Source organism: Lactuca virosa, chromosome 5 (assembly GCF_052849685.1).
Source record: "Lactuca virosa cultivar CGN04683 chromosome 5, Lactuca_virosa_CGN04683_v6, whole genome shotgun sequence".
Taxonomy (NCBI): Eukaryota; Viridiplantae; Streptophyta; class Magnoliopsida; order Asterales; family Asteraceae; genus Lactuca; species Lactuca virosa.
This window is the reverse complement of record NC_136430.1, coordinates 302,457,412-302,529,500: the sequence shown is the minus strand read 5'-3', so window position 1 is coordinate 302,529,500 and position 72,089 is coordinate 302,457,412. Positions and strand designations below refer to the sequence as shown.

The following is a 72,089-nucleotide window of genomic DNA, read 5'->3' as shown; positions in this document are numbered from 1 at the left end:
ACCTATTTAAGTATCCTACATGTGCAATCATCATGTCTTCTGTAAGTCTATACACGACCATACTTGAGGAAATCTTCTGGTCCTACCATCCGACAATTCTCAACCCGAAGCAACCCGTTCCAGAGTACGACAGAACAAGCCAAACATTAGAGTGACTTACTAATGCTAAAAACTCGTCGATTCAAGATCCAACTAATACATACAATTATGAAAATCACCCTCTTGACTTACCTGTCACCCACTTGAAGGAACACCACAAATCCAACGATGCCTAGAGATCCTCGAGATTACCTCACTCCTTCAACCCCCGAAGGACTCTTGAGCTCAACCAGTCCCGTAAACTAATAATGAATCTTGGGCTTACTCCGATCCGCCAACCACTAATGACTCTCGGGATTACTCCGGTCGGTCAACCGTTAATGACTCTCAGGCTCACCCTGATCGGCTAACCACTACCAAAGCTAGTCAAACCGACATATGATATAACAATATGTTAGGAAGTAAAGCGAATAACTAGAAAAACTATAAGCACACAAGCCATAGTATTTATGTGGTTTGGTCAAGGTAACCTACGTCCACAGGCAGGAGGGGAGTATTCTTTTATTTCATAGCTCTCAAACAGAGGTTACAACTACATTTACATATAGATTCGCCTATCACTCTAGAATTCAAGATACAAAATGACCTAGCATGCATCCTATTTATACTTGAGGGATCAGGCCTAAAAGCCTAATGGGCCAAGATAATTGGCCCATAGGCCCATGAATGGGGGCAACCAATCATATTCTACCATGAAACATCTTCTAAAACATTCTTCCATGTCATACAACCCATGAGCATCAGCAATACACATGATGGAGTGGTGGTTGTCGAGGCCAACAAAAATAAATGACCCTAAATCTTTTACACTAAAATAGTGTATAGTGGTAAAGGGGTCGATCTACGGAGATTGGTTCAATTTATAATTCTATGTAAAATCTCTTTGCAAAAGTACTTGTAAAATGACAATAAAATAAAAATGGGGGTTTTGATCTTTTTGAAATACTTAAATTAAAACTATAATTAAACTAGAATTTAAATGAACAATTTGGCAAAAATAAGAATTTGATGTGAAATCAATAAGAGAAAGATGGTTGACTTAAGGTTTCCTCTCTTTGACTTTTGATGAACATATCATTAGAATCCAATGGTGCAATACTTGTTTTAAATCCTTAATTTGGCTATAGTAATCCAAGAAGCTTGAGATTACCTAGACTTTTCTTAGTTGTTGAAATGGTTAGAGAAGCTCATAACAATTTCCTCAGTCAAAGTCACAAATTCCAATAAGCATGTAATTGGTGAAAGTCAACTAGCATTAAGAATCAAAATGTCACCAAATCCAAGAGGAGTCAAAAGCTTCCACTACCATGTTGGAGAAGATGTTTTTATGATTGTGTGAAGTAAAACTAACACAAGAATCACTTGTTGCTTGCTAATTTGAAGATCCTTTACTTAATCAAGAAATTAGCCAACTAATCACCACAAACACATTTAAACTCATTAATAAAAACATACAATCAATGATAAGATGTTAAAACACAAAACATTTTCATAAAGATTCAAACACAAATTCATGGATTCTTCAATATTCAACAAAAGTTCAAAGGATTCAACAAAAGTCAACCAAGATTTGTTTAGCCAAGCATGGCTAAACTCAAGAAAACAAAGTTAGATAAGATTGTACCAAACATTTGACAAGAATCAAGAGATGAAAAGATAAAGTTCTTCAAGGTTTTTGGTCTTCAAAGTGCTCCAAAACTCCAGAGAGAATGTGTCAAAATCGGATGTTCAAGATAAGGCTAAAGAGGCACACCAACCTTCCCAATATAGAGCTCCAAACAATATCCTGGAAATGCCCCTACAGAAATCCACACGGGCCGCGTAGAAACCTTACGCGGACCGCGTGAAGGTGAATGGGTTTTTGGGCTTCTTCATGTCTTGGGCCCCTACAGCTAGCCCAATGGCCCAGTTCGAGTCTAATCAGCTTCTAGCCCATTTTTCTTCAAGATTTCCTCAATTTGAGCCCAATTTGCCTCTCCAAATCACTCATAGCTTCCGCAAACTCCCGATTATCGATCTCCGAACACTCGAAAATTCTCCCGCGTCTTGCAAATTTAAAGTTCAAATATTCCAAGCCTTCAAGCAATTGACAATCTCACTCCATGAATCACCTCCATAGCCATCAAGCCCAAAATCCTCATTGCCCTTCAAGTCCAATCGCTTCCCAAGAATCCCGCTCCGCTAGTCTCCAAAAAAATCTGCGATAATGCTCAAGAAACTAGAAAGTACCCGAAATGGTCATAAAATAACAAAAAGGAAAATATGCATGAAAATTAACTAAAATGCGATTGAAATGTGCTAAAATAAACTATAAAAAGAAGTAAATAAAATGAAGCTATCAAATCACCCCAAGCTTAAACCTTACTTGTCCTCAAGTAAGACAAGACTAAAATGAACTCGGGATGAACTATCCTGAGAAAAGTAAAAAGAATAGATAGAACCGCTGAACCTGATCACCGTTAGTCAACATGGTCAGAATTGATCTTGCTATTATCTCATTACTTTTTCATCCGATGACAATGGGACCATAAACCACATCTAGGACAACTCCTCTAGGTGAGTAAGGAGGGATGGTCAGTCGCAGCTCCAATGGAACATGCATACAATGAAGAACATATGTAGTAGGGAGAAAGCAGCTGGATGGGCTCGAGTGGAGCTCTTCTTTAAGTGCACACTCTTATCACGAAAGTTGTGTGATCTCACGTCTGTTGGCCACTCTCAAATGTGATTGGGTTTTATCGCTCGGGCACCATTGTAGAAATCAGTTAAATTAGTGTTGGCCCAAACCTCCCGAAGTATCCGACTCAACAGTCTCCCTAACATCACCAATTTGCGAAAAACAACTTGATCTATATACAATAAAACATACCTAAATAAATGAATATCAAACGTCGGGTGACCAAAATGTAGGAAAGTTTGTTCAATAATTGAACCAGTTACCCATCTAAGATAATTGCCGCTTGGAATTTGCTTGGGTTTTTTTTTTTTTTTGTTAAACATATACTAGTAAACTTGAAGGTAATTCACTAACATATTGAATTTTTGCTTTTTTGTCAAGAAAACTTTTTGACTCAAAATTTGGTTCCCAAGAGTATGTAAGTGGAACCGAGAGGGTAATAATATAATCTGAATGGTCTAAGTGTGAAAATGACCATGTGTGGAGCGTAAAGATGTAAGCTCCTTTTCAAACTTGCGATTTTTCAAAAATAATGAAAATGTCCAAATGTGGACTAAAAGACTCTCAAAAATCCTAAGAAAATGGCAAAGAAAATATGGTGATGTAAAGAGACCGGATATGGATTCTACTCGGGGACAAGCACCAGTGCTTCATCCTAATGGTTCAAACATGATCAAGTGTGATCCTCTCGGCGGTAGTGACCGTAAGGCTAAGAACATCCATTGCTATAGTATATCCTACAGTTGTTAGTATTGCATGCGTAATTCTTCATGAAACTACCTGGGCATGATCACTTACCCCTTTAAGCTTCCAGTATCTGATCCCAAGTATGAAATCCCAAACTGCAGCTAATGGTCCCGGTTCGATGGGTGAGATAGCAACAAGATCCTAGACCAATAATGACACAATAACTGTGAACCTATTCCATGGCATCCAAGGGGGGGGGGTGAGAATAAACAGATAACAAAAATGCATGAATGCTAATGCCCTAAGCTAAGTGTTATGCAAAAATAGAAAGTGGAAAAGAAGAAAATAAAATATTTTTGGAATTTTATAAAAAAAAAATGAATGCAAATTAGCTTAAACTAAAATGATATGCAACCTAACTAAAAAATGCATGAAAAAGTAAAAGGGAAAGGAAATGCCCCACCCCAAGCTTAAGAACAAGCATTGTCCTCAATGCTTAAGGAAAGGGCGGAAATGACCTAAATCGGAGGGTCGGGCGGCGGAAAGTGTCCGTGGCGGTAGTGGGTGGCGGTGGCGCCCGGTATTCGAGCCACAGATCAGACCGGATTTTAGGTGGGGTTTGTAGAGCTTGAAAAATGGGAGATAATGGCGGTGGTTTCATGTGATTCCGACCAGCGGTTTGACGGGAAATCGAGTTTTTGTGAAAGGTGGGTGTTGGTGTTCTTGAGAGCTTGAGAGAGAATGGTGGAGTTTGTGCAGGGTTTGAATGAAGAAGATGAGTGGCTGGAAGTGTTTAATCTAGGGTCAAGAGTGGTCAATAGCCGGTCAATGTTGGTCAACTCATTAAACCACTTGGTTAACGGAAGTCAACCCTGGTCAACACTTAAAAATCTGGTCAAGACTACTCCATGCGGGCATGGCGCGGGCCGCACACTGGCCGCGTCTATTTTCGTTATTTTTCCCTCGAGTGAACAGAAGAGAAAGAACAATTTTTGAGATGAGGCACGCGGGCCGCGGGCTGGCCGCACGGAGGCCGCGGGACCTGAAGCTTGAAAATGGCAAAGAATCGGAAATCTGCGCGGGCGTCGTGGAAACCGCATGATGGCCGCATGAGCTGAACACAAAAAAATTCTCTTTGTAGGATCTGCGCGGGCAAGGCGCGGGCCGCATGATGGCCGTACAAAGTCTTACGCGGGCCGCATGGAACCCGCACAACTTCCTGCACTTCAAAATTTGAGAATTTTCTAAAAACTTGATTTTTGGCCAAAATGATTCACGTAAAGCCCGGTTTCGAAAATTTGACAAAATTTTGGAACAAAAACAGGAATGAATGGTGAACTATTTCAAAAAATTTTGTTTTAAATTCCCAAAACGCTTTGTTAAAATAATTTATTGGGTTTGGAAAAAGTGAAAGCATAATGCTTTCCAAAAATGCCCTTCTTTAACGTCTTTGGCGAGACGCCTCCAAACTTCACTTTAACACTTTGGGGCATCCAAATGGACGACATATTGGACTTTTGAATCAAAACCTTCATAGAATGGATTCAATCGATGTCCATTAACCTTGAAAACTTGCCCCGTGTCAACATTTTTTAATTTCCACACCTCCATTGGGACTCTTTTCTTGTATTTGACTTTCTTTTTAGGGGAGAACCATATCGAACTTAAACCTTTGATAATAGCAATCATCCAACAATATTCTTTCTTGTACTTGTTTAGTAAGGTGACCAACTCTTCCATCTTGGACATGGTGGTCGAGTTGGTGATCGGTTGGGTGTCTTCCTTCTCGGGATACATATCATTTAAAGGGTCCTACAAATTTATCGTTTTCGGCTCTTGTGGTTGTTCTACCACTGGAGTTAGTTTCTCAATGGTAGTGGGTGGCTCAACCTCTCTTTCGTTAACACCCAACACTTCCTCTATAGTTTTATTGACATCTTTCTCAATTTCTTCTTCCTCCTTGATAACCTCTTCCACTTCTACTCCGTCTTCCTCTTCTCCATATAACACTATTGGGACATCAAAACTTTTCTCATCTTTTAAAGGAATGGCACATGTGCTATGCCATGGGCTCTCTTCAGATGGTAGTTTGTCTTGAGATTCCATTATACTTACTGATTGAGCAATTTGTGTTATTTGTTGCTCTAAGCTTTTGAGGCTAGCTTGGGTTGTTTCTTGGAAAATTTGGGTAGATGTGGCAATGCTTTTCACAATTTCCTCTAAGGACATGCTTTGCGTTATAGGTTGTTGAGGACGTGGAGGATATGGATGTTGGAATTGTGGAGTTGGTTGGTATATTTCATTTCTCCAAGCTTGATATGGGCTTTGGTATTGGTTGTATCCCCAAGCTTGGTTGTTCTCCCACCATTTCTCATGTTGAGGTTGATCATAAATCCATTGGTTTGACCAGTAGTAGCTTCCCTTCTCTTGCACTTCTTCCCATTCTCCTTCTAAATATGGACACATGTCGGAATGATGTCCATTTTGGGCACAAAAATTGCAAGGAAGAGGCATGGGTTGCACACTTTGGTCACTTTCAATCATCATAACTAACTGAGCTAGCTCAGAAAGTTGGTCTTCAGTGCAAGGCGTGTTCATTTCCGAACCATACTTTTTTTTAATTTCGGGGTTTTAAATTAGAGTACATGTACACTGAGATCTAGGCATAAAGAAAAAAACTGATTAAATATAAACCAATCCCCGACAACGGCGCCAAACTTTGGTGATTGTCGAGGCCAACAAAAATAAATGACCCTAAATCTTTTACACTAAAATAGTGTATAGTGGTAAAGGGGTCTATCCACGGAGATTGGTTCAATTTATAATTCTATGGAAAATCTCTTTGCAAAAGTACTTGTAAAATGACAATAAAATAAAAATGGGGGTTTTGATCTTTTTGAAATACTTAAATTAAAACAAGAATTAAACTAGAATTTAAATGAACAATTTGGCAAAAATAAGAATTTGATGTGAAATCAATAAGAGAAAGATGGTTGACTTAAGGTTTCCTCTCTTTGACTTTTGATGAACATATCATTAGAATCCAATGGTACAATACTTGTTTTAAATCCTTAATTTAGCTATAGTAATCCAAGAAGCTTGAGACTACCTAGACTTTTCTTAGTTGTTGAAATGGTTAGAGAAGCTCATAACAATTTCCTTAGTCAAAGTCACAAATTCCAATAACCATGTAATTAGTGAAAGTCAACTAGCATTAAGAACCAAAAAGTCACCAAATCCAAGAGGAGTCAAAAGCTTCCACTACCATGTTGGAGAAAATGTTTTTATGATTGTATGAAGTAAAACTAACACAAGAATCACTTGTTGCTTGCTAATTTGAAAATCCTTTACTTAATCAAGAAATTAGCCAACTAATCACCACAAACACATTTAAACTTATGAATAAAAACATACAAGCAATGATAAGATGTTAAAACACAAAACATTTTTATAAAGATTCAAACACAAATTCATGGATTCCTCAATATTCAACAAAAGTTCAAAGGATTCAACAAAAGTCAACCAAGATTTGTTTAGCCAAGCATGGCTAAACTCAAGAAAACAAAGTTAGATAAGATTGTACCAAACATTTGACAAGAATCAAGAGATGAAAAGATGAAGTTCTTCAAGGTTTTTGGTCTTCAAAGTGCTCCAAAACTCCAGAGATAATGTGTCAAAATCGGATGTTCAAGATAAGGCTAAAGAGGCACACCAACCTTCCCAATATAGAGCTCCAAACATTATCCCGAAAATGCCCCTGTAGAAATCCACGCGGTACGCGTGAAAACCTTACGCGGGCCGCGTGAAGTGTTTACGGCCCTTATGAAGGGTTTACGGCCCAAGATCCTATGAAGGGTTTACGGCCGTTATGAAGGGTTTACGGACGTACACCCTTGAAGATCTTGAAGATGATGAAGAACAATGATGAATAATGATGAATCAAGGCTAGAACAAAGGGGTTTCTAAGCATAAACAAGAATAGGGATGAGATGCTTACGTTTTGGAGCCTTCACTTGATGATACTTGAGAGAGGATGGATAGTTCACGGTTGGAGTTTGGAGAAATGAAGTAAAAATGAAGCAATTCCATATATATGGAGGGTAGTTCACAGCTAGAAGAGTGTTCACGGCTGTGAACAAGGTTTACGGCCGTGAACCTCATGTGTTGGACTTTCTGGTTTGTGAACAGTCTTCTGATCTTAAGCTAATACTTAAATACACCCATTCCTTAAGTGTACTAGGCTTAGAGACTCTCATACTGGCCTTAAACACAGTAAACAGATAGCACAAACGAGTCTGACTTTTGATTGAATTGGATTGATTTATACGAAGAAAATAACGGGGTGTTACATTATCCCCCCGTTAGAGACAATTTCGTCCCGAAATTTAGTCTAAGGTATGTACATGTACGAAGGGAAAAAGGTAGATACTTATGGTTCTGATGATCCTCTCGACCCCAAGTGAATTTCGGTCCTCGCTATGCACTTTAAGCGGACTCTCACTATCGGGATAGGGATCTGATTAGTCCTAATGACTTCGCTGTCTAGGATTTCTACGGATTCTTCCACAAAGTTGAGGCTCTCGCTTACCTCGATCTAATCGAGTGGGATAACAAGAGTCTCTTCGGACAAACATGTTGAAAGATAAGGACGTGGAAGGTAGGGTGTATGCTATTGAATTCTCAAGGTAGTCGAGGTCTCGAGGTAGTCTAGGTCTATACGTTACTGGATCAACTCTAGTAAGAATCTCGAATGGTCCTATGTACTTTGGATTTAGTATTCCATGCTTTTTGTAGCGTATCATGCCCTTCCGGATGAGACCTTCACATTACAAGGTCACCAACCTGGAATTCCAAGGTTTTTCTCTTATTGATGGCGTAGCTTTTCTGCCTGACCCTGGAAGCTTCACATCGCTCCTGTATTTGTACTCTCTTCTTGGTAGTCTCTCGGAAGATTTCCGGACCAGCGAAGGTGCTGTCTGGAAATTGAGTCTCTAGTTAGTTGCATGTCACTTACTTTAGATGCTAGAATGGTAAAAGATTCGACTAGTTGATAAATGGGCATCCCATGATTTACCAAAGTCGATCACATATGTTCTCAGCATGACTTCTAATGCTTGAATCTTTCTCTCATTATGTCTGATGGTTTACGGATGGTAGGCTATGGATCATGATTGGTATAGTTTCCAGGGACTCCTGAAGTGACTGCCTGAACTAGGAGGTGATTCTATTACCTCGAACGGAGATAACTGATAATTGGAACATCATGCAGTCTAACTAATCTCTCGGACACATGTTCTAGTTAACTTCTCTATTTTTCCTGTTTCTTTAAAATGGCAGGAAGTATGCGGACTTGGTTAATCTGTCGACGATCACCCAAAATGGTATCAAATCCACCTGTTGCCTTGGTAACTTGATTATAAAGTCCATTATAATCCGCTACCACTCCCACTCATATATCTTCAATTGGTACAGTAAGCCTGCGAGCGTTTGCTCAGAATTTCATGATAAGACTCATACTTGGCTCGTCCACCATTACCTCATGTATACAAGTCGTATATAATTTAGATTTGACAAAATGTTCGGATGGGTGACTCTGCCCCAGGTCCACAACTAGACAAGGAACAGGAGATAGGGCGGAATCACACATCCTAAATCTTGTTAAGTCTAAATTATATACCACTCTCACGTATATATTTAGCAGCGATGGATTAACCTAATGATTTCTTAGTCTCTATTCTTGAACTCGACCTGCAGTACAATGATTTTCCTATGATATCTATTGGGGGTACTTCGGTGGTTACTGACTTCTGAGACTACTTCGGTACTTTTCGTTTCAAGTTTCCTATCTACTAAGTAAGTTAGAAGGGCGTGGTACCCCTCGCATGGGTACTTCTGAAGTTTGGAAGTGAGAGATGATATAAGGGTTTTTTTTATGGATTGGAATAATTTCATCTGACAGTTGATTAAGGAAGAAGTTCCTTTACACAACATAAGAATTTTGCATGGTAAGGACCAAGCCAAAATATGTTGGATGATGATGTCGGAACTTCTCGACGAATTTGATATTAAGTCAATCTGGAAGGAATGATTACTAGGATAATGAGATATCCTATGTACATAAGTTTTCAGCGCTTCCGGTTTTATTCTGTTACTATTGCTACGAATCTCCTTTTTAATTCGAAATTGGCGGGTACTACCAATACGAGGATTTTGATAATTTGAAATTATGAATTTTTATGAAATGATCCTTACTAGGTCTCTCTATAATCGATTGGTGTATACAAGTCATGTATAATTAAGATTGGTAAGACCTTTGACTGAGCAACCCTGCCCTAAATCCACAACCAAACAAGGAACATGAAATGAGGCGGGATCACTCACTCTATGTCTACAAATCTTAATTATAAATGACCCTAATGTATACACTAAGCCATCATAGCTTACCTGTTAGGGTTTCGAATTTTATACCAATGTTGTGATTTAATTTGAACGAGAGAGTAATCATAATTATAAATAATTATTGGGGTTTGGAAGCGTACCAAAATATAGCAGGGTGCTTTGATGCTTCCCCATTCCCTGGGGTCAAACTCCTCCTGCTCCCCCGTCGTTCTTCTCTGTTGGGCAGTCCCTCTTAAAATGTCCTATTTCACCACAAAGATGACATATTGGACTAGTCCCAACACTGGTTGTTGAAGTGATGAACTCGACCGGAGTCCTACAGAAGCGGGCGATGTACCCTTTCATGTTGCATCTATTGCAATACAACACTCGGCAAACTCCATGATGATGGTAGTTGCACTTGCTGCAGTGTGGGAGGTTTCCTAAGTACGGTGTGGTAGGTGTTTGGATAGTAGGGCTGATAGGGGTATTGACTGCCCCAGTTTGTTACCCTTTAGTAGGTTCTTGAGTTGAACAACTCCCTTTCTCTTTCTCGAACTTTCGTTTCAGGATATTAGGTTTGAGGTCCGGAGTGTCTTTACAAGTAGGTATCTGTTGCTGAAATTGGTTATCACCACGATCGGGATTGCCGATTACATTTCCACTAACATTTGCGTTGTTAGCATTAAGGTGAGCCATGACAGCTGCTACGGCGGCTGTGACTACAGCTTGAAACGTAGTCGAATCTATCTGAAGGATTGGTGTTTTATCCGGGGGTTGATTACATTTCTTCGGAGGCATGATTCTGATACACGATAAGAAAATGAGCTCGTGAGCAACTATGGTTGGCTCCAGATGTATTCTAACCATTTATATATACATATAAATTTGTCGTTTTGTTATTCGGTTCTCAATGTTTCGACCTACATACCTATGATGCAGTCCTGGTAAAAAGTAGAATTAAGTTTCTAGAATGGTTATCAGACGAGTGTCATTCGAACTAAGTTATATTTAGTTGATGGATATCATGTTCCAACTTCTGAAAAGATCTAAAAGTAATTCATAATAAAGTCTACATAAAATAGACTGATGAATTTGAGAAATAATCACTCTCAATGGAGATTTCTGTGATCTGATTTATTGTTATTAGCCATATCAGGGAAAGATGATAAGCTCAAAACCTAATGTGAGTAATGTAATCACTAATTCACTAGGTTGCATTAATTTATTAACTATTAATGAGATGAAAAAGGCGCTCAAACACTTCACATGAATCACACGTGGTTTCCCTCTGTTCTCCGTTCTATTCTGAGCGGTAATGATTTATTCTCTCCTGGTATCTATATGGTGTCCTTCTCCTCTGTACGTATATTGGATTTTTGAGCCGTCTTACTTTCGATTCTGACACTGATCCCCATTACTTCATAATGAAGAGTTTGAATCCCAGAACTTCATGCGAACTTCTCATCAGTGCCATTAATAAAGTAAAGGTACTTGGTGGTATCTATAGTTTCTCTACTCCTCAACTGTTTCTTTCTCGGAATTTTCCTAATATATCTCTTCTGGACCTTCGTTGATTCTTCCGGTGGTTGTTGGAGTGACTACATCTATCTAAGGGGTTTATACGAGAATGGGAATGTCTAAAGAATCTATGAGAAAAATTAAATTTTTTACAAAGGTGATTCTTTCTGGTCCTTCTATAATCATATAGTGTATACTGATTATATACAATTCAGATCAAACAGACCTTCGAATAAGTAATCCTACTCTAAAATCACATCCAAACAAGGAAAAGGAAGTAGAGTGAAAATCACTTATTCTAAGTCCGTAAAATCTTAACTATATATAACCTTAACGTATCCACTTAGTAATTATAGACTTACCAGAAAAGATCTTTTAAAATTTCCCAAAAGTTTATCTATGGTATCTAAAATACTTTAATAGTATTTTAATTATATGATTGATTCTAGAACTTCTTGATATAAGAAGTTGATAAGTTTTCAGTTTTGACTATAATATTATAAAATACTCCTATAGTATTTTAAACTTTATGTTTGATTCTAGAATTCTTCTGGTATCTAGGTAAGTTTTAAACTTGTTGCAACACCACGATCACTCCCAAACACATGTTGGTCATATCTCAAATAAATATAGTTGATCAGGCTATATTGATCCCATATATGACTACATAACTGTCCAGGTTTAACTGTAGTGTCCAACATCCAAATACTTTTGTTTTGTTCTTCTTGTGATACTCGTTCTAGTATATACATATTCTGAATGTACTTATACTTTTATAAAATATTGTTATATTTTAAAGTATAATTCTTGGTCAGAGTGTTTTTATCCCAATGTGTTTATAGTTGTATATCATTTATGACTGATATACTGAGTTCACTATAAACAATGCTCTGATACCAATCTGTCACACCCCCAAACCAGAACGGCGGAAACGTTCGGGGGCGGAGGACGTCATGTAAGTATCACAACACATGTATTATAGTAATCAAAGTACAAAAAACCATTGCATTAATAAGTCTAAGTTTTACATAAGTGTTTAAACATTACATAATCAAACAACAAAGTAGATACGGTAGAAGACAAAAGACGCAGCACGGTACTAGGTTGTCTTCTCAAAAGCTCCGGGAGTGTACCTGTCTACTGGATTCCTGAGAATACAAGTTATTTTGAAAGAGTAGATCAGCATTTAAGCTGATGAGTTCATAAGTATTTTAGTTATATGAAGTATACTCTAAGTTCTTGGAAAAGATAGCTGGTTCCTCCAGAAAATCCTATATTTTCTGCTTTACAACTGATAAATAGTTTTAATTCCATAAAAACCGTTCCATTTAAGTATTATTGTACTTATAATAAGGTTTAACATAATTTTAACTATCCATAAAATTATGAGAAGAATGTTTTCCGTTTTGATGGTGAAGAGTGGTTTTAAATACCCATAAAACTGCTCCATAAAGTAGTTTTAAATCCCCATAAAATCGTTTCGTTTTGTTTATGATAAGTGATTAATACAGTAGTATTTCTTAAAAATAAACTATTGAAGAATAACTACCCTAATATTAACCTGGTTAATTAGGGTTTAAAATGTGATAAAGTTGTAACCATGCTGGACTAGAATGAACAGGGCGACCTACCGGTGTCGAAACTGAATATGTGACATTTGTCACCCTATGGCTGGTCTGCTGGACTGTAGCTAGCAGTCAGGATGTGGGATTGTCAGTCCCGTATAGATCTATACACACAATGCCCGCTCTCCCTCCAGGAGAATCTGGTTACAAGAATGTAACATAGCAAGTATTGCTATGTCCTAAATATGTACCATCACATTTTAGTTTGAGTAAAGATCGGATTATATCCTTTTCTCGATAAAGTAGTTTAGACCTCGTATACTTATCTAGAAAAATAGATTTCTCGTTTTTTTCAGAAATTATACCTATTATAATTTATACGTTCTATCTGATTAGCATGATCTCTCCTGAATGTACCCCTTTGCTCAGCATGATACAAAGGTAATGATACCGACTGAAGTAACCTTTTATATTCCCATATGTATAATGTATATAATTAAGAAGGAAACGACCTTCGGACAAATAACCTCACCTTAAACCCACATCCAAACAAGGAAAAGGAGATAAGGCAACTCATTAGTCCTAAGCCCTTTAAGTTTTATTTATATACTTATACATATATGAACATGATTTTGATAATTATAATATTAAAGAGTTTATAAAACCTTTTTCAAAGTGTTTAACAGTATTAAAAGAGTTTTAACAGTGTTTCAAAAAGAGTTTACATGACTTTAAAGATTTAGCATGACTTTAAGTCATTTTGGAAGTATTTGGTAATCTTTTATTGTTAACACGATATTTAAAGGCATAAGAAAACCTTTTATGTGATTGACATCACATGTGATTATTAACACAATTTAATAATTGTGTTCAACTTGTATTCCCCCTAAGAAGCATTTAAAATCATTTAAAAGGTAGATTATAGGGGTATGAGCTCACCTTATGTTGGATATTTGATTGAAGGTGTGATATAGGATGTTTGATATGTCAAGCGAAGTCCCGAGCACAAATGGATCCTAATTGGCATATATTAACATATATATGTGTATAATTAGTGTATATAACAACTAATCATGTAAGGTAAACACCTTAGGTGCTAGGAAACACTTGTAATGAAGTGTTACAATCATATGTGATTGAAAGAAAAGAGTTCACGGCCAACTATAGGAGTTCACGGCCATGGGAGAGTTCACGGCCCAAGATCATATGAAGGGTTTACGGCCCTTATGAAGGGTTTACGGCTGTACACCCTTGAAGATCTTGAAGATGATGAAGAACAATGATGAACAATGATGAATCAAGGCTAGAACAAAGGGGTTTCTAAGCATAAACAAGAATAGGGATGAGATGCTTACGTTTTGGAGCCTTCACTTGATGATACTTGAGAGAGAATGGATAGTTCACGGTTGGAGTTTGGAGAAATGAAGTAAAAATGAAGCAATTCCATATATATGGAGGGTAGTTCACGGCTAGAAGAGTGTCCACGGCCGTGAACAAGGTTTACGGCCGTGAACCTCATGTGTTGGACTTTCTGGTTTGTGAACAGCCTTCTGATGTTGAGCTAACACTTCAATACACCCAATCCTTACGTGTACTAGGCTTAGAGACTCTCATACTGGCCTTAAACACAGTAAAAAGATAGCAGAAACGAGTCTAACTTTTGATTGAATTGGATTGATTTACAAGAAGAAAATAACGAGGTTTTACAAAATCTTTTGTGTTAACCTTGATATCAATCTTCAGTATTAGAAACTTGTCTCCTTTCAGAATATCTCGAATGAAATTCAGCCCGAAATCAATGTGCTTTTTCTTCTCGTGATATACAGGGTTCTTAGTAAGACTCAAAGCACTTTGACTTTCACAATACAAGACAGGCTTATCCACCTTCATACCAAGACTCTGAATAAGACCTTGCAACCATAACTCCTCCTTTATTCCTTCCGTTATGGACATGTACTCGGATTCAGTTGTAGACAAAGCAACGGTATCTTGTAACGTTGACTTCTAAATCATGGCACATCCGAATAAAGTGAATATGTAGCACATCCATGACCTGCACTTCAACAAGTCACCACCATAATCAAAGTCATAATATCTCAGAAAGTCAGTCTACATATTAGCTCCATACACCAAGAAAACATTCGTCGTTCCCTTCAAGTATCGCCAGATCCACTTTACAGCTTTCCAATGTGTAACATCTGAAAAATCACAACAAATTTAAACTTTTCAAAAAAACTCATTTACTAAAAACAAGTGTTTAAAAAACAATTGTTTCCAAAAAATTATTTAAAATCATAGTCTCCCAAGATCCAATGTCATAAAAATAGGAAGATATGCACGATCGCACCTTTACTTTCCCACGATCATTTGGAGTACATGAAACAATAAACTGAAACCGTAAGCATACAGCTTAGTGAGTTACCCCAAAGTACCTCCACGAAAACATAACAAATAATAGCATATACTGGGTCTACAGCTAAAAGACTATATTACCCCTAATCCCACAATATCAGTCAAGCTTTCCTATCGGGCCCATAGCTCATATATGGCTTGCTCCTGAGCCCACAACATAAGTCTGGCTTGTCCTTTGGGCCCACAACTTATGTCTAGCTTGCTCCTGGCCCAATAAATCATCGGACAAGAATGCCAACATAGAACCGGTCCACTCAATCATCGGACTGGAATACCAATATACAGCGGGTCCACTCAGTCATCGGACTGGAAAACCCTCAGGCCCTATGTACGAGTCTGGCTTGCTAATCGGGCCCTTAGCTCATATATAGAATGCTCTCAAGCCCTCGGTATGAGTATGGCATGCCAATCGGCCCTAAACTCATATCTGGAATGCTCCCGGTTTTGTTGGCTACAATACAAAGCAGTACAACCTCAACCCAACACAATATGTCGATACATACATAACAAATAAACATATAATCAGTCAACAATCAAATAGGCAGATATATAGATCACTGCCACATAGCAACATCCTATGCTTAGGATACAGATCTAACACATCACTATAGCATAGCAACATACGCTAAACCAGGATATCAATCAAATGGGATGACCTTGGTGCCTTCAACCCGATAGTACAGTGAGGAAAACTCGCCTCTCAGCCTGAAAACAATCTAAATGAATCTCATCTCTGACAGCAAACTCTACAGGTCACCTATTCAACAGATAGATACCAAGGCTTAACTATAGCTCGAAATACCTAAAATACCCTTAAGTCAAACTTAGTGAACCCTGGTCAAAGTTAAAGTCAATGGTTAAGGTTCCAAAAGTCAATATCCTTTCCCAGCGGGGTACGCCCTACGTACCAAGAGAGTACTCCCAACATATTCTAATGTTGACCAAAAAGCAAGGCGCTGACTATGTACGAGCAACGTACCTCCAGGTACGCCCAGCGTACGCAGCCCAGTCCTATGAAGCCAGAGTAGGTGCAGGCAACTGGGGGTCCTATGAAGAGACCCAAGACTTATGATCAACAATTGAGGGACAAGAAGGGCCAAGGTCAGTGCAGCACATGTGGGAAGCAGCACGATGGATTTTTTCGATCTAGGGGCATAGGTTGCTAAAATTATGACAGGGTGGTCATGTCAACAAAGATTGTCCTTAAGGGACAAGCCTATTATGTTTTCATTGCAACCAAGTGGGTCACAAGAAGGTCGACTGTTCGGAATTGATGATAGGAGTAGTGAGGAACCTGCTCCAACCACTCTGAGGATTACTGATGGTCGCGAGGGCAGAGTGGAGGGTCCTGTGATGAGAAGTCAAACATTGTAGCCACAGGTCGATGGGATCCGAGTTCCATCATTTGAAATCGTAGGTATGTTCTGTATACACTTCCTTCATGCTCTTATTCATTGTGTTTCTGATTGTATGTTTGTGGGTGAGACGCGATGTGTGGTTTATCTAAGTCTCCACCTAGAAATTAAAGTTTTCTTCATGATGGTCTACATCTTTTTTTATCTTGAGAATTTTCATATGCAATTTTGCATACCGAGGGCCATGTTTAGGGGATATTTGGGTGAACCAGTTTTGGATTATGATGTGGGAGGTATCGACCACCATCGGAACAAGCTTTAAGTGATAGAAGATCAGAAATCAATCCGATCTTTGGTGGTATCAGCAAGACTTCAAGGAATCCTCAGGGTGGGCATGTCGGGTTTCAATGCAGGATATGTAGGGTTTCTTCATGGTTTCGAGACAATGATGAATTGGCTTGGTCATGGGTTTAAGATTAGTAGTTGTAAAGTTCAGAAGATTATTGAAACTCAAGCTGATAAAGATCTGTCATGATTGATAGGTGTAAAGGATTGTTCTGAACGCAAGTTCCGGATTAGTAACTCCCAAATTGATGTCTTCAGGAATGCAAGTGTGGTACTTGCATCAGGAGTTTTTAGGAAAAGACCTCTTGGAAGCTGGTTGTCCCCATATGTGACAACAAACTTAGAATTCAGGAGTGCTTGTATCGCTCATGATGAATGTTAGTTGATTGATGTCATGCTTTGAACCGATTGCTGCTGATGGTGGGGCAAGAGCACTAGTGAACCATCACTCTAGAGTGTGGTTGATGGATTGAGTGCATGGGTTTGTTTAGATGAGGGAATATCAAGAGGATTTAAATGGACTTTGTTAGAGATGTTTTGGGTGCATCGATTTTTCTTGGCAAGTGGGTAGTCGGATTGGTGATCTGTTCATTTCGGTCGAGGGCTATAGTTCTTTGTCACGAACTGAAGTAGCTTAAGGATTTGGAGTTGTATCATGAGAAGTACTTACAGTTATTGAGCTAATTGAGATTTCAGGAAGTATTCATGTGGTTTTGGAATGTGTGTGATCGCTACGATTGGCTAGTAATGGAATGCTAGTTCTTGTAAGCTCTGATTGTCGACATTTTGAATTATAAGGTTGTGAGATGGATTGGAAATCCATCAATTTTTGTGGATTGGAAGAGCACAATCGAATCCAAGTGGGGGAGAATCGTTTGGACTAAGCGTTGCACAAGAATGGATATTTAGGATACATTGCGCATCAGTAGTGACGTATGGTGGATATGTAATCAGGAACAGTATAAGGGTGGTGTTATACCGTCTCTGCCAGTTCTTTTCTGATTAAGGCTTTGAGACTCAAAGCATAACCAAAGCACTTGATTGGGGTATGGTCAAATGAGGCTTCGACCCATGATTTACTTTGGTTGGATATGGTGGATGGATGGTTTTAGTGGAAGTGTTGTAAGACTGTGGGGTGGCCGTAGCATTCACCAGATTGTCATGTTTTAATGGAAGTGTTGTAATACTACGGGGTGGTCGTAGCATTCACTAGGATGACAAGTGACGGTAGAAGTGTTTGTAAGACTGTGGGGGTGGACGTAGCATCAATAGTTTGGCAGGTAGTGTTGTAGTGATATAAGACTGTGGGGTGGCTCGTAGGATTCACTTGGTCCATGAGCAGCTATGAGAGCATGTTGAAACTATGATTTTGATTGTAGTTTCCTCTAGGTGGGATTAGACCATGGTAGGACAGGTCGTGAGACTGTGGGAAGGCCACAACGTTCATGGAATTAAGGAAGGTTGCGGGTCGTATGAGGCCAGTTGTGATATAAGACTACAACTGGTCATGTAGCATTCATTTGTAGCAAAGTAGTTTTTGTTGAATCGGTGAAATGGTTGATTATGTTATCCTTGGTTGGATCATCAGGGTTGTTGGAGCCATTATGGAAAGCAAACTTTGACAGCCCCTTCCAAATAGACCTTCGTTTAGGAGTCGCATGGTGAAATTGTGTGAGTCTATCAGCCTCAGCAACCGTTGGAAGTCCGATATATTGGTTAATTGGTAGGTAAGTACAAGACCAGGGAGGTCTTGGTTCCATCAGAAATGTAATTATGGGACAACAAGACGAGCCTGAGATGGTACTAATGTTGGAAACTCGTGTTAAGAGTCGCCTTGTTATCAAGTGAAAGGTTTGCGGAAGCAATGAATGGTCAGGGATCCTGTTTCCCAGCAGAAGCAACAAGATAAACTAGGACTGGAAATGTTTATGCTTAGTTTTGATTGCGAAGTGGAGCCAAATTGGAAGTGATTCGAAATGGGTTGTTTGTCGGGAATTCAGACAAGGTTTTTGAATTTTGGTTTCCAGGCAGAGTAGTGATGGTAATTCTTTAATGGTTAACGTTGGTGAGGTAAGGACACGTTCTTTGTTAGGATTGGAGAGCCCTGCTAAGGCTGGATTCGGTTATAGCTTTGGAACGTCATTGTATGTAAGAGTTGACTTCTTAGTCTGTATTGGAGTTATAGGTGTGTAGTCCAGATTATATGGCGTAACTGGAAGGTGGTAAGGAGTGATTTCAAGGACAAAATCTAATTTAAGTGGGAGAGATTTGTAACACCTGTTTTCCTGGACAAATTGAATTAGGGTTTCATAGAGTCAAAAGTTTGGAGTTTGGACGAAAAGGAGCCTCACGACGTGAGACATAGAGGCTCACGACGCGAGAGGGGCTTATATGAACACTTTTGTTCAAGACTAGTCTCATGATGTGAGAACATAGAGGCTCACGATGTGAGAACTATTGCAACCCAAGCCCATAATCTTTTACGTTCTCCTTCGTATTTAATAACATCTAAACTCATTTTAGGGTTCTTAAAACCCTCTTTCACCTATGAAAAACCCTAGCCTTCACCCATTGCATGGTCCTTGGTCATTTTGGGTCCTTTCTTGGTTTGGAAGAAGAAGAAAAGAGGAAGAAAAATGTGATCTTTTGAAGATTCTTACAAGGAATCATCATCATCATCACCTTACATTGTTTCTGGACCATTATAAGTGTTAAAGCTTCCACCTTTATTGTTATATGAGTCTAGATCTAAGTTTTGTCCCACTTTCCTCCTTGGTTGAGCAAGTTGAATGAATGGAAACCATAAAGTTGGAAACTTTATGGGTTATAATAGCCTTATGAGTGTCTTGGAGTTTATATCTAGAGAACGGTTGAGTTTTGGAACCTTGCATGAAAGTTAGATGTATTTTTCTTCAACTTTTAACCCAAATGATATCTAGACATGTATTGGAAATATATGTCTTAAAAGCATCGACTTTGTAGTGCATTAAGAAGTTATAAGACCTTCTGGAAAGTTTGAGTGCAAGGCTTAATGGATTAAGGACTTAGAAGTTGGACTTTTGCTTCAGACTGATTCTCACGACGTGGGACATGGGGGTCTCACGACGTGAGGAGTGGATGATCCCATTTTGGTAAGTTCTTAGATCCCACGACGTGAGACAAGGCAGCTCACGTCGTGAGGACAGCTCAGTTGACCTTCCTTGACTGAGTTGGCCATGGTGAGTCGAGATGAGTTGGAATCGGACCAAGTGAGATCTAATGATGTGACCAAGGGTTGGTCACGACGTGAGGGTGGAAAGTTGACATTATGAGTTGTTGACTGTGACTTTGCCCGTTGATTTTTCTCTTGGTTTAACTTTTGATTAAAATCTATATTTAGAAGGTAGACTTAGGGTTTGCCTGGTGTGGATTGATAGGAGGTGCTAAGCACCCATCTTTCGGCAGGAGAGTAGTTAGCTATGGTCGGTACGGTTTTGAGCTGAGTGTTAGTCGGCTTTGTGATTAATGTGAGTCTCCTCACTACACAATGGCGTCCAAGAAACCAATGTTTTCCCATTAGCTTATGTTATATAAGAAGACCAGGGGGTGGCCCTTAGCATTTGTATGAAACGCCCAGAGGTGGCTCTCGGAAAATTATATGTAAGACCAAGGTCTGGATCTTAACAGTTATATGTAGTATGCTAGTTGTCTTTGTGAAATGTGCATGGAAGACCAGGAGGTGGCTCTTGGCACTTGTCTGTATGACCCAGGGTTTTGGCCCTCGGCCTGATAAAGAAAGACCATGATACAGCTCGTGGAATAATGGAAAGACTATGGTCGCCACATAACAATCTCTATCGTATGTATGATGTGTGGTATTTTGGGGAACTGACTAAGCTTTGTGCTTACAGTTTTACGTTTGTGGTTTCAGGTACTTCTGGTACAAAAGGGAAGGGCCCGATGTAACTGCACAACATCCCTTAGAATTTTCTGCATTGACAATTAATGATATTATGCTAATGTTTAATTAATATAATCACTTCAATCGGTTTTGCAACAACTCATTTGTATGAACTATTGTTTTAAAACTGAAAATTTTACTATGAATTTTTGGGACTTTACAGAGTACGTATGGACTTTTACCACTATGGGTACATGGAAAAATGATTTTATGATAATGAAAGGCTAATGCTTTCTTATACGGAACGGTTTTTAAAAGAAATTGTTAAATTCTTTGGAAAGAATACCTTGAAGGCACGAACGTTTTGAAAGCAAAGAATGTATTGGAAGGATGAATGTTTGATATGTGAAATGTGTGTTTTCAAAGTATATATTCCTAATAACGTATGCTATTATAAATGATGATATAAGTATTGATAATGTGGAAAAAGAAAGTTGAAAAAATAGTAAAAAGGAAAGAAAGTAAAGAAACAATGAAAACTCTCCGGGTCCATAATGCCTCATAAGATGTCTAGAGGAATCTATTGGTGTTATACATCCCCTCCGCGAAGTAGATGTCCTGAAAGCTTGATGCTTTGGTGGACTGATTTTGTTCTTTCCACCACTACTAGAACAATACCCTTTAATGACACGCATTGCATGTCATAAAAGGGTACATATGACATACAAATGTGTGTCAAGGAAGGTCATGTCATAAAGGAAGATAACATGCATTTATGTGTCGTAACCTTAAGACATGCATTTACGACACGCATTTATGATACGCAATGTGTATCATTAAAGCCCCTATTAAGGAAGGCCATGTCATAAATGAAGATGGCACACATTTTTGCATATCATAATTTTAAATGTTAAAAAAAAAATTATTTATAGATTTAGTAATTTTCAAATTAAATTTGCATTTAATGTCCCATAATAGAAAATAAAATATCATATAAAAATAATACAATGTTATACAAATAATCATTACAATAGTAAGCAAATGTAATACATCAAATGTGAAAAGAAAAGAAAATCCATCAACAAATAATAGTTAAACTACAAGAACTTGTTGACCACCTTCACAACATCCCGACTACTTTGTTTGACACTATGCACATCAACAAGACCTGTAAATTTGAATCATGCAAACATTAGATTCACATAAACCAGCAAATCCCAATAAACTGGATCAGACACTTCCTTTAAAATATCAATTAGAAGGAAAAGAACACTTGTTTGAGACTTCCTTTTACCAAAATCAGATAGAGTAAATTCAAGATTCTTGCCCCAGAATTATCATCAAGTTCATCACGAATTTAAATCTATCAGATGACATAAGCATAATACAACATTTTCAAAATTTGTATAATAATGCAATGCACGATAGCTTAGCTTTATAAATAAAAATGGTTTTACATATCTTTACATATACCCTACTACTACTACTATTACCCTTCCCTACTATATAGAGAATAAGTTTTGGAAAAAATAAACTAATTGTAAGTGGGAAGACTGGTAATTAGCTTATAGGTAATGATACATAGGGAAAGGAGGGATGAAAGAAAGATATTGTTAGAATATGTATACAGGGGCATAAAATAGAAAATAAAATACTAGACATACAAGCTATGATTTCAGTAGGGGCAAAATGGTCTTTCTTCTAAAAAGATGTATACATGGGTTTTTTGGTAAAAAAACATTGCATACACATGATAGCAACAGACTTTGCATTCTAGGAAAATTATGACAATTACAAGGGCATAAAATAGAAAACAAATTATGTATACATGTGTAGTTTTTATATAATTTGCTATTTAACCTTGACCAAAAGGTAAAATGGTATTTCTACCTTTTTTTCCTTCAATCCAAAAATCTTAACAAACATGTAACATCCGGATTTTCAGGGACATTATTGTGTATGTTAATCTTAAGATTGAAGGAGAGACTCGACGAGTTGAGAGACCAACTCGCCGAGTCGAGTCGAGTTGCTCGTGTGGATTTAATGAGTGGACTCGACGAGTCAGAGGAGGGACTCGCCGAGTAGGTGCTGGGCAGAGAAAACATAATTGTCCGGGTTTGTGACCTATTTAAAGGCCCTTATGGCCTTCATTTGCGGCCACACTTTCCCTTGAGAGACCCTAATCGATCCAGAGAGCATAGAGAGAAAGAGGGAGCTAATTTTCATCATCTTGGTGCATTCTTGCAAGGAAGAAGGAGAGGGTTCAAGCTAAGCTGACTTGAGGGGCTCAGATCTTCTGCTATTTCATTCAAGGCTGCTGTTTAAGGTATGAATCCATACCTGTTGTCCTATGAATAGTAGATTTCATGAATTTAGGGTTTATTTACCCTCTTTTAAGTTGAGTTATGGAATATGTGAAGTCCCTTTGAGGCTTAGACATCGGATCTAGACCTTGACAGGTCCAGAGAGTCCCAAGAACCCATCTTTATGCAGCCACATAAGAGTATTGAGCCTAAGACACCATTATGGAGGTCAATTTATCAAATAGAGCTAGATGTGTGAGGCATGGACATAAAGATCGAACCTTTACGTGATTAATGGGCCTTGTGAGCATAGATCTGAAGTTTGGGAAAGTATCTAGCACTAAAATGGTCTGAATGCAAAAGAGTCTAAATAGACTCGCCGAGTTGACCGCTGACTCGGCGAGTAGCCAGGGTTTTGTCCCGATGAACTGAGTCAGGTGGTGACCCGATGAGTTAGGGGTTAGCTCGTCGAGTTGGAGCTTGTTGGGGTTTCCATGAATTGACTGGACTCGACGAGTCTCCTGAGTGCACTCGACGAGTCTGGTCAAAGCTGGAGTTGACTTTTGTTGACCTTAGGGTTTGGTCAGGATGAGTGAAAGAGGTCAGGAAGGGTAGAATGGTCTTTTACCCATCTGAGAGAGAGCATGGGAAGGGAATAGTCTAGCCTTTGAGAGCCATTGTTAATTAGAGGTAATTTCTATATGTGATTAGGCGGAGGCTAGATCAGTGTTTCGAGTTCGAGATCATCCGAGTTTACCCGAGGTGAGTCTTCTCACTATACTTTACCTTCAGTGGTAGTTATGTGTGACCGGAAGGTCTTATGTGCTTACATTGAGTATTATGTTATTCTGCCTTATGTTTTATGTTGTGCATTATTTCTTTGTAATTTATGCCATGCGGAGCTTTACAGACCGGACCAGAGGGTCCAACGATTTATGAGGCCAGAGGGTCCTCAACCAGACCGGACCAGAGGGTCCAACGAGCTAGACCGGACCAGAGGATCCACCGAGCTATGGGACTGGAGGGTCCCGCTGAGACACATTGACCGGAGGGTCTTATAGAGTATAGCCTCGAGTGGCGAATTTGTTGTATGTGGTATCTTGGGGAACTCACTAAGCTTCGTGCTTACCGTGTTATGTGTTATGTGTTTCAGGTATCTCAGAGGATCGCGGGAAGGCACCGGCTTGATTGTACACACACCAGTGAAAGAGCTATGTTTTGAGGATCCTGGATTTTAACCGAGCAATTATGGAATTTTGAATTGCAAATTTAATAAATGAGAATTTTGTAAGATACATTATGAGAGTTATGTGATTTTAAAATGAAAAATTTGTTTTGAAAATTTACATCGTTACAAGTTAGTATCAGAGCCTTGGTTTGAGGGATTCGGATGCACCTCCGGGTGTGTTTGAACTCAAACTGAGGAATTGAGAAAGATTTTCAAAAGAGATAAATTTTTCTAAAAATGAGAAAGAGTTTAAGAGAAAACGAGTTGGATCAGTGTGTACAATCAGCCAGAGCCCGAACGGTGATTTCCCAAAATACCCTTACTTTTGTGTTATGAGATATTTTATGAGATATTATGCATGCTAGAGATAGGCTAGGTATTACATATTTTTGGACTAGAGTCGCCTGATTTGTGATGCCTTAGCCTAGGAGTTGCTGTTATCTGTGATGTGCTCTTGAGTATGTGCTGAGTAGAGTAGTTAGATACCTTGAGAGGTAGGATTGCCTGAGTCGGAAATGTCTGTTGAGTTGGGAATAGAGCAAGAGGAAGTATATGCCAGAGTGGCTTTATATGTTAGTAGGGGTCATTCGATGCCCGAATGCTGCTTGCTTCGTGCTTTGTGGAACTCTTGATGATGGGAGGCAACTACTAAGCAAATATGACGATGTTCAGGAGCTAGATGGCTGGCATCATGAGGAGTTCTTCAGCAGCTGATGGCAGAGAAGTGTGAGAACCTAGGAAGAGCCTAGGGAGTGGACTTAGTTAGATGAGTACGCTGGCGGAGGAGAGTATTCGCTTGAGGGAGAACTTGCGTATCGAGAATGGTGATCAAGAAGGTTGAACAACTACTTAGGAAATCTGGGACGATGGTGTGGAAAGTATGGGTAGATGCGGCAGGTAGTATGGGCCCGTACTACTGAAAGCAGAGGACCCATACTCGAAACAGGGAGAATTCCAGAAGTTTTAAGTAGCGGATTGAGAAGAGGGAACATGGTTCGAGTACCATGATTCGTAGCAGATTAAGAAGAGACAACATGGTTCGAGTACCATGATTCATAGCAGTTCGAGAGGTGGCCACATGGTTCGAGTACCATGACTCGTGGCGGTTAGTGCTTCTGGTTTACCAGTTAATCTCTTGTAATTGTTTAGACTGAGATTAGATGTGATAGAGTGTGGGGCCATAGGGCCGTGTTGAACAAGTTTCAGTAGGACCTACCTTGAGAAGGAACTTGAGTTAGTTTCGAGAAATTTTACTGGTGATGTGCTAGTTGGAGTCGCAAGACTCAGAGATGAGGCTTTATGGAGGACTGTGGTCTGAGTTGAGCAGTCAGCCGGTAGATGAGGTGTCACATTCTGTGACAAGAGTTGTGCTTTTTCCGTTTCCTGTTAGAAATGAAGGAGATAACGAACTTTTGGTTTCCGAGTTGGAGGTAAGCCCTGTGGGGCAGCATATGGTTGTGATCGTTCCACTAGAGTATTTGAGCAGCATGTCTACTGCGAAGTATGTCCCATTCCATGAGAGAGTTATTAATAAGGACTGAGATGTAAGAGATCAAGGGAGTACCTTCCTGGGTAAGGCATACTTTTAGCAGCAGTTCCAGGTGATTTCGAGGAGTATACCGGGGCGGTGGCCCTCGTTGCTTATGTAGTGTATCGGTTGTGAGAGCGGAGTCTCCTGTTTCTATGATGATCCACGCGATGGGACGTTGGAGGAAGGATTGGAGACGAGAAGTGTGATAGTGCATTATTTCCAGATTGAGAGACGGGACTAACTCGGGACAGTTAGGATATTTGGCGGTGTGTTGGTCTGAGATTTCGAGATGGCTGGAGACAGTCTCGTGAGAAGGTTTATGGGATTCATGGATTTCGGGATAATTGGAGTTATGTGGTTATTATCCGGAAGATCATCGAGCGCGGTGTGGTATATTCCATAAGGCGGAATTGGTGCCTCTGGAAAGCCAGTCTGTGGAGTAGACTGTGGTATACCAAATGGGGATGGTTCGAACCCTGAGTGAGGGAGAATTGGATTATTTACTGAGAGAATTAGGTAATTGTTCTAGTGCGGTTAGAGAACTGGATATGGAGACCTGCGGTGTGGATACATGAGATCATGGTTATTGGTGATCGAGGCAAGGTGCAGAGCGAGATGATGCATGTTGTACAGGAATGAATGAGTGTCTCCACGGCTGGTGGCCGTTGGTCGGAGACCCTATGATAGTTAGAAATGATTCGAGGTTGTAATGGTAAATTTGAGGTGGTTGGCTTGTAAGAATAACTTTGGCAGTTGAGAATTTTTAGTTCAAGGAATGGGTAGTTATATGCAGGGTATGAGATGATCGGGTAACCAACTTCAGAGTCGGTAGGAATATTCTTGCAGAGGTTTGAGCAACAGAGGAGGGAGTTTCGGATCGTCGACAACGTGTTCTGAGTCATCGACGATTTCCCTGTGTTTCAAGTTGAGGGTTAAGATTTTCGAAGTTATAAGATGTGTGAGAGGAAGATCAGTTGTGAGATTCTGACAGAGTGCATTGCGGTATCTGAGTATGATGACGTGAGTAGGAGATCAATGGTGGAGGCAAGACATCATGAGATTATGTGATGGTGTGCCGAGGCATCCGAGTATGATGTCCTAAATTTAGGAATATTTCGAGACTTGAGTTATGAGATGGCGAGTGTTGTATCAAGTGTCTACGGTTCCAGTGGGGGCCCTTCAGCTAATTGACATCAAACAGGATTATCTGAAAATGTGAATTGCAGCGAGGAAAGGATGTTTTGTCATGTCGGTGGTCGTCCGAAGTAGGGATGCTTAGCCTGGATGGGTGTGTGTACCTATCTATGCTGGGCCGCGGAGCATGAGTGAGTGAACGCAGGGTGACGTCGACTTGAGGATGAGATCGTAGGGTGGTAAGAGAAAGCACGGTAAGACTACAGGGAGCTGTAGCATCCTTGAGTTAGTACGAGAGAGTGTGGTGATACTGCGGGAAGCCGTAGTATTCGCTAGTCAGCGAGAGAGTGTTATGATACTGTGGGGAGCCGTAGTACTCACTAATCAGAGAAAGGGTGTTGTGATACTGCGGGGAGTCGTAGTACTCACTAGTTAGAGAAAGGGTGTTGTGATACTGCGAGGAGCCGTAGTACTCACTAGTCAGAGAAAGGGTGTTGTGATACTGCAGGGAGTCGTAGTACTCACTAGTCAGAGAAAGGGTGTTGTGATACTGCAGGGAGCGGTAGTACTCACTAGTCAGAGAAAGGGTGTTGTGATACTGCAGGGAGCCGTAGTACTCACTAGTCATAGAAAGGGTGTTTGTGATACTGCGGGGAGCCGTAGTACTCACTAGTTATAGAAAGGGTGTTGTGATACTGCAGGGAGCCGTAGTACTCACTAGTCAGAGAGAGGGTGTTGTGATACTGCGGGGAGCCGTAGTACTCACTAGTCAGTGAGAGGGAGTTGTGTTACTGCGGGGAGCCGTAGTACTCGCTATCCAGTGAGAGAGTGTCGTGGCGCTGCGGGGAGTCATTTTATTCGTTAGTCAGAGCATGACACATGAATGTTCCTAGGCTTGAGTAGCCTTATGGGATTGAGTCTTGGGGGACCCGGTAATCAGACCAGGAGAGAGACGGAGGTCTCCATAATGGTCGAGAATCAGTATATTTTAAGTTAGGTTGTGGAGACCGAAATCGGAAGGAATCGGAAAAGTGACGTATGCGTGGGTTGCGGGTCATGGGTCGCGAGTTGAGTGTTTTGTTGGGACAAGTGGTTCCAATTCTGTGCCTGACCAGAATCTCGAGTTAAGTTCGATTCTAGTGGTGTATTGAGTAGGCAGAATGAGATTCCGGATTCAGAGATGAATTTCATTTGGAAGGGGATATTGTTTTCATCTGGTGTCTTAGACCTGAGTGGGTCAATTCGTTGGTATGAGAAAACCGTGAAACACATGGAACTAATGAGTAGTAGACGACAGAGGTCGAGGGTGAGACGAATTCCGTATTCGCTTGAGGTAAAGCGAACTTCGTGACTTGTGTGTCACACTGGGCCGAGATAGTTGTATTGAGAAGGAAGTCAGTGAGACGTTTTGGTACATGCAATGGGTAACCTTTGGAGGTTCAACTGCTGGGTCGGAAGATGACCTGGTGCTCAGTCTTGAAAGGGATATTGAGAAGGGAGCTGAGATTTATGTTTGTCATATGTCAGAAGACGCTTCTGAACAAGCATGATCATTTTTCGTGCCTGATGTCAGGGTGTTGTGGGTTCGTTGTTCAGAAGGGTTGTGATTGCAGTACAGTGGGTAGGTCGGTGGTGTGATGTGACCCTTTCATTCCTAGGTATATGATCTGGATTGTTTATCATGTCTGGGACGAGTGATCGGTAGCCAGTTTTGGGCATGGACTTGTTTTTATCGGTCCCCACTAGAGAATCAGAGGGGCAATGAGTTATCGGGGTTTGTTATTCGAGGAGCGAATAACATGGTGATATCTTGAGAGGGCGGTCTGGCTGTGTCATAGGCTACTAGAGTTTCCAGATTTTTGAGAGTGTGAAGGGGTAGCGTAGTGGCAGATGGGTCTATCCTTTTCCAGGGAGGAGATCATGTTTGGATTCAGGTGTCCAGAGAGGAAGATAGTTGTGTGGTATGAGATCCTTTCGATGGTACCGTTCGGTTATTGGATTAGATCTATTTGTTGTTGAGGAGCGATTTCAAGGGCGAAATCTAATTCAAGTGGGGGAGAATTGTAACATCCGAATTTTCAGGGACATTATTGTGTATGTTAATCTTGAGATTGAAGGAGAGACTCGACGAGTTGAGGGACCAACTCGCCGAGTCGAGTCGAGTTGCTCGCGTGGATTTAATGAGTAGACTCGACGAGTCAGAGGAGGGACTCTCCGAGTCGGTGCTGGGCAGAGAAACCCTAATTGTCCGGGTTTGTGACCTATTTAAAGGCCCTTATGGCCTTCATTTGAGGCCACACTTTCCCTTGAGAGACCCTAATCGATCCATAGAGCATAGAGAGAAAGAGGGAGCTAATTTTCATCATCTTGGTGCATTCTTGCAAGGAAGAAGGAGAGGGTTCAAGCTAAGCTGACTTGAGGGGCTCAGATCTTCTGCTATTTCATTCAAGGCTGCTGTTTAAGGTATGAATCCATACCTGTTGTCGTATGAATAGTAGATTTCATGAATTTAGGGTTTCTTTACCCTCTTTTAAGTTGAGTTATGGAATATGTGAAGTCCCTTTGAGGCTTAGACATCGGATCTGGACCTTAAGAGGTCCAGAGAGTCCCAAGAACCCATCTTTATGCAACCACATAAGAGTATTGAGCCTAAGACACCATTATCGAGGTCATTTTATCAAATATAGCTAGATGTGTGAGGCATGGACATAAAGATCGAACCTTTACGTGATTAATGGGCCTTGTGAGCATAGATATGAAGTTTGGGAAAGTATCTTGCACTAAAATGGTCTGAATGCAAAAGAGTCTAAATAGACTCGCCGAGTTGAGCCGCTGACTCGACGAGTAGCCAGCGTTTTGTCCTGATGAACTGAGTCAGGTGGTGACCCGACGCGTTAGGGGTTAGCTCGTCGAGTTGGAGCTTCCTGGGGTTGCCATGAATTGACTGGACTCGATGAGTCTCCCGAGTGCACTCGACGAGTCTGGTCAAAGCTGGAGTTGACTTTTGTTGACCTTAGGGTTTGGTCAGGATGAATGAAAGAGGTCAGGAAGGGTAGAATGGTCTTTTACCCATCTGAGAGAGAGCATGGGAAGGGAATAGTCTAGCCTTTGAGAGCCATTGTTAATTCGAGGTAATTTTTGTATATGATTATGCGGAGGCTAGATCAGTGTTTCGAGTTCGAGATCATCCAAGTTTACCCGAGGTGAGTCTTCTCACTATACTTTACATTCAGTGGTAGTTATGTGTGACCGGAAGGTCTTATGTGCTTACATTGAGTATTATGTTATCCTGCCTTATGTTTTATGTTGTGCATTATTTCTTTGTGATTTATGCCATGCGGAGCTTTACAGACCAGACCAGAGGGTCCAACGATTTATTAGGCCAGAGGGTCCTCAACCAGACCGGACCGGAGGGTCCAACGAGCTAGACCAGACCAGAGGGTCCAACGAGCTATGGGACTGGAGGGTCCCGCTGAGGCACATTGACCGGAGGGTCTTATAGAGTATAGCCTCGAGTGGCGAATTTGTTGTATGTGGTATCTTGGGGAACTCATTAAGCTTCGTGCTTATCGTGTTATGTGTTATGTGTTTCAGGTATCTCAGAGGATCGCGGGAAGGCACCGGCTTGATTGTACACACACCAGTGAAAGAGCTACATTTTGAGGATCCTGGATTTTAACCGAGCAATTGTGGAATTTTGAATTGCAAATTTAATAAATGAGATTTTTGTAAGATACATTATGAGAGTTATGTGATTTTAAAATGAAAAATTTGTTTTGAAAATTTACGTCGTTACAAAACATACCCTAAAGACATGGTTAAGATAGATAACTAAAAAACTAAGACAAAAAAATAACTTTAAGAATGGGGTCAAAGGGAGGGTGATGAGGTAAAATATGAGGTTGAAAGTACCTGGCAACCAAATTTTAACATACCAGTTCATGTACGATCACCCTTCAAAGAACCAAAAAAATATGAGATTAACTTATCTGATAGATAACTTCAATCCTATGATAAGTATCATTTTAAATAAAAAAAAACTTAGAGATTAATATCACCAGTTACAATGTCAGGCTGCAAAACATAAGAAAAGTGATTCTGTAATCTATATATACATGACTTTATGGGAAGTTTCGTTGAAGAGATATTCATGTGAAATTTTAAGGGGTGAATGACATCTTCGCCCCTGCTGCTGACACCAACACCACCTGGATATAGAAGATTTCAAATGAGTTATAAAAAAACAGTTGAATGAAGCATCTATACACCAAGCACCTGGATACTGAAGACTTCTTTATTATTTCCTTGAAGATTTCCATCTTGCAATACCCAACAACATTGAAGGAAAGAATCATATTGGCAAGAAGAGCAGCTTCTATTTAAGTAAATTTTTTTGATAGGAAACCATGAACTAGCCATACAAATGCATAATCCTTCATGACGCATCTATGCACCAAGCCAACCAAATAAGAATTAAAGACACTGTGATGCATTATGAAATCAAATAAAAAATAAGTTAAAATGATGAACAATGAGAGTTTAGGTTAAAAAGTTAGTCAAACAGTAAGATGGTTGATGAAAAGTACCTTGAATTTTGTGTGCTCCTCGTTGAGACTGTTCAAGTCACTTGGTGAGTCACGAACTCAACTTGGTAAACTAATCCCCCATAACCCTAGAATCATAAGCTACATCATTTATTTGAAGCTTTCAGGGGTAGTTGACTTTCTTGTAGACATTGGTTTGACCAAAGACGAAATGATTGGGGAAATCCGGGTTAAAAACGCCGATTATGGGATACATGTGAGAAATAATTACGATCCACAACTGAGTTTATATCTTCGTTAGGGTTAACGAAAAATCGGATCTACAAAAGTAGCGATTAATTCTCGGAAGTTATGTGTAGATCCATGGATAAGATTTTGAAGCCAAATCTTAATTATTTGAAAATCTGTGGGTTTGATTTGGGGTAGATAGCAAATTTATTGGGGCGATATATAGTGATTTTGATTAAGAGTGTTAAGAATTTGTTGGAAGCGAGGATTGGGTTTTTGGTGGAGGTGATGGATCAGGGGATTGAGGAAGTTTTGGATTATCCCGAGTTTTTTAATATGATTTGAAGAAGCGACTTGAGAGACATGAGAAGCTTTCAAAACTGAAAAATGCTTCTTGCAGTGAGCTCAAAACTCGAACCAATCGTGAGACCTAGAGGAGAGAGCACAAAGGTAAAGGAAGGCGGGGTACTTCAAATTTTTGGGGGATTTGGTTTTCCCCCTTAAGGTTAGGCGCGTATTAAAAAAATTATAAAACGACATCTCTTTATGACACCCATTTAATTTAGGTGCCCTCCATGTTTGTAATTTTTTTTATTTGACACTAATTTTAGGGCAGGCACAAATGCGTATCCTTTATCCTTCAAATTTTGGAAAGCTGACATTATTTTTAAGACACACAAAAAATACGTATCGTAAATCAGTGCGTGTCATTGTTCGCGCGTCATTAAATGGTTGTTTTCTAGTAGTGCATCTTGGTCTTGGAAGTGGAAAATGGAAATAGAAATAGAAAAGAAACTAATTAAATGATAAGATAAGAAATGATACTTATGATATGATATGTTATGCATGAAATGATTTTTCATGTCAATGATTGAAAATGCTTTATGGTCTAAAAGCCACGTTGTTCACGATATATTTTTGTCTTACATGTCTCTTTTTAATGTCATGTATTACATGTTGCACTTAATGCCATGTATTCCATGTTGCACTTACAGAGTGGAACTTGATAAGTTCATTATGAATTGTATTTATGTAATTCTTATTTGCTTGCTATGGTTGTATTGATGTTTAATAGTAACATTCAATGTTTTAATTGTAAATGTTTCTGTTGGACCGAGTTTTTATGAAATACGGGTTAATTCCCTAAAAGATTTTATAACAATAGCTTTGAAAATTTTGGGGCGTAACAAAAATGATCACATACTTGGCATTTTGGATTCTCGTTACGTTTTCCACCGCAATAGCAACTAGAGCCACAAACACGAAACCCCCATGATGTGTGACCTTACTGATTAGAACCGCCATTGTTACACCAAGAAGATGTGTAGGACTGACCTTGGCATTGGGATTATGCAACAAAAGTACCAAAAGTGCAGTCATTCACTGCATGGATTGTTGGAGAAGTTCAAAGTTTTTGATATATGCAAGATCTCAAAACAAAGGGAATGGAACGAGCGTTGTTTGAGTAGCAACAAATGCCATAAAAGTAGGTCTAAGGTTGCATAAAAACCATTGAGATTCATCGAGTAAATTACACGATTCGTCCCTGGTCCAAATGCTAAATTGCACGTTCTATACCTATTTTCAAACTTAACTCGGACCGTCCCTGTATTATCTTTTTTTCACTCGGGTTGTCCCTATGGACATAAAATGACTATTTTGCCCTTAATAATTTTTTTAATAATTTTTCTTTTATTAATTTATAATTTTTAGATTAAAAAAAAAGAAAAAAAATATATCTTTACCCAAGAACACCCTAAGTCCCTAACCCGTTCCCTGATTTCCTCCTGCCCATTCGTTTCCCTCTTTGTCATTCGCCTCCATCCCCGTTCAAAACCCTAGACCCACCTGCATCATCGTTTGAAATACGAGAATCTGAGGTACAGAGAGGTGCGGGCGACGATGATTCAGTTGATGGCGAACAATAGATGGTTCGACGATGGCGGCACATTTCGAAGCCATGGTCATCTTCTTCGAGTTTGCTTCTCGTTTGGGAGTTGAAGCCATGTACATGATTTCTCTACATTTCGAAGCAGACCACCTTAAGTTAAACCCAACCCTCTCTTTCTCGATTCTAGTTCACTACGGATCAAGATTAGAGAACCCCCTCTTTAATTTGGGCTTTATTTATCTCAGTGAAGTGTAGAGAGACAATGAATTGCAGGTTATGGTGTAATGAATTGTCGAACAGGGGACAATGGTGATGGTGATTGCAGAGTTGGTGGTTCCACCGGAGATTGTGGTGATGAGGCGACATTGGTGGTTCCACCGGAGGCTGTAATGATGGCAATTCTCCATATCCAGAAATCTTCTACGACTCTCTCACCAGAGATTGTGATCACATCAGGTAGTTACAATGGTTGGAAAATGGTATCATTCATCTGGTATACGAAGGTGGTATTTTGGTGGTGATGGTGGTGGGTCGAGATTCTATAGGTGGTGTTTGAAGTGATCATAGGTGGGTTTCTCGGTGGAGGTTGTTTGAGGTGATGTTGCTGGTTAGGTGGTTAATGGAGGTTCACGATTAGTTTTTAACTGGTGTTTGTACAAGAGGGTGGCGATGGTGAAGGAGGTGGTGGTTTGTGGTTCTTTTCTGGGAAACATGTATCATAAGGAGGAGGTGAAACGGGGTGCCTCGATGGAAGGAGGGTGGTGGTCTTGAGCTTTGAACCAGGGAGTGGAGTGGAGTGGAGTGGAGTGAGGTGAGGGTAGATTTTCAGGTGGCGGCTCAAGCTCAGATTTCCGGTGATATTGGTGGTGGTTAAGTGTTCTTCAATAAGAGAGAGAGAGAGAGAGAGAGAGAGAGAGAGAGATTAGATTGACCTATAATTTTATTTAAAATATTTTTAATAATTAAAAATGATAAAAATAAATGAAAAATAAAATTACAAAGGGCATTATAGTCATTTTATGTCTCGCAAAGGATTAAACGTGTAAATTTAAACTAACGAGGGATCAAACGTGCAACTTTTAACTAAATGAGAGATGATCTGAGTTAATTTTTGAAAATAGGGACTGAACGCGCAATTTAACATTTGGACTAGGGACAAATCGTGTAATTTACTTAGATTCATCACATGTATTTACTAGATTTCCAATGGTACCGATTTGGTCGCACAAAGATTTAAATTGACAACAGTATATGGAAACAATTTTGTATCCTCTTTTGATAAGTCAGAGGTTATCTTCAAGCCGAAGTTCATGCGGTTTAGAATGGTAACTATATGCGACTTCGAGAGTCGTCCAAACTACATGGGAGATGCTACAACTTAGTGTTTCTGCGGTGGCATCGTTTGAGAGAAAAAAGAAGAGTCTTAATTTTTATTATCACAAGAGATCCACTCAGTATGCTTTGAATTTAAAATAAGGAAAAATGTGTCTTAAGGACGACCTTATGTTGTACTAGGAATGAGAGGTGGGGCCCGGAATGGAGCCATCGATAAAGGAGAGAGAATCTTCATATTTGAGAAGAAAATTTACATGTTTCTTCCACAAAAGATAATTGGAGAACGAGAGTTTGACCGAAAACATAAGGATCAATGTTGAATAGGGGATGGAATACAATGGAAAATCCAAAGATGATGAGAAATTTGTCGTCATTAAAGAAAGCTGGGCTAAAAAGAAAACATTAGGATGTCTCAAATAATAAGGTGCTGCCATGTGAATATTTATAATCTCATCATTTATGAGAAAATCATTCTTAATATATAAATAAGCAATACAAGAGAAAATGCATGAGAAGATTACTCTATCTACTTAAAAGTTAAGAGAATAAAGGAAAATACAAGACTAGAAACGACGGATAATATTATCCATTTATTATAATTATTACTTTTGTATACATAAATCGAATTATCGTCTATTAAAAACTTACAAATGGAAACCGAAGATATCTAGATAATGATAGTTTTACAAAAAAAACAGTGTAAGAATAAATTTGAAGGATAATTATTAATCTAAAAAGAGAAATTAAATGTATTTTTATTTTTGTTCCTTGTTTATTTTCTTACTTATATAAAATCATGATATTTGTGGAATCCATTAATTTTATTTTTTAACCAATTTGTTTTATTTTGATATTTGTCTTAATCTAATAAATTAGAATATAAATGAAAAATAAAATAAAAAGATATTTGATTTCTCATCTAGAACCAGCGGTATTCTAAAATAGAAAGGTTACTTGGTTGATTCAAAATTAAAAGCAAATCGGATAATCCAACAATATTTCATGATTTTAGTCCGAAATGGGACTTATATATCCCGTCCAATGATAGAATGCTTAATTTGAATACAATTAAAAGTTTACTTTTACTATTATTTCAAATATTTAAGAATACAGTTTTATAATTAAATTTAATTAAGTAAGTATTTATACATATAAAAAAAAAAAAAAAAAAATATCGACTACTAACTCTGTTTTTTTGCCTCTAACCAATGCTGTAATTTTTTTCCTCTAACAAAGCAGGTAACTCTTTTCGTATTTTCTTTAGCAATTTATGTAATACACGATGTACAATAAATTCAAAGAAGTGGAAAAAAGGTCAATACAAAGTCAAAGTTAATCACGTCCTTTTCAACCTCCTTCAAAATAGAATCAAATATCCAATTTCTTTGCATTTATTTTTAATTATCACTCCCAAATTTCTATAAATACCCAATCAACAACCTTCCTTTCCAATACCCCGCTTTACTCTCTCTCTCTCTCTCTCTCTCTCTCTCTCTCTCTCTCGATCGAATGGCGCCGGTAGTAGGAGGAGGAGTTGCCGGAGAAACATTCCACAAAGTGAACTTCGCCGCCCCAAGAAGCTTCGCGGCGGCGTTCAAGTCTGATTTGAAGGAAACCCTCTTCCCAGACGATCCATTCCATGACTTCAAAGGGAAGCCATTGCCGATAAAAGCCAAGAAAGCTTTACAGTATTTCGTTCCGATCTTCGAATGGCTCCCTAAATACACCCGCAAACTGTTCATGTATGATCTTTTAGCCGGAATCACCATTGCCAGCCTCGCCATTCCTCAAGGCATCAGTTACGCTAAACTCGCTAACATTCCCCCCATCATCGGTTTATGTTAGTTTCTTCCCCATTGTTCTTGCTTCTGGTTTTTTTGTAACGATTCATGCAAACATAATTTCAAGAATTTTGTATCCGTTTTCCTTTAACAGATTCGAGCTTCGTTCCTCCTCTAATCTACTCGGTGTTTGGAAGCTCAAAGCATCTTGCTGTTGGAACAGTAGCTGCTAGTTCATTGATCATAGCTGCAACCATTGAAGCAAAAGTGAACCCAATTGAAAACCCACAACTCTATCTTAATCTAGTCTTTACTGCTACACTCATCTCCGGTGTAACTCAGTTGATTCTTGGTGTTTTCCGGTGAGTTTATGGACTCATAAAGATTCCAATTAATTTCATGTTCTAAGTATAACAAATTCATCTAAATTATATATTAGTTAACTAATGTACTATGATGTAATTAATTAAATAGGCTTGGAATTTTGGTCGATTTCTTGTCACATTCTACGATCACTGGCTTCATGGGAGGGACAGCAACCCTTATTTGCCTTCAACAATTGAAAGGCATTTTTGGTTTGAAGCATTTTACTACGCATACTGATATGGTATCCGTTATTCGTGTCATCTTGAAGAATAGAAAAGAGGTATAGATATAGTAATATTAATATATATACGAAACAGATTTATTATAATTGAAAGAATTATAAACAATATAATTATACGGGTCTTAAGAAGGCCCCATATATTGTTTATTTTTTGTCAACTGATATATACTTATGTGTCCCGCTTCTTTGGATTTACATGTTTGATTTGATAAGAATACGTGGCCCGTTTTCTTACTATGTTTGTTGTTACAAACACATGTTATCTCGTGTTATAGATGTTTGTGGTTATTCTTGAGTAACACATGCATGTTATGTCAATTTAAGGCTCTCTTTTAAAACGATGATAACAATTGAAGTGACAATAACAATAATTGCAGTAATAATTCACATGTCGTGTTTCGAACACAAACAATACTCTACGTAACTATCTGAAAACAATTTTCTACTTTTTTTTGGAAGAGTTAACTCAAACACCTACTAATTCTATTCCTAAATATACATATATACACCTTTTCAACATATTTGATAATCCTACGTCATATGCCCTTTGGTATTTTTCTAATTTTCTTTAATTATTATGTTTTTCCAGATAAGATGGGAAAGCACTGTAGTGGGTGTAGTTTTCCTCGTCTTTCTTCAATTCACAAGATTCGTGGTAAGTAATTTTCTAATACCAACGATTTTAATTACAAATTTGAAACTCCCTAAATTTTGGTTTGCATCATTTTTGTCATTAATCATGCGAATGGATGTAGTGACAACATACATTCATAGTAAAGAAACAAAAGAGAAGTTATTGCTTCTCTTTTTAGTGCTACAATTTCTTATCACTAAATATGACGCTTGTGATATTAATGACGTGGAATTTTTCTTAATAAAGTTGTTAATACACGATCGCAAAAATGGATTTTCAGAAGCAAAAGAAACCCAAGCTATTTTGGGTGTCAGCAATAGCTCCCATGGTGGTCGTGGTAACAGGATGCGTCTTTGCTTATGTAGCACATGTTGAGAAACATGGAATTGCCATTGTAAGTTTCTTACTCTTATAATCTCCAAAATTTAACAATATTTATATTGAATATATAATTTAATTACAATATAGTAATATAGTAATATCTTATTAGAAAGAAATAATTATTTTTTGACTTTTCTGGATGAAAGTAAATATCAAATTAATTAAATTGAAGTTATGGAGTTTTTATGACGGAATTCACGTTTAATGTGGTTAACATATATGTATTTTTCTATTATCATCATGTTAAAGAGACTATTTAAATTAGAAATTTCCTTTTATCAATGAAATTTAACTAAATAAGTTGTTTTTTCCTTAAAGCTGTATGATTAAAATATTTTTAATGTTGTGATTTTGTCAATAAGTCGGATTTGGCAAGAGTTGTCCAATTTTGAAGCGTTACATGTAATTGCTTTACTGTGAACACTTTTACTAGGAAGTCCACTTCCACTAACAATTGTTCCCACCAAATTATTATTTTCTTAATTTGTATGCCACCTTTTAGTTAATTGTCAACCATAGAATTTATTGTGGTATTAATATTACCACTTTTTACACGGATGATATCCATATTTTTAGAAAAAACAAACTTTAATTTGTTCTGTTTATATATTTTTGATGATGATTTTCAGTTTATGGATATAATTTGTCAAATAATTGAATAGCAGAATTTAAAAAAAAACATCGGTTATTGATCACCAAGATTCAACATAATCTCATTATATATTTTAATATTTTTCCAATATTTTATTATTTTTATTTTTAATTAAGCAATAATCATTTATAAGAAAAATCTTTAAAACTAGTTGATTAGTGTTATAGATTCCCACTCTTTTAGCATATTAACTTTTGACAAATAGACCATCTGTCGACATTCTGATTTTGTGAGTTAGATTAATTAGATACATATAACTTATTGCAACCTATAGGTATTATACTACTATATAATGAAAAGCAATTTTTTAAATCCTACAAAAGGTATATTTTAATCTTGACATGCATCCTATTACAAGACCACACCATACCTTTCACTTCTTTATGTAAAACCTTTCTTTTTCAATACTTATAGACAACTAAATTCCGATTTCTTACTAACAAAGTAACAAACCAAAAATCTATTAGAAAAGAAGAGTTCTTTATTAAACAAAAAGATCTGATATTTTCTATGATTCATGGGGATTAATTAAAAAGGTTTAATTTTTTTTAATGAAAAAAAAAACGTATAATTGATTATATATGGTGAATTAAACAAATTTCGTTGCAGGTGGGTGACTTGAAAAAGGGAATTAATCCTTCCTCCCTCAAAAATTTGGATTTTGATCCCAAATATCTATCAGCGCCTATACAAGCAGGACTCGTAACAGCCATGATTGCTCTTGCTGTAAGTACACATATTTATTTTCATAAAAATAACATTATCTAATATAATTAAATATAATAACAAATTTATAACTGTTGGTATTAGTTTACTAATTCCTCGTGAACATATATTATTATACTTCTATTATTTAAAAGTTATGTGAAAAGATTATTTATAAATTATAATAACATTTTGGGTGCATGTTGCAGGAAGGAATAGCAATCGGAAGAAGCTTTGCCATAATGGAAAATCAGCAAATTGATGGAAACAAAGAGATGATAGCTTTTGGTCTCATGAACATTATTGGATCTTTCACTTCTTGCTACTTAACTACAGGTTAATTTTTTCTTCTTCTTTTTTCCAATTCTTTTAAAAAATAATTACTTTCTCTTAATTATCCTAAACAATACTTTAAAAAATGTTTTGTTTTCTGCAGGACCATTTTCAAAAACCGCAGTGAATTACAACGCAGGGTGTAAAACACAAATGGCAAATGTAGTTATGTCAATATGCATGATGCTTACATTATTCTTCTTAGCACCCCTCTTCAGTTACACTCCTCTTGTTGCCCTTTCTGCCATTATCATGTCTGCAATGCTTGGTCTTATTGAATATGATAAAGCTTATCATCTTTACAAAACCGATAAGTTTGATTTCATCATTTGCATGGCTGCTTTCTTTGGTGTTGCCTTCATTAGCATGGACGTTGGCCTCATGTTATCGGTATATATATTAATTTCTTCTAATAATTCTTGAAACATTTTCTTATTGTTATGTGTAATGTGTTACTTATTAATTATGTGAATGAAAAGTTGTAATTCTTTATATGTTACAGGTGGGTTTAGCGTTATTGAGAGCACTTCTATATGTAGCTAGACCAGCAAGTTCAAAGCTTGGGAACATACCTGACACTAGTGTATATCGAGATATGGAACAATATCCAGGAGCAATTGACATTCCTAAGACTCTAATTTTACAACTTGGTTCTCCAATTTACTTTGCGAATTCAGGTTACTTGAGGGAAAGGTATAAATTCTATTTTCCATTTTGATAATGTGATTAATATAACATTATCAAAATCTGACCTTTTTTGACATGATTTGGGATCTTTTGAAGGATTTTGAGATGGGTTAGAGATGAACAGGCCAAAAAAGCTTCTGAAGGAGATGATGTTGAGCATGTTATATTAGATTTTGGAGGTAAGATGCATAAGGTTTTGATCAATTACTATGAACTTAAGTGAATGTCATGAAATATAGAATCGTGGATGACCAACATATATATTAAGCAAGACTCTCAACGTAGCCGATGTTTAATATAATAATACTTGTTATGCCAATTTATCCAGGTGTCACATCTATTGATATCACGGGCGTTGAAACTCTTGTTGAAATTCGTAGAAGTTTAGAAGTCAAAGATATTAAGGTAATTAGCATATATCAGTTTATAATATTCTCCAGAATGAAACAAAAGTAATATTTGCTGGTAATAATTCTAAATATATGTTTATATGTGCAGGTTGTCATAGTGAATCCAAGACTCGAGGTCATGGAGAAGTTGATTGTTACCAAATTCATAGACAAAATTGGGAAAGAACGTGTGTTTCTATCTATTGAAGATGCAATTGAAGGGTGCAATTTTTCACTCACACACCAAAAGGATTGTGGTAGTGAAGAACGTTGACAATATAAGAAAACATTTTACTCATTTGTATTGCGAGAATAGGTGAAAAGAAGATGTATTGTATTTATCATCTATGTGGTTAACTGTAAATGCATGAACCGTTGTTGCGATACAAAGTTTGTCTGGAAACAAATAGTTAGTAAATAATGAGTGCAATTTGTAGTAAATAACAAACAAGAAGATAAATACTATAAAGCAACCAAATATTGGGTGCAAAGCTTACAAGAAAAACCACAAGATACTAGACTTTTATTATTAAATAATCGATAAAAGGAAGAAAAGAGAACTGTACACAATTCTTGATAGAGAGGGAGAAGAATTTAAGATGGTTAGAATGATTAAAATAAGTCTATAATTTTAAGCTAAGAAACTAAAATCCTAAAATTATGCAAAGACTTCTAACAAATGGTAATATTCCAAATCCTAAAGACTTGGAAACCAAGCAAACAAATAACTTCCAAAAAAGGATAATTCTACTCACATTTCAACAAACTCCACCTTCACACATTTTCAACAAGAAAACTTCAATCCCTTCAAAAACATTATACAAGTCCCAGTGCCATAATCAGTTAATCATTAAGGACTAACTAATCTTGAATATCAAACAAGTTTGAGCAAGGTGCAAACATGGACACTACAAAATGGCGTTGTCATTATATTAACAGCACTATCAATTACACTATTAGAAAATAGTCCTTCAAAAAAATACAAATTACGATATGAGAGGAGTTATGACAGACAAAAGAGTATGTCATAAAACAAATCTCATCTTTTTGTGAAATCTGAAATATTTATGACACACAAATATGAATGTCGTAAGGTTATGTCATGTTTCCATTAGATTTAGGACATAAAGTATGTCATGTTTTATGGTTATAAAGAAAATTTAAAAATAAATATACGCTTCCTTTTATATGTCACTCATTTTAAAACGTCGTCTTTTAATTTTCTCAAGTATATATTCCACTCATCAGAACCCTACCTAAATCTTTTTTTGTTTCAAACTTATCTCCATTTCTCTCTCACGATCGAAGGAACAAACCATAAGATATGTGTTTGGGTTTTAATGGTGAAAAGATGTAACTTGATCCTCTTCGTTGACTCACTTCACCAATGTTGCTGAAACTAGTCTTCTTCATCTTTCGAGATCCATCAATTCTCATAAACCATCACTAGAGGATCTTTTCTCAAAAAGCATTTCTACTCTCCTGTGAGGCTTCCCTATTGACTCATCTTTCGACTTAACGACGTCATTAAAGTTACGTCTTCCCTCCTATGGCTTACATATAGGTGGTGGCGCACTCTAGGTGTAAGTTTTATCCCGATTTTACACTACCAACAAGGCTCAATTATGTTAACATATTGCTTTATATCGTAAAATGGATTATGTATGATGCATCCTTATCTTCTCTCGATTTTGATTTTATGAAAGAACTTGACCTACTCAAATATGTTGTGGAGTTTCCTTCCAAATTATATATGTTTTGTTAAGTGGAACCCTGAGAAGCTCTTAGAAGGATGCATAGTACAACTTCATCATGAATGAAAGTTTAGGACCCTTAATTGTTTTGTTCTCTCTGCCCTTTTTTATCGAGAGAGAAGCACAAAAATTATGTGTGTGTATGTGTGTGTGTGTATATATATATATACACACACACACACACACACTTGCAATTTTCATAGATTTAAGACATAGATATGGAGAATTAGTGGGAGGGAATTGAAAATTTTCTTGACATATTAATTTAATTTGTGTAAATTATATTGTTGATCAGGACCACAAGCAAGCTAAACGTCCTAATAATTTGTTCTAGGGCCAGGCTAAGTGTCTTGGTTTCGAGAAAAAGTAACACAAAAATGTATAAACTTGTAAGTTTTTACGCGCTCGATTTATGTTGTAGTACCCTACAGGTGAAAAAGGTGGAAGTGTTGAACAAGAGGAGGATAACAACGAGTCCATGTCTGCGCAATTGCCAGAGGGCTCTGCCCCTTGGACCCCGCTAGGGGCGCTGCCCCAAAACCCCACCAAAGGGGTGCCGCCCCTTTGGAAACCCCGGACCCAGGGGCTTTGCCCCCGGACCCCCGACTTATCGTCGATTCGGCTTCTAATTCGATCTTATATATGTGTGCACTCCGCACAAACTCATACATATATTAAAGTACAAATTATGAAGCCCCTTAGCTCACATGTTAGTTCCAGTTACATAAAATGACATGGTGACACTAAAATCACCAACACGCTAATGACATGAAATCGGTCGTTGATTAGCTCAGGAAACCCATGAATTATGTCAATGATTTTGCATTAGTGAAATAATGTTTTGTCGTCAGGTATGGTCGTTATCGTCATTTGTAGAGTGTCTGTTGACTACCGGCTATTTTATATCAAATCTTTGATACTCTATAAAAAAATTCACATATGAAATTGAAAATAATATATTACAAAATAAAAATTCTTGGAATTATATGTCCCATTCGTGTACAAAAACTATCAAAACTAAATATTCAAAATATCAAAATCAAATGACATACGTAAAAGTATCAAAATGGATGGATTGTTAAAAATATTAAGGTCTCAGGTGGATGGATTGCTTTTTAGGAAAACTTCTATAATTTTATTATATATCTTCTTGACTTCTTGGATATGAAAATAAAAATATAATCAAACAATAAATATAAAATGTTATAATGGGGTAGGATGATATGATAAACAAAGTAAAGCACTTGCATTTGTGGATTTGCACTAATCATATGAGTGTAATGGGAAATGGGAAATGGTGTTGGGATGTATTTTCTAGGATTTGCAATAATCATATGCTTATTAAACCTACGTAAATTTTAAAACAAATTTTCATTTTTCAAACACAATAAAACTCATGTGTATCAAATGCCATCACAATAAAACATATTCCAGAATCTCAAAAACATAATCCTCTGCTAGTGTGTACAAATCATGTCGGCGCCTTCCCGCGATCCTCGGTAGTACCTGAAACACATATCACATAACATGGTAAGCATAAATGCTTAGTGAGTTCCCCAAAATACCACATACAGCACATAAGCCACTCGAGGCTATAACTCGGTAAGACCCTCTGGTCAATGTGTCTCAGTGGGACCCTCCAGTCTCATAGCTCGTTGGGCCCTCCGGTCCGGTCTAGCTCGTTGGACCCTCTGGTCCGGTCTAAATCGTTAGACCCTCCGGTCCGGTCTGGTTGAGGACCCTCTGGTCTCGTAAGTCGTTGGACCTTCCGGTCCGGTCTAAATATCACATAGCATACATAAATCACAATGCACATAATCTCAAGTAAACACATAACACATAAGACCCTCCGGTCTGCACATAGACACCACTCTAGGTAATGTATAGTGAGAAAACTCACCTTGTAAGATGTCTAGTAAACTCTCTTGCTCGATATCCTCGATCTAGCCTCCGCCTAGCACAATGATAATAATTCTAATCAATACTCTCTTTACATCCTCATCTATAGAGAATGGGTAGAAGACCATTCCACCCCTCCCTGACCCCTCTTAATCAGTTTGACCAAACCCTAAGGTCAACTGAAGTCAACTCCAGTCAACGGTCCAATTTTGACCAAACTCGCCGAGTGCACCCTCGTGACTCGTCGAGTCCACTTATTTCCTCAGAAGTCTCGTGAAAGTCCAGCTCAGCTCGTCGAGTTGACCCCTAACTCGTCGAGCTATCGCATAATTCAGCTCTTCGGGACAAACCCTAACCAACTCGTCGAGTCGGCTCATTGACTCGGCGAGTTCATTCAGACCAAATGTTCATTCAGACGATTTCAATCAGATCTATCACTCCAAACACTAGATCTATCATATCAAGGCTCAATAATCACGTAAAGCTTTGATCTTTACATTCATACATGAGGTTATTGCTCCAAAATGCTAATACATGCCTTTCATGAATGATTAAGCCCAAAAACCCTCATATGGATGAATAAAGTTGGGACATCTAAACTCTAAGGACCTCACAAGGTCCAGATCTGAGGTCTAGACTTCTGGATAACACATGCTACTCAAAAACCCAACCAAAATGACAAAAGCCCTAAATTTTCATAGATATGAGATCCAACTAAATAGATGAGAAAGGTGTGGGCTTTTTACCTTCCAGAGAAGCTCTTTGAGAAGAAATGCTAGATCCCACAGCCTCATCCCACTCCTTGCTTGAAGCTCACTCCTCTTCTTCCAAAAAGGTCCATCACAACACTTAATACAACCTCAAGGACTCTCTCTTAGCTTCCATGGCCGCCTAGGGTTTCACACAGGAGAGTTGATTAGAAGATGAGCCGCAAATGAGGCTATAAGTGCCTTTAAATAGGTCACAGACCCGAAAGTTTAGGGTTTCCTTCACCAGCGCTGACTCGGTGAGTCGAAACACAGACTCGTCGAGTCAGCTCATTAATCCTCGTCACCCAACGTGACTCTACTCGACGAGTTGAGGCACTAACTCGTCGAGTCGCCCATGAAACTCATTATTACAATAGAAATGTCATACCCCGGAACCAGGATGTTACAATTCTCCCCCACTTAATTTAATTTCGCCCTCGAAATCGTTCTTCATTCACACTTAACTCGAACCTATAACTCGGATACCAACTTGTAACGACGTAAATTTTAAAACAATCTTTCATTTTTCAAACACAATAAAACTCATGTGTATCAAATGCCATCACAATAAAACATATCCCAGAATCTCAAAAACATAATCCTCTGCCAGTGTGTACAAATCATGTCGGCGCCTTCCCGCGATCCTCGGTAGTACCTGAAACACATATCACATAACACGTTAAGCATAAATGCTTAGTGAGTTCCCCAAAATACCACATACAGCACATAAGCCACTAGAGGCTATAACTCGGAAAGCAACACTAAAAAGGGCCTCATACCCCACTGATATCTTTTCTATGGACACCTGAATCCAAACAGAAACTCCCAAATCTAGAACAAAACTAACCCCTCTGCCGCTAAGATACCCCCCTTTCTGACCTCCCAAAAATCTGCAAGCTCTAGTGGCCTGGCCCGCCGCCAGACCGCCCACTCAAGATATCACTACGTTATTTGCTCCTCGAATAACAAACCCTGATAACCCACTGCCCCTCTAATTCTCTCCAGACAAAATCCAACAATCGGCTACCGATCACTCATACCAAACATAGTAACAATCCGAATCACAGCCCAAGAAACTGAAGGGTTCACATCCCATCAACGCTCATCCACTGAACTGCTAACATAACCCATCCGGACAATTAATTCTCAACACCCTGCCCTCAGACACAAGAGAATAATCATGCTCGCTCAGAAGTGTCCTCAGACATCTAAAAATCATAAGCCTCAGCTCCATTTCTCATATCCCTTTTTAACACTGAGTACCAGGTCTGATCTCGACCCAACAGTTGAACCTCCAAGGTTATCCATTGTATTATCCCAACCGTCTCAATGGTTTCCTTCTCACAATAACTACATCGGCCCATTGTGACACACAAGTCACGAAGTCCGCCTTACCCCAAGCGAATGCTACACTCCCAACTGATGATCGACTCAACCTCGACCTCTGTCGTCTACTGCTCATAGTTCCATGCATCTCGCGGTACCTCCCATACCCGAGTACTGACCTATACAGGTCTAAGAAATCAGATGATAAACAATACCCCTCAATATGGAACCCATCTCAGAATCCAGAATCTCATCTCGTCTACCCAACGCAGCACCAGAACCAAACTCAAACTTGAGAGTTTGGTCTGACCCAGAGTTGGAACCGCTCGACCCAATGAAGCACTCAATTCGTGACTCATGACCTGCACCCCGCACGTATACCACTTCTCCAATTCCCTTGGGTTGCGACAACCACCACTCAATTCAGAGTATAACGATTCCCGACAAATATGGAGGCCCCAGTCTCGCCCCTGGTTCGACCACCAGGCTCTCAAGAACTCAAATATTAGGGCTACCCAAGCCTAAAACTCTTCTGCGTCTTGCTCTAACCAGAGAGTACTCATCACAACACCCTCTCGCTGGCTAGTGAGTACTACGGCTCCCCGCAGCATCACAACAACCTTTCACTAACTAGTGAGTACTACAGCTCCCCGCAGCATCACAACAACCTCTCGATGACTGGTGAATACTATAGCTCCCCGTAGCATCACAACAACCTCTCGCTGACTGGTGAATACTACAGCTCCCCGCAACATCACAACAACCTTTCACTAACTAGTGAGTATTATGGCTCCCAACAGTATCACAACAACCTTTTACTAACTAGTGAGTACTACGGCTCCCCGCAGCATCACAACAACCTCTCGCTGACTGGTGAATACTACAGCTCCCCGTAGCATCACATCAACCTTTCGCTGACTAGTGAATACTACGGCTCCCCGCAGCATCACAACAACCTTTCACTAACTAGTGAGTACTATGGCTCCCCGCAACATCACAACAACCTTTCACTAACTAGTGAGTACTACGGCTCCCCGCAGCATCACAACAACCTCTCGATGACTGGTGAATACTACGGCTCCCCATAGCATCACAACAACCTCTCGCTGACTGGTGAATACTACGGCTCCCCGCAACATCACAACAACCTTTCGCTAACTAGTGAATACTACGGCTCCCCGCAGCATCACAACAACCTCTCGCTGACTGGTGAATACTACGGCTCCCCGTAGCATCACAACAACCTCTCGCTGACTCATGGATGCTGCAGCTCCCTGCAGCCTTACATCACCTTCTCTTACCACTCACGGTCTCATCCTCAAGTCGACACCACACACTACATCCATTAACCCACGTTCCACGGCCCACATAGATAGATGCATACATACCCATCCAAAAATAAGCGTCATTACTCCTGGCGGCAACCGTCATGACAAACTCCTTTTCTCACTGTAATCCTCATTATTAATTAATTTCGTTTAACATCAATTAGTCGAAGTGCTCCCACTGGAACCATAGATACTTGCTACACCACTTGCCAGCTCTCAACTTAGAACTCATAATAATCTAGAAAAGGACATCATACTCGGATACCTCGGTACACCAACACAGAATCCCATGATGTTTTGCCCAATCCAGTGATCTCATACTTACGACACCATGCTTGGATACCGCATTGCTCTTTCAGAATCTCTCACCCGATCTTCCTCTTGCACCACTTGTAACCTCAGAGTATTCCATCTCCCAATTTGAAATACTGAGGCATCGTCAATGGCCCAGAACATGTTGTCGAAAACCCGAAATTTCCCCTCTACTGGTCACTACCCTTACGGAACTACTCATATTGACCCTGAAATTGGGTGACGAATCAACTGATGCCCTTACAGGGGTATTGATTACAATCTATACCCTCACTTGCAAATCTCAGCTATTGCATCCACAATCCAACGACCCGGTCGCACTTGAACTCGACATATGTTAACCCCGAAAATCACAGGCCACAATGAATTTTCCAATCCACGGCCACCTGCCGTGGATCCACTCATCTTTTCTTAAACACAAACTCATACATCTTCCTATCTGGCACCTCGCCTCCTCCTCGGGCTCATGCGTCCGCACCGCAAATTCCCATAACCATTTCTCTGACCGTACATGAATGGATCACTGGTCCCCTAACTGGAAAAACCAGTTCTCCCCCACTCAGGGTTCGAACAATCACCAATTGGCACATCCACAACCTACTCAGAAGATTATCTCACCATTCATGACACACTTGACTCCTAAAAGTATTACGCAATCATCCCAGGGCCTTCCCAAAGGAAACCAAACACTCTTCAATTTCTATTCCTGACAAAATCTTGGAATCCTCCCCACATGACTGCATCTACTCACCTTGAAGGCTCAGACTGACACACCGCCAGAAACCCCACTGTTCCGAATCCAATCTGTCTCTAATCCGGAAATAGTGCCCTATCGCGCACTTCGACTCTATCTCCTCGACCCGCCTCCCAAATCGGGAATAATCATAAAAGCACAGACCTCATTCTCACTGTTGATACACAATGTAGACCACGAGGGCCACTACCCCGATATACTCCTTTTTAACCACCGGAAACTACTAATAACAGCACCTTTTCCCCAACAAGGCACCTCTTTGTTCTTATCCGTCTTAGTCCCACTAATGACTCTTTCCTGGTATACGAATACCTCGCAACCAACATACTGCCCAAACATTCTGGTGAAAAGGTCACCATGCTTGCTACCCCACAGGGTTTACCTACAACTCTGTACCAAAAACTCAGTATCTCTCCTGCTTCTCGCAGAAAACTGAAGTAGCACCACTCAGGTCACAGAAAGTGACATCTCCACTATCGGTCGGTCGCTCAGCCCAGACCGTATTGTAACGCCCCGTTCCTGGTACGTATTTAATTTGATTAAATGTTTCTTTTTGTAAGAGCTACTCGGCGAGTTGTAGCCCTAACTCGCCGAGTAGATGTCGAATTGGACGCGGGCTTTAAGTGATCTACTCGGCGAGTCCACGCCTGGACTCGGCGAGTAGGCCAGTCAGGAGGAAACCCTAATCCTTAGGGTTTGCACCCTATTTAAACGTCCTTATAGCCCCATCTCAGCCTCCATCACCCTCAGAGCATTCCTTATCGAAACCCTAGTCTCCATTGGTGAGTTTGAGTGATTGTTGCCTTGTGAAGGGACTTTTGGTGCACATTGGAGCAAGTGGAAGAAGGAAGGGGTTGAAGAGCTCAAGGAAGGGGACTTAGATCCAGAACACATTCATTTGTGGTCACCCATTCTGGTAATAAAGTTTCCATCTTGATTATTGATCTATTAGATCTTGTTTGTCCCTAAATTGTTGCTTTTAAGCCCTAAAACCCCAAATCCTTGGTAGAGAAACCTTATGGTTGGGCTATACTTCAGATCTGGACCCTCATTACCTTCTAGAGTTGTAAAGTCTCAGTTATGTTCGTGATTGAGGTCCCTCTTGAGCTTAGAACCCCATTAAGAGCTTAGTTTTGACATTTGGAGCCCTTAAAGCTATGCATGCATGTAAAGTTTGCAACTTTACGTGATAAGCATGCCCTAGAAGCCTAGATCTGTGGTTTGGAGCCGCTGCATGGCTCAAACCAGGTCTGTATGGAAAAAGGACTGAATGAACTCGGCGAGTAGAACGCTGGACTCGGCGAGTCCTATGAACATAGCCGTGAACTCGGCGAGTTGGTTGAGCAACTCGGCGAGTTCGTTGAAGATTGCCTTGAACTCGGCGAGTTGTTAGAAGACTCAGCGAGTTGGCTAGGGTTTCTTCCAAATCTTGGCCACGTATGAACTCGACGAGTTAAAAAGGGAACTCGACGAGCCAATCAAGGATTTCACGACTTCTCGAGTTCAGGAAGGACTCGACGAGTCGGTGATCTGCACTCGACGAGTCGAGTCAACATAGACTGTTGACTTTGACTGTGGACTTTGACTTGGACCAAGGGTTGACCAGTTGACTTCTGATGGTTTCTGGTAATTGGGAGATTTATGAAAAAGGTTTGTATGGTACCTATAGGTGGTGGAGTTCGTGTTGGACCCAGGAGTTGAGCCTTCTTATTTCCGACGACAGTTGCGAGGTGAGTTATCCTCACTATACTAAGGGGTCTAAGGCACCAAGGCCGGCCCATTGGATATGATATCCTAGTAGTTGTATTATGTTGAGTATGAGTTAGTTATGCATGCTAGTTTGATACGCTAGAGGGTAGGTCTGTAGGACTACCTGTGATACTGATTGATTGTCTATATGTGCATTATATGTTACATGTTGATATGTTATGTGGGATGGGTTGAGGTTGTACTGATCCGTGCGGTAGCCAACAAACCCTAGAGTATTCCAGATATGAGCTGAGGGCCCGGTAGGCATTCCAGACTCGTACTGAGGGCTCGGTGGCATTCCAGATATGAGCTGAGGGCCCGGTAGGCATTCCAGACTCGTACTGAGGGCTCGGTGGCATTCCAGATACGAGTTGAGGGCCCGGTAGGCATTCCAGACTCGTACTGAGGGCTTGGTGGCAATCCAGATGTGAGCTGAGGGCCCGGTAGGCATTCCAGACTCACACTGTGGGCCCAGGGGTATTCCAGTCTGTAAAGTTGTGGACCTGTTATGTGCTGTTCTGCTCAGTTTGTTATGATATGTCATGGTGTGACATGGTTATGTGGACTGTATGTGTATCGGTATTTTGGGGGTAACTCACTAAGCTTTCGGGCTTACAGTTTCAGTTTATTGTTTCAGGTACATCAGGGGATCGCGGCAAGGCGAAGGCATGATCGTACATCTCCTCCTATTATGTTATGTTTCTGGGAAAACTCTGATATAAATGTATTTTGAAAACAAAGTTGTAATGTTTTGATAAATTCGACATGTTTTGAAAGTTTAAATTTGGCTTGAATTTTTGGGTGTTACAAGTTGGTATCAGAGCCTTGGTTTGAGTGAATTGGAGGAACACTCGTGTGACTCCAGTCTCAAATCAAGGAAAGGATTTTCAAAATGATTTTTCAAAATGGTTTTCAAAATAAATAAAGGAGGATGCAGGGCGTACGATCAGTCGGAGCCAGTAAGTCGACCCCAAAATACCATACAAGTTATTTGATTATACGATATGATAGAACAGCATGTTAGTGCTAGGCTAGGGATCTTCAGGAATTGCATGATAGAATTGCCTGAATACATGATGCCTGCTAGCCTACGGTTTCCTTTATGTGAGATTGACATCATTACTGAAGTTGTCTAATGTATGCATCCCAGTTGTACATAATTAAGATCTTATAGCCTGAGAATGTTTGATTTGGCCTTATGTTCTGTTCTTGTTTGATTGGGGGCTTGGGGTAGGATTGGATCTTCTAAAGTCTATAGGGTCCAGCGTTATGCATGGCTAGCATACATTACTGCTGCAGGGTTGGTGGAAGTTTCATGGATAGGAGGGATTGAGTGAGACCGGGAGGTCAGTTATAAGATATTTAGCATTCCTCTAGGAGTGAGGATTGAGTGCTCGCCATGTTGTGCATATTGTTAGGGTGTTGTGGTGATACTTGGGGCAAATATGGGTAGGTGTGGAAGGTAGTAGGGGACCATGCTACTGAAAGCACAGGACATATACGCGTGTCAAGTAAGTCGCAATCCCTAGGGTTAGTAGGGAGTTGGCTCCCAGTGATTTATATGAATTATCTGATAACTAGTGATATGTTTCAAAATGGTGATGACGAGGCGCTTCGTGGCTGGATCCGGTTCGGGATCAGGATCAGGGGACAGAGGCCAGGAGGGGCCGACAGCACCTGAGCCAGTGGTGCAGATGGGTACAGAGGAGTTGGATGCTAGGATTCGAGAGATCCTGCATGATGAGGTTGCTGCTGCATTCCGGGCTCAGTTACCGGAGATGTTCGGGTCGATCAAGACCGCCATGGTGGAGTATTTTGATGAGCGTTATGCAGCCCTTGCAGAAACAACCGCCGCAGCAGCTGCATCAGCTGTATCAGCGACGAGAGGAGGAGTTGGTAGAGGTTTTCAGTACAGGGACTTCGATAACATGAAGCCCCCTACTTTTGATGGGACGCAGGATCCCATCAAGGCTATGAGGTGGATTTCAGATGTGGAGGGGTGTTTCTTCACCTGCTCGTGTTCTACTGACCAGAAGGTCAGGTGTGCTCTGAACCTGCTTAGGTCTGGGGCCAAGGACTGGTGGAGACTTGCGACTGGGTCATACTCTGATGATCAGAGAGCTGCTGTTACTTGGGAGCAGTTCAGGGATATGTTCCGCGCCCGTTACATTCCACGGGTTGAGCGGGAGCGATTGGCACAGGAGTTTTTGAGTTTGAGACAGGATGGGGAGTCGGTGACGGAGATCACCCGGATGTTCACTGAGAGGGCGATGTTTTGCCCGGAGTTTGCTTCAGAGCTGGCCCAGATGACCCGTTATCTGAGCATGCTCAAGACGGATATCCGTCAGTTTGTGTCTACCCAGCGATGTGATACTCTTCTAGAGTTGCAGGAGGCCGCCAGACGGCGTGAGTTGGAGATTGAGCAGCAGTTGAGAGAACAGCGGCAGGCCCCGGCACATTCTCAGCCGGCGCCGAAGCGGTCTAAGACCGCTGATACTAGGACCGGGGGTTAGCAGAGCCGCACATGTGGGAAGTGTGGCAAGGGTCATTCTGGTGTGTGTCGAGCTGGTAGTGGATGCCACAAGTGGGGCAAGGAGGGGCATTACGCGAAAGACTGTCGCCAGGCCGCTCCAGTTCAGAGTATGAGGTTATGTAACCATTGTGATCAGGTTGGCCATTTGAAGGCCAACTGCCCGTTACTTGCCGCCAAACCGGCGCAGGCTCCAGCGCCGGCTACTTTGAGGATCACGGATGGGAGACCAGTCAGGGCAGAGCCTCCAAAGGCTCAGGGTCGTGCCTTCCAGCTTATAGCGGAGGAGGCCAGAGCAGCACCAGATGTGGTTGCTGGTATGTTTCTATCCTTATCTCGTTTTCCTATATATGTTGTATGCTTATCTGTTGCACCTGTGGTTAGGTACGTTTTTAGTGAACTCCTTGCCTGCTTTGGTCTTATTTGACTCGGGGGCGAGTCGGTCCTTCGTATCTCAGACATTTAGTAGGGAGTTCAGTGCGCCAGTGGGCGAGTTAGAGTGTCCGTTGCGAGTGTCTATCGCCAACGAACACGGGGTTTCTGCTTCTTCAGTTTATCGAGGGTGTGACTTGGAGATTTTCGGGGTGTCATTTCCGATAGATTTGATTCCGATTCCCATGGGGGAAGTATGCGTGATTGTAGGCATGGATTGGCTCAGTCGATTCGGTGCCATGATCGACTGTGAGGGGCAGCGAGTAGTAGTTCGAACCCCAAGTGCGGGAGAACTGATTGTATATGGCGAGGGCACAAGAGTGGGATCAGGGTTTTGTTCAGCTGCCAGGGCACGACAGTACATTCAGCACGGGTGTGCAGGTTATCTAGCGTATGTGGTAGATACGCGAGCCAGGGATCAGATTTCGGTTTCCGACGTACCGGTGGTCAGGCAGTTCGCAGACGTATTCCCGGAGGAGTTACCAGGGATACCTCCAGAGAGGCAGGTCGAGTTCAGGATCGACCTGGTGCCAGGTGCGGCCCCTATTGCTAAGGCGCCGTACCGACTGGCACCGCCAGAGATGCAGGAGCTGTCATCGCAGCTGCAGGAACTGCTGGGCAAGCAGTTCATTCGACCTAGCAGTTCTCCATGGGGAGCACCGATACTTTTCGACCGGAAGAAGGACGGTTCGCACCGGATGTGTATCGATTACCGGGAGTTGAATAAGTTGACGGTGAAGAACCGTTATCCACTCCCGAGGATAGACGATCTCTTCGACCAGTTACAGGGTGCATCTTGGTTTTCCAAGATAGACTTGAGGTCTGGGTATCATCAGGTCAGGGTCAGAGAGGAGGACGTGGAGAAGACCGCGTTTCGAACTCGTTATGGACATTACGTGTTCGTGGTGATGCCGTTTGGGCTCACCAACGCGCCAGTGGTGTTCATGGACCTGATGAATCGGGTCTGTAGACCGATGCTTGATCGCTCGGTCATAGTGTTTATAGATGATATCTTGGTGTATTCCAAGACCCGAGAGCAGCATGAGGAACATCTGCGAGAGCTGTTGGGAGTTCTAAGACGGGAACGGCTGTACGCCAAGTTCTCGAAGTGTGAGTTTTGGTTACGGGAGGTCCAGTTCCTCGGACATCTCGTTAACCAGGAGGGGATTTTGGTCGATCCGGCCAAAATCGAGGCGGTTATGCAGTGGGAGGCTCCGAAATCTCCCTCAGATATTAGGAGCTTTCTGGGGTTGGAAGGGTACTACCGGAGGTTCATACGGGACTTCTCCAAGATTGCAGTGCCCCTCACTCGTCTGACAAGGAAGGGAGTGGATTTCCGATGGGGTCCCGAGCAGCAGAGGGCGTTTGAGACCCTCCGTCAGCATTTATGCAAGGCTCCAGTATTGACACTCCCGGAGGGAGTCGAGGATTTTGTGGTGTTCTGTGATGCATCCATCACAGGTTTAGGGGCGGTCCTCATGCAGAGAGGACGAGTGATAGCCTACGCATCGCGGCAGCTGAAGCCGCATGAGACGAGATACCCTACGCATGACTTGGAACTGGGGCGGTGGTGTTCGCCCTCAAGATATGGAGACACTACCTCTATGGGGTCCGTTGTACCATTTACATGGATCACAAGAGCTTGAGACATATCATGGATCAGCCGAACCTGAACATGAGGCAACGCAGGTGGCTGGACGTAGTCAAGGACTACGATTGCGAGATCCTTTACCATCCTGGTAAAGCGAATGTAGTGGCGGACGCTTTGAGCCGCAAGTCAGCGGGGTCTTCCACCCCAGCGGTATGTATGAGGATAGCGGTCGATTCTCCGCTGGTGAGTTTGATCAGAGATGCCCAGGTTGAGGGCGTCCGCCCGGAAAATTGGAAGCTGGAGAGGATCAAGGGCGAGAACACCCGGTTTGTGCAGGATAGTCGGGGACTATTAACCTGATGCGGTCGGGTTTGGGTTCCAATGACGGGTGGGGTTAGGCAGACGGTTATGGAGGAGGCTCATAAGTCTCATTTCTCTATTCACCCGGGGGCTACCAAGATGTATCGGGATTTGAGTTTGAGCTATTGGTGGCCGTACATGAAGCGGGAAATCGCTTGGTACGTTGAGAGGTGCTTGACCTGTAGGATGGTCAAGGCCGAGCATCAGTGGCTGCATGGAAAGCTGCAGCCCCTAGAGATTCCCATGTGGAAATGGGAACAGATCACGATGGATTTTATTACCAAATTGCCGAAGACGGCAAAGGGGTTTGATGCTATATGGGTCATCGTGGATCGATTGACCAAGAGCGCCCATTTCTTGGCTATACGAGAGGGCTCATCGGCCGCGAAATTGGCCGAATTGTACGTTCGGGAGATCGTGTCTCGCCATGGGGTTCCTGTCTCCATTGTCTCTGATCGGGATGTCAGGTTTACCTCCCGCTTCTGGCAAAAGTTTCATGAGGAGCTGGGCACGCGATTGCACTTCAGCACAGCGTTCCACCCGCAGACAGACGGCCAGAGCGAGCGGACTATTCAGACCCTCGAGGATATGTTGCGGGCATGTGTCATTGATTTCGGTGGGAGCTGGGATTCTCTCCTACCGCTTGCGGAGTTCGCCTACAACAACAGCTATCATTCTAGCCTTGGCGCCCCGCCATTCGAGATGTTGTACGGGCAGAGATGTCGCACCCCGGTTTGTTGGGGCGCAGTTGGGCACAGGGTGATGAGTAGTACGGAGGTAGTCTTGCAGACTACCGAAAAGATCCAGCAGGTTAGACAGCGTTTGCAGACCGCTCAGAGTCGGCAGAAGAGTTATGCCGACAAACGCCGATCCGAGTTGGAGTTTCAGGTGGGTGACATGGTCCTCCTGAAGGTATCACCCTGGAAGGGTGTCATCAGATTCCGAAAGAGGGGCAAGCTGGGCCCCAGGTTCATTGGTCCTTTTAGGGTTTTGGCCCGGGTGGGTCGGGTCGCCTATCGATTGGATCTCCCGGCAGAGCTTAGCCAGATCCACAACACTTTCCATGTTTCTCAGTTGAGGAAGTGTTTGGTGGACGAGTCAGCAGTAGTACCCATGGAGGATATTCAGGTTGATAGCAGCCTGAATTATATCGAGAGACCAGTTGCGATCTTAGATCGAAAGGCGAAGACCTTGAGGAACAAGGTGGTTCAGTTAGTGAAGGTGCAGTGGCAGCACCGGAAGGGTTCAGAGTGGACGTGGGAGTCCGAAGAGGAGATGTGGGGGCATTACCCGGAGTTGTTTTCAGATGCAGCAGTAGCAGACTTCGAGGACGAAGTCTGAGACAAGTGGGGGAAAATTGTAACGCCCCGTTCCTGGTACGTATTTAATTTGATTAAATGTTTCTTTTTGTAAGAGCTACTCGGCGAGTTGTAGCCCTAACTCGCCGAGTAGATGTCGAATTGGACGCGGGCTTTAAGTGATCTACTCGGCGAGTCCACGCCTGGACTCGGCGAGTAGGCCAGTCAGGAGGAAACCCTAATCCTTAGGGTTTGCACCCTATTTAAACGTCCTTATAGCCCCATCTCAGCCTCCATCACCCTCAGAGCATTCCTTATCGAAACCCTAGTCTCCATTGGTGAGTTTGAGTGATTGTTGCCTTGTGAAGGGACTTTTGGTGCACATTGGAGCAAGTGGAAGAAGGAAGGGGTTGAAGAGCTCAAGGAAGGGGACTTAGATCCAGAACACATTCATTTGTGGTCACCCATTCTGGTAATAAAGTTTCCATCTTGATTATTGATCTATTAGATCTTGTTTGTCCCTAAATTGTTGCTTTTAAGCCCTAAAACCCCAAATCCTTGGTAGAGAAACCTTATGGTTGGGCTATACTTCAGATCTGGACCCTCATTACCTTCTAGAGTTGTAAAGTCTCAGTTATGTTCGTGATTGAGGTCCCTCTTGAGCTTAGAACCCCATTAAGAGCTTAGTTTTGACATTTGGAGCCCTTAAAGCTATGCATGCATGTAAAGTTTGCAACTTTACGTGATAAGCATGCCCTAGAAGCCTAGATCTGTGGTTTGGAGCCGCTGCATGGCTCAAACCAGGTCTGTATGGAAAAAGGACTGAATGAACTCGGCGAGTAGAACGCTGGACTCGGCGAGTCCTATGAACATAGCCGTGAACTCGGCGAGTTGGTTGAGCAACTCGGCGAGTTCGTTGAAGATTGCCTTGAACTCGGCGAGTTGTTAGAAGACTCAGCGAGTTGGCTAGGGTTTCTTCCAAATCTTGGCCACGTATGAACTCGACGAGTTAAAAAGGGAACTCGACGAGCCAATCAAGGATTTCACGACTTCTCGAGTTCAGGAAGGACTCGACGAGTCGGTGATCTGCACTCGACGAGTCGAGTCAACATAGACTGTTGACTTTGACTGTGGACTTTGACTTGGACCAAGGGTTGACCAGTTGACTTCTGATGGTTTCTGGTAATTGGGAGATTTATGAAAAAGGTTTGTATGGTACCTATAGGTGGTGGAGTTCGTGTTGGACCCAGGAGTTGAGCCTTCTTATTTCCGACGACAGTTGCGAGGTGAGTTATCCTCACTATACTAAGGGGTCTAAGGCACCAAGGCCGGCCCATTGGATATGATATCCTAGTAGTTGTATTATGTTGAGTATGAGTTAGTTATGCATGCTAGTTTCATACGCTAGAGGGTAGGTCTGTAGGACTACCTGTGATACTGATTGATTGTCTGTATGTGCATTATCTGTTACATGTTGATATGTTATGTGGGATGGGTTGAGGTTGTACTGCTCCGTGCGGTAGCCAACAAACCCTAGAGTATTCCAGATATGAGCTGAGGGCCCGGTAGGCATTCCAGACTCGTACTGACGGCTCGGTGGCATTCCAGATACGAGCTGAGGGCCCGGTAGACATTCCAGACTCGTACTGAGGGCTCGGTGGCATTCCAGATACGAGCTGAGGGCCCGGTAGGCATTCCAGACTCGTACTGAGGGCTCGGTGGCAATCCAGATGTGAGCTGAGGGCCCGGTAGGCATTCCAGACTCACACTGTGGGCCCAGGGGTATTCCAGTCTGTAAAGCTGTGGACCCGTTATGTGTTGTTCTGCTCAGTTTGTTATGATATGTCATGGTGTGACATGGTTATGTGGATTGTATGTGTATCGGTATTTTGGGGGTAACTCACTAAGCTTTCGGGCTTACAGTTTCTGTTTATTGTTTCAGGTACATCAGGGGATCGCGGCAAGGCAAAGGCATGATCGTACAGCTCCTCCTATTATGTTATGTTTCTGGGAAAGCTCTGATATAAATGTATTTTGAAAACAAAGTTGTAATGTTTTGATAAATTCGACATGTTTTGAAAGTTTAAATTTGGCTTGAATTTTTGGGTGTTACACGTATTCTCCCATAACGCACCATCCTTACTCATCCCTAAGTCTTGCGACTCCAACTGGAATCTCACCAACAATCCCTCGGAGCTAACTCGATTTCCCTCCCAAGGGATTTTCCACTAAAACTCGTTCATCATGGCCCTCTGGCCCCCACTCTTTCACATCTGATCTCAGTCTAGACAATAACCACGGAATAACCGGTAAAACCATAGGCACTAACCACCATGTGTCATGGTACTCAAACCATGTGACCACATCTCGATCTGCTATGAATCATGGTACCCGAACCATGTTATCTCCTCTTAATCTGCTACGAATCATGGTACTCGAACCATGTTCTCTCTTCTCAATCCGCCTCAAATCATGGTACTCGAACCATGACATTACCTCTCGATCTGCTACTTAGATCCTCCGGAATACTCCCTGCATTGAGTATGGGTCCTCTGCTTTCAGTAGTACGGGCCCATACTACCTGCCACATCTACCCATACTCTCTACACGGACCATCCCAGAGTCCCTAAGTAGCTGCTCAACCTTCTCAATCACTAATCCCGTCACGCGTGCTCGCTTCCCAGCAAAATGCTCTACTCTGTCAGCGTACTCATCTAACTAATGTCACTTCCTAGGCTCTTCCTAGGTCCTCACACTTCTCCGGCATCAGCTGCTGAAGAACTCCTAATGATGTCAACCATCTACCTCCTGAATATCGTCATATTCACTTGGTAGCTGGCCCCCATTATTGAAAGTTCCACAAAGCACGAAGCAAGCAGCATTCGGGCATCGAATAAACACGTAAAACCCACTCTAGGTGATAACTCCAATTACTCTACTCATACTCAAAAGATATCACCGAACTCAGCAACTCTACCCCTCGCGGGTATCTAACTACTCTCTTAATAGGCTCCAAAAATGCTCATCTAAGTATCTCTCCTAGATTACTCCTCTACTCAAATCCTTCTCTAAAAGGATTCCTGTTGGATACTCTTACTCAGCACATACTCAAAAGCACATCACAGATAACAACAACTCATAGGCTAAGGCATCACAAATCAGGCCACTCTAGTCCTAAAATATGAAATACCTAGCCTGCCTCTAGCATGCATAATATCTAATAACATATCTCATAAATATCTCATAATACAAAAGTAAGGGTATTTTGGGAAATCACCGTTCGGGCTCTGGCTGATTGTACACACTGCTCTTCCTCGTTTTCTCTTAGAAATTCTTTCTCTCTTTAGAAAAATCATTTCTCTGAAATTTTTTCTCAAATCCTCAATTTGAGTCCAGATTTACCCGAAAGTGCATCTGAATCCCTCAAACCAAGGCTCTGATACCAACTTGTAACGACGTAAATTTTAAAACAATTTTTCATTTTTCAAACACAATAAAACTCATGTGTATCAAATGTCATCACAATAAAACATATCCCAGAATCTAAAAAACATAATCCTCTGCCAGTGTGAACAAATCATGTCGGTGCCTTCCCGCGATCCTCGGTGGTACCTTAAACACATATCACATAACACGGTAAGCATAAATGCTTAGTGAGTTTCCCAAAATACCACATACAACACATAAGCCACTCGAGGCTATAACTCGGTAAGACCCTCTAGTCAATGTGTCTCAGCGGGACCCTCTAGTCCCATAGCTTGTTGGACCCTCCGGTCTGGTCTAGCTCGTTGGACCCTCTGGTCCGGTCTAAATCGTTGGACCCTCCGGTCCGGTCTGGTTGAGGACCCTCTGGCCTCGTAAGTCGTTGGACTCTACCGTCCGGTCTAAATATCACATAGCATACATAAATCACAATGCACATAATCTCAAGTAAACACATAACACATAAGACCCTCCGGTCTACACATAGATACCACTCTAGGTAATGTATAGTGAGAAGACTCACCTTGTAATATGTCTAGTAAACTCTCGTGCTCGATATCCTCGATCTAGCCTCCGCCTAGCACAATGATAATAATTCTAATCAATACTCTCTTTACATCCTCATCTCTATAGAATGGGTAGAAGACCATTCCACCCCTCCCTGACCCCTCTTAATCAGTTTGACCAAACCCTAAGGTCAACTGAAGTCAACTCCAGTCAACGGTCCAATTTTGACCAGACTCGACGAGTGCACCCTTGTGACTCGTCGATTCCACTTATTTCCTCAGAAGTCTCGTGAAAGTCCAGCTCAGCTCGTCGAGTTGACCCCTAACTCGTCGAGTTATCGCATGATTCAGCTCTTCGGGACAAACCCTAACCAACTCGTCGAGTCGGCTCATTGACTCGGCGAGTTCATTCAGACCAAATGTTCATTCAGACGATTTCAATCAGATCTATCACTCCAGACACTAGATCTATCATCTCAAGGCTCAATAATCACGTAAAGCTTCGATCTTTACGTCCATACATGAGGTTATTGCTCCAAAATGCTAATACATGCCTTTCATGAATGATTAAGCCCAAAAACCCTCATATAGATGAATAAAGTTAGGACATATAAACTCTAAGGACCTCACAAGGTCCAGATCTGAGGTCTAGACTTCTGGATAACACATGCTACTTAAAAACTCAATCAAAATGACAAAAGCCCTAAATTTTCATAGATATGAGATCCAACTAAATAAATGAGAAAGGTGTGGGCTTTTTACCTTCCAGAGAAGCTCTTTGAGAAGAAATGCTAGATCCCACAGCCTCATCCCACTCCTTGCTTGAAGCTCACTCCTCTTCTTCCAAAAAGGTCCATCAAAACACTTGATACAAGCTCAAGGACTCTCTCTTAGCTTCCATGGCCGCCTAGGGTTTCACACAGGAGAGTTGATCAGAAGATGAGCCGCAAATGAGGCTATAAGTGCCTTTAAATAGGTCACAGGCCCGAAAGTTTAGGGTTTCCTTCACCAGCGCTGACTCGGCGAGTCGAAACACAGACTCGTCGAGTCAGCTCATTAATCCTCGTCACCCAACGCGACTCTACTCGACGAGTTGAGGCACTAACTCGTCGAGTCGCCCATGAAACTCATTATTACAATAGAAATGTCATACCCCGGAACCAGGATGTTACATACAACAAAACCAAAAAGTAAAACAAATATATGAAATACTAACCAAAATTTATTATACCTTTAAGAAGTTATTAAGTAAATTATGTGTCTTACATGCTTCAGGTGCACTAGTACATTTGCTCATTTACTATCCCTAAGAAAATATAATACATTGTTTATCATATAACACGAATCATAAAAATGATAATTTTATTACTACAACAACAACAACAACAACAAACAAGTTGTATGGCCTTCCGTAATGCATACCACGAAGGGCTTGGTGGTCTAGGTGGTCACGATTGTGGTTCATGCACACTAGCCCAGACCCTCGTGGTTTTTTGTGTCCGTGGTCGATGGTGATGCCAACCATGGATTTATAACAACCAATGTAAACCAATTAAGTTTTGACTCTTCCTTTGACCATGTGTAACGGCTATTTGGGCATTTATTTTTATTTTTTTATTTTTTACCTATATAAATACCACTATAAACCTTACCACTACAAACTTTCTTATACTTCACACAATTATTCTCTTATTTCATTCAAGTTCACACATTTGTGTTGCTTTGCTCTTTAAAAAACCATGGCTTCGAAAACGATGAAGTGGTCAGAAGAGGAAAGAAGAGAACTTAGCACAAGCATGGGTATTGGTTTCAGAAGATGGAGATAGTCCAATTTCTAGAGATTTTTTGGGAAAAGTTCAACGCGTTTTCTATGGCTTAGTGGGTTGTCCAAGTCGAACTCTTGATGAAATATGTTCAAAGTGGCGCGATATGAGGGTTAAATGTTGCGAGTTCGATGGAATTTACAAATTTGTTATAAACAATGTATAAGAAGATGATATCGATATGGTTAATGTGTGCATGGATCAATACGAAAACACAAACCACAAACGTTTTGCATATCTCAAAGCTTGGAAAAAGTTGAAGAATTCCCCAATATGGATAAACATTGTTTAAAAAACGTAAGGTTAAGGGTGGTTGTTTGTGTTTGAATTTTTTATGTTTTTTTCTATTTTAATTTAAGTTCTCGTTTTTTTTTTAAAATTAATGTAATGTCTTTTTTTGAGGCAATATCCCAAGAAACCCTGGGTGGTTCGGTTGAGGCCACAGGCCAACAAACCCTATATGCATGTATTGTAATTGTTATTGTATTATTGTGTGGAGTACTTTGTGGGAACTCACTAAGCTTTGACTTATAGTTTGATTTTATGGTTTTAGGCACATCAGATGATCGGAGCAAGGCGAAGGCGTGATTGTGCACATCATCCTTGGATATTTTGTTGATAAATGATTTTGGGAGATTCTAATTTATAATTATGTCTTTTTGGAAACAATGAATTGAATGATTTATGAATTACTAAATGGTTTTAAAAATGAAAATTTTGTCATGTTTTTGGGATGTTACAGACTTACTAGCGATTGGACTGACTTTGTTTTTCTTATACATATAGTAATTAACGTTTAATATATATATAAGGTGTATTTTAAAACTTTTCAAAATACAAGGTTTAAAATTAATTATTAAATTTTAAATTAATTAAATTAAAACAAATTATGATTTAAACTTTATCTTTTACTTAAACTTTTAATTAAATTAATTTAAATCATGTAGGGTTTAAATAATTATTTTCAATTAAACTACTAATCGAATCATTCAAATTTAATCCTATAACCTTCTAATTTTCAAAAATTAAGGGATAGGGTTACCAAGTTTTAATTATTCAAATTTTAAGGGATTTAAAATAATAATTAAGGAAACTAGGCAATTTTGAAAATAAGGGGTAGAGGCTAGGGTTTCAAGAAACCATAGCCAAGTCGAAATTTTCAAAGGGATAGGGTTTATTTTCGATAAACCTAATTTTTGATCCATTCATATTACATACAATCAATAGAAAATAATAGCTCTGATATCAATGAATGGATTTATAGGTTATTAAATACATATGAAGAGAAAATCTTAACCCTTAAGTTCACATGCAACCTATAAATGGTCTATGTTTTCTCTAATTGATAGCAATAAACTATGAACATCAATAACCCTAAAGGAAACCTATTATAATCTAAATATGCATAGGATGAGGGTTACATACCTTTGATTTGTTGTAGTAAATAAATCAATTCAATCCCTTGTGTTTGTTGGTCTTGGAAAGCTAGCATCAAAAGGATGATGTCTTTAATGGCTCACACCTAAAACCAGGAACCCTATAATGAGGAGGATCGAGAGGAGATATGAGGGAAATTTCATTGCGATGCTTTGAGGTAATGTTTCATTTCCTTTTATGCATCCAGGAGGCTTCCAGAAACCCTAGGAAACCCTTTAAAATCGTCCATACCATGGAGGGTTCTAAAATTGCTTCTTTTGTTCAACTATTGAACAATTACAATTCACCCCTTGCACCTTTAATTAATTCTAATTAATCCCGAATTAATTCCAGATTTATTCTGATTAATAATTAATCAATTCTAATTGATTTCACATTAATTTATTATCATATAAATTAACAAATTAATTATTTAACAATTGATCTCATTTTAATTTATTAATCACATAATAAATCAATAATTCAACTATCTATTTCCAATTAATATATCACATAATATATTAACAGATCATTTTTCTATAATTTCCAATTAGTTTATTAATTATATAATAATCTAATAAGTTATACTTCTCTCTCCTAATATTATTTCTAGCTATTTCTGGTTATGAAGGAAACCCAAAAAGAACATTGCTTTTAACTACAAGAGTATACCAATTTAGTTATGAGTTTAGACACCTTAATCCAACATTACTACCATCCCCTTTAACTTCGTCTCTGCTTCTCCATATCTTCTTAACCATAACCGAACCTTTATAGCTAAGACACTTGACTTGAAGTCATGAATCAACGATGATGGGTGTAGAGGCACTAGAATCGACGATAATTGGGGTAGGTACGGCTGAAATCATCAATATACGGGGTTGGGGGCGCCAAGAGCCGATATTGCGGTGTAGGAGGTTAAGAATATAGCGATTTGGGAGGGAGGCATATGGGGGATGAAAAATGGGATGCAATTGAAGATCATTGAAAAAAAAATGAGAGGGAGCTGAAACTCAGTGACCCATTTCACCGACCATTTAGCGATGAATTTTTTTCGTTGCTAATCCCTGTCCAGTCCCTTAGTAAATGGCTAGTAAATACTTATGTAACTGATTCTGTCGGTGTACCTTTTTTTCTAGTAGTGGTACACTCATGATTTGAAATCTATAATTAAATGTTAATCACTAAGATTTAAGGTGTTTACTGAACAATTACAGATGATTACAAAGATCATACCCTTATCAATCACACTCGTTTGATGAATCTCATCAACAATTAAAATTGAATTTCTTGGTTACACCTCCAACAATAACATCTTAACGACTGCCTTTGCGACAGGATGATCAGAATAAATTACTAGCACTTACATAATCAGAAAAATACAACCACCTCTGTCATCATTAAAAAGACCAATCGATGTTCAAATCCAAAAAAAACATAACTCGTATATCTATTAAACTAAGGAATCAAAACCAGTTCAAACCCAAAATTCAAATATTCGATTCAACACAAATCAATTTATGTACCCGTGAATCAAAAATCCGATTCAACATGGACTAAACAACAATGGATAAGATACCAAAGAAGTATTACTAAATAAAAATTTTGATGTGGGAAAAGTGAAGATCTAAACAAAGAAAGAGAGTGAAAGTGAAGACCTAAACAAGAAAATCAAAGATCTATAATGGATACTAGACCAAAGAAGTACCAATGAACTACATTAGATTATAGATCCACTATACTGGCGACCACCATTGTAACTGAAATTTCATATCCTTATAGTTAAAATTCGAAAATTTAAATAGGGATAAGGGTGTTGTGGTCTTGTGGAACAAGAAATTTGAAGATTGATGTTCTTATACTGTGATAGTGGATCAAGCGGGGTCGGTCGACGGTGGTCTAAAGGTCTTCGGGGGTCGCGTTGGCTTTAGGGTTCTGTAGATGAGTTTGGAGAATAGAGAGGGAGAGAGAGAGAGAGCGCATGATGTTTTTTTTGGTTCTCAATGGTTGCTTCAAAAACCAAGAGTCATAGTTTATGAGTTCTTAGGCGAAATCTACAAATGTGTTTCGTGTTTCTCTTCTCTCGGGATAGAGAGAAGAGGGAGGCATAGCGTCTCAATGGTTGTTGAAGGTGGCCGTCGGTGGTGGAAGGTAAGAGGTGCTCGTCGACATTGTGGAGGATTCTGGTAACGGTTCGTAGGAAAGAGATAAATTAATTTTTATGTTTTATATGGACCAAAAATACAACAAAAACTATTATTATAATAATAAGATGGCCACAAAAGTCACTAAACGCTAAAACCACGTAAACCATTGGTTTAATTGTGGATGAAATTACAATTTCTCCCCACAAGAATTGTGTTTTTTAATTGAGACACGAATAGCTATATAATGTAGGGGCAGGCTACTAATATTACTGAATTGATCAACACTATTTTTGCTCTTGTGGATAAACATTTTCGTTTCCATCCTACTAATTTGCTGTTGAATCTGTCAACAATCTTCACCCACGAGTTCATTCAGTTTGGATTAGAATCTATATATAGACATTCTTCAATTTTCTCTGGATCTGTCAAAATTCATCGCTTTATCCAACATTTGCACGTATTATTAATACCCAATTCGAACAACTTTCCACTTCTATCACCTCTCTCGATCGATCAATCCATTAAAATACATAAACATATATTCAATGATGCCGGTGAGAGGAGGATACGCCGGAGACACAGCTCGCAAAGTGAGCTTCGAGGCACCGCGAAAGTTCACGACGGTGTTCAAATCCCATTTGAAGGAAACGTTCTTCCCGGACGATCCATTCTACGACTTCAAGGGGAAGTCATTGCCGGTGAAGGCTAAGAAAGCTATACAATATTTCGTTCCGATCTTCCAATGGCTCCCTAATTACAAGGCGAAGCTGTTCTTATATGACCTTTTAGCCGGAATCACCATCGCTAGCCTCGCCATTCCTCAAGGCATCAGCTACGCTAAGCTCGCTAACATTCCCCCTGTCATCGGTTTATGTAAGTTTCTTCCGCATTGTTAATTACATGCACCGAAGGTGTTCTACCAAATGCCTCAAAGGATAAATAAATTACAACGATGATCTTCCTCGAATACGTAGTGTGGTTAAACATATACAACAATGATTTTCACTATCAGATCATGATTTCAATTATTATGTGCAGATTCGAGTTTTGTTCCTCCTCTAATCTACGCTGTGTTTGGGAGCTCAAAATATCTAGCTGTTGGAACAGTAGCTTCAAGCTCATTAATCATAGCTGCAACCATATCAACAAAAGTGAACCCAACGGAAAATCCACAACTCTATCTTAATCTCGTATTCACTGCTACACTCATCTCCGGTCTAATTGAATTAGTTCTTGGTGTTTTCCGGTGAGTATTCATGTTCATTGACATTTGACACACACAAACTTCAAATTCATGCTTCATATTATCATATATAACTAATTATTTGATTTGATGTCAAGCTTTGTTAATTAAATGTTAATTACAGGTTAGGAATTCTGGTAGATTTCTTGTCACATTCTACAATCACTGGTTTCATGGGAGGAACAGCATTAATCATCTGCCTTCATCAATTAAAAGGCATTTTTGGTTTGAAGCATTTTACTCCACATACTGATGTTATATCTGTTATTCGTGCAATCTTCCAGAACAGAAAAGAGGTATTAATTAACTAATTAAAAATGATAATCACAAAAGAAATAACAAAAACAATAATTTAATATTATGGTTTTCTAATTTTTATTTATTTATTTTTTCGTTTATCAGATAATATGGGAAAGCACGCTTATAGGTGCAATCTTCCTAATCTTTCTTCAGCTAGCAAGATTTGTAGTAAGTGTCAACATATTTTTATCGATTGATTTATAAAAGAGTGATTATTGTTTTATATTATTTAATATTTATTAATATTTTCAGAAACAAAAGAAACCGAAGCTATTTTGGGTGTCAGCAATAGCTCCAATGTTTGTTGTCATAATTGGATGCGTTTTAGCATATGTATGGCATGCAGAGAAACATGGCATCGCAATCGTATGTCTAATTATTATTTATATGTGATTTAATGAATTTAAAAATAATAATAATAATAAAGAAAATCTTAAATATACTTTTACAGGTGGGAGAGTTGAAAAAGGGAATTAATCCTCCCTCTCTGAAAAATATAGATTTTGATCGGAAATATATAGCAGCACCTCTTCAAGCAGGATTTATAACAGCCTTGGTTGCTCTTGCTGTAAGTATACATTTAAAAAAAAAAAAAAAAATCTAATTGTAATAATAATAATTGGATAATATATTTTTATTTACAATATAATTTGGGATTTTACAGGAAGGAATAGCAATTGGAAGAAGCTTTGCCATATTGCAAAACGAACAAATCGATGGTAATAAAGAAATGATAGCTTTTGGCCTCATGAACATTGTCGGATCCCTCACTTCTTGCTATTTAACTACAGGTTTTTTTTTCTTTTATCTAATTAGTTAAAAAACACAAATAAATATCAATTGATTTTGTAAACAAAAAAAAAGAAAAAAAAAACTTTTTTTTTGGGTGATTATATGGTTTAACCATATGCTGTCAGACATTTTCCAAATGAATCGTGGTTAATTTGGCAAAATGTCTGAAACATTTATGGTTACTGTCCAAAATATAATGTTTTTTATAGTTTGTTAATTAATTTATTCAAAATGGATGAAAGTTTTATTAAACTGATTTTCCTTTTAATTTTTTTTTATTGTAGGGCCGTTTTCGAAAACCGCAGTGAATTACAATGCGGGGTGTAAAACACAAATGGCAAATGTAGTTATGTCACTATGCATGATGCTAACATTATTATTCTTAGCACCACTCTTTAGTTACACTCCTCTTGTTGCACTTTCGGCTATTATCATGTCTGCAATGCTTGGTCTTATTGAATATGATAAAGCTTACCATCTTTTTAAAACCGATAAATTTGATTTCATCATTTGCATGGCTGCTTTCCTTGGTGTCGCCTTCATTAGCATGGATGTTGGCCTAATGTTATCGGTACTTTTTTTTTCTAATAATTTTGTATCTACATCATTGTCATGTTTACAGAATTGGACTGGGCGTGACAAGATATGACAGAATTTGAATGGACTCGACTATACAGTATACAGAACATGATAGACTTTTTATGGTTGTTTTAACAATAGCGAGACATTTACAACTTTTCCTCAAATGAGATTTCATAAGTACTTAATCTAGAAAACTATAAATGTTGTCTTTTACTAAATATGGATAAAATAGCTTTATGGGTTAAGCCAAACAAAACCAAACTGTATTAAGACACTAACACTTACCTATTTATCTTTATTCTTTTTTTTTTTCTCCCAAATCCTTGAATGTTAAATATGATAAATATTGTTAAAATCAATGAATATTGTTAAATTTGTATTTCAGTAAAGATAACATAGTCATTTAGTTTTGGTTAGACAGTCTATAATGTATAGAAAATTAACACGTATACAACACTTTATCCACAATCATTACTCGTTAAAACTTAAGTCATTTTACCCATACATGTCTTAATAGAGAAAAAAAAGACACAAACCCTAAGTTTGAGTCCAAACGCAGTATAACTTGTTCTATTATAAGTAACAAACTTACCGTAAATAAATATATTTTTTAATTTTTTGTAGGTGGGATTGGCATTGGTGAGAGCACTTTTGTATATAGCTAGACCGACAAGTTCTAAGCTTTGTAACATACTAGATACCAGTTTATATCGTGATGTAGAACAATATCCTGGTGCCACTGACATTGCTAAGACTGTAATTGTACAAATTGGTTCTCCAATATACTTTGCGAATGCGGGTTACATGAGGGAAAGGTATAAATTCTTAATTCTCATTTTCATGTATATCATAAAATTTTAGAAACTTAATGTTAAAATATTAGTATTTTCTTAATGATTTTGGAATATTTTGAAGGGTTTTGAGATGTGTTAGAGATGAAAAGGCTAACCGACTTCAAGGAGATGATGTTGAGTACGTTTTATTAGACTTAGGAGGTAAGATCCAAAGGCCGAAGGGTTTTCTTTTATTAAATTTAAGGAATTATATATGTTCATTTATTAGAATATTGTTAATCATTATTTTGGTTTATTTAGGAGTTTCATCGATTGATATGACGGGGGTTGAAACCCTAGTTGAAATTCGCAAAACTCTAGAAGCCAAATATATAAAGGTAATTAACAACCCTCAATTTTAAATATTAATTTCTTTCTTAACAAAATTTAAATATTTACGACTAATTTGTAATTATTTATGTTTTTTAATATACAGGTTGTCTTAGTAAATCCGAGACTTGAAGTGATGGAAAAGTTAATTGTGACAAATTTTATAGAAAAAATCGGGAAAGAACGTGTGTATCTATCAATCGAAGATGCAATCGAAGGATGCAAATTTTCATTATCACATGAAAGATATTTGTAGCAAAGAAGTTGATGATGAAAAAGAAAGTCTTTGATTTATTTGTAGTGCAGGAATTAGCTGAAAAGAACAAGTTATATTTGTTATATGCGTGATTAATTGTAAATGCACGAGTCATTCATTGTTTGTTGCAATATAAAGTTTGTATGAAAACAAATAATTACTTATTAGTAAATTGAAAGAACTTTTTTTAAAAAAAAATAAATAGTTAATAGATCAGATCGAAGATGTGAGTTTTCATTTCTATATTTGTGTAATGTTTTTCAGAGTAGCTAAAAAACTAACATGTAAATAAAAAGATAAAAAACTAACATGTAAATAAATAGATAGGAGCAAATTGATAAATTGTTTATAAAAAACGATCTTTGATAAAATTAACTGATAAATTACCTGAAATATATAAAATAATAAAAAACAACGGCATGTAGAAAATTAAGACTTCTATAATTAATTAGTGGTATATTTTGAAGAAATTTTAAAAAAACACGAGCAGTTTGTTGTTGAAACACTATTGTGAATAATTTTTTAAAAACTAGTTTATAATTACTTTTTTTTGTTTGATAAAAATAACAACATGAAAAAACTATAATAAAATACAAATTAAGAATATTAATTAATCTTAATAGCATTTAAGATCTTTATTATGTGTCTTTAAATTTAAAAACTACTTGTATAATTTGTTTATGTTATAATACTTTATGCAAATATGATTTATATGCATTAAAAGATTTTTTTTATAGAATTATTAAAAGATTTTATTTATGAAGCCATTACATTTACTTTTTTTTTCTGTTTAAACTAACCTTTTTTTATTTCAAAAAAATATTAGATTTTTTCATTTTTTTATTTTTCTCTTTTACCACGCTTATATATATATATATATATATATATATATATATATATATATATATATATATATATATATATATATATATATATATATATATATATATATATATATATATATATATATAATGGTTTCACATAAAAAATTTCTGCTCAACTTTCTTTTTCGAA

At 39.4% G+C, this 72,089-nt stretch overlaps 2 protein-coding genes and 1 pseudogene across 2 annotated transcripts; all 3 read left to right on the top strand.

Annotated features, from left to right (window-relative positions):
- The first annotated feature begins 31,690 nt into the window (after positions 1–31,690).
- Positions 31,691–34,549, top strand: LOC145112985 (uncharacterized; annotated as a pseudogene).
- Positions 34,550–36,569: 2,020 nt separating this feature from the next.
- SULTR3;5 (sulfate transporter 3;5) lies at positions 36,570–41,703 on the top strand. The gene is made up of 12 exons (XM_079051845.1): positions 36,570–36,953; positions 37,049–37,256; positions 37,369–37,540; positions 38,091–38,156; positions 38,416–38,529; positions 39,778–39,894; positions 40,083–40,209; positions 40,310–40,596; positions 40,709–40,899; positions 40,990–41,072; positions 41,222–41,298; positions 41,392–41,703. The coding sequence occupies exons 1-12, from the start codon at positions 36,623–36,625 to the stop codon at positions 41,554–41,556; spliced, it is 1,938 nt and encodes a 645-aa protein (XP_078907971.1). The 5' UTR covers positions 36,570–36,622; the 3' UTR covers positions 41,557–41,703.
- A 25,306-nt stretch (positions 41,704–67,009) lies between these two features.
- On the top strand, positions 67,010–71,137 carry LOC145115724 (putative sulfate transporter 3.5). The gene is made up of 12 exons (XM_079052078.1): positions 67,010–67,612; positions 67,778–67,985; positions 68,107–68,278; positions 68,385–68,450; positions 68,535–68,648; positions 68,734–68,850; positions 68,947–69,073; positions 69,359–69,645; positions 70,281–70,471; positions 70,572–70,651; positions 70,751–70,827; positions 70,926–71,137. The coding sequence occupies exons 1-12, from the start codon at positions 67,285–67,287 to the stop codon at positions 71,073–71,075; spliced, it is 1,917 nt and encodes a 638-aa protein (XP_078908204.1). The 5' UTR covers positions 67,010–67,284; the 3' UTR covers positions 71,076–71,137.
- The last annotated feature ends 952 nt before the right edge of the window (positions 71,138–72,089 follow it).

What these genes read in the sequence shown, in the direction of transcription:
- LOC145115724 (XM_079052078.1), top strand. Translation starts at nt 67,285, where the DNA reads ATGATGCCGGTGAGAGGAGGATACGCCGGAGACACAGCTCGCAAAGTG. An exon ending in TCCCCCTGTCATCGGTTTAT is followed by an intron (nt 67,613 to 67,777) that starts GTAAGTTTCTTC and finishes TATTATGTGCAG; the next exon opens with ATTCGAGTTTTGTTCCTCCT. An exon ending in TAGAAGCCAAATATATAAAG is followed by an intron (nt 70,828 to 70,925) that starts GTAATTAACAAC and finishes TTTAATATACAG; the next exon opens with GTTGTCTTAGTAAATCCGAG.